Source organism: Arachis hypogaea, chromosome 7 (assembly GCF_003086295.3).
Source record: "Arachis hypogaea cultivar Tifrunner chromosome 7, arahy.Tifrunner.gnm2.J5K5, whole genome shotgun sequence".
In the NCBI taxonomy this organism is placed as follows: domain Eukaryota; kingdom Viridiplantae; phylum Streptophyta; class Magnoliopsida; order Fabales; family Fabaceae; genus Arachis; species Arachis hypogaea.
In genome coordinates this window covers 68575169-68647257 of record NC_092042.1, presented here as the reverse complement: position 1 = coordinate 68647257, position 72089 = coordinate 68575169, and the positions used below count along the sequence as shown (strand labels likewise).

Sequence of the window (72089 nt, the reverse complement as noted above, 5' to 3'; positions counted from 1 at the left end):
ATCTATGGTGTGTAGAAACTCCACCGTTGAAAATACATAAGAACAAGGTCTAGGCATGGCCGAATGGCCAGCCTCCCAGTGATCTAAGATAGCATCAAAACAAGGATAGCTACCCCGATGTCTCAATACAATAGTAAAAGGTCCTACTTATAGAGAACTAGTAGCCTAGGGTGTACAGAGATGAGTAAATGACATAAAAATCCACTTCCGGGCCCACTTGGTGTGTGCTTGGGCTGAGCATTGAAGCATTTTCGTGTAGAGACTTCTCTTGGAGTTAAACGCCAGCTTTAGTACCAGTTTGGGCGTTTAACTCCCATTTTGGTGCCAGTTTGGGCGTTTAACGCTGGGAATTCTGAGAGTGACTTTGAACGCCGGTATGGGCCATCAAATCTTGGGCAAAGTATGAACTATCATATATTGCTGGAAAGCCCAGGATGTCTACTTTTCAATGCCGTTGAGAGCGCGCCAATTGGGCTTCTGTAGCTCCAGAAAATCCACTTCGAGTGCAGGGAGGTCAGAATCCAACAGCATCTGCAGTCCTTTTTAGTCTCTGAATCAGATTTTTGCTCAGGTCCCTCAATTTCAGCCAGAAAATACCTGAAATCATAGAAAAACACACAAACTCATAGTAAAGTCCAGAAAAGTGAATTTTAACTAAAAACTAATAAAAATATACTAAAAACTAACTAGATCATACTAAAAACATACTAAAAACAATGCCAAAAAGCGTACAAATTATCCGCTCATCACAACACCAAACTTAAATTGTTGCTTGTCCTCAAGCAACTGAAAATCAATTAAGATAAAAAGAAGAGAATATGCAATGAATTCCAAAAACATCTATGAAGATCAGTATTAATTAGATGAGCGGGGCTTTTAGCTTTTTGCCTCTGAATAGTTTTGGCATCTCACTCTATCCTTTGAAATTCAGAATGATTGGCTTCTTTAGGAACTCATAATCCAGATAGTGTTATTGATTCTCTTAGTTGAGTATGATAATTCTTGAACATAGCTACTTATTGAGTCTTGGCCATGGCCCAAAGCACTCTGTCTTCCAGTATTACCACCGGATACATACATGCCACAGACACATAATTGGGTGAACCTTTTCAGATTGTGACTCAGCTTTGCTAGAGTCCCCAATTAGAGGTGTCCAGGGTTCTTAAGCACACTCTTTTTGCCTTGGATCACAACTTTATTTCTTTCTTTTTCTTTCTTTTTCTTTTTTTTTCTCTTCTCTTTCATTTTCTTTCTTTTTTTTTCGAAATTTTCTCTTTTTCTTTTTTTTATATTCACTGCTTTTTCTTGCTTCAAGAATCATTTTTATGATTTTTCAGATCCTCAGTAACATGTCTCCTTTTTCATCATTCTTTCAAGAGCCAACATTCATGAACCACAAATTCAAAAGACATATGCACTGTTTAAGCATACATTCAGAAAACAAAAGTATTGCCACCACATCAAAATAATCAAACTGTTATAAAATTGAAAATTCATGCAATTCTTTTCTTTTTCAATTAAGAACATTTTTTATTCAAGAAAGGTGATGGATTCATAGGACATTCATAACTTTAAGGCATAGACACTAAGACACTAATGATCACAAGACACAAACATAGACAAACATAAGCACTAAAATTCGAAAAACAGGAAAATAAAGAACAAGGAAATTAAGGAACGGGTCCACCTTAGTGATGGCGGCTCTTTCTTCCTCTTGAAGATCCTATGGAGTGCTTGAGCTCCTCAATGTCTCTTCCTTGTCTTTGTTGCTCCTCTCTCATGATTCTTTGATCTTCTCTAATTTCATGGAGGATTGATGGAGTGTTCTTGATGCTCCACCCTTAGTTGTCCCATGTTGGAACTCAATTCTCCTAGGGAGGTGTTTAGTTGCTCCCAATAGTTTTGTGGAGGAAAGTGCATCCCTTGAGGTATCTCAGGGATCTCATGATGAGTGGGGTCTCTTGTGTGCTCCATCCTCTTCTTAGTGATGGGCTTGTCCTCATCAATAGGGGTGTCTCCCTCTATGTCAACTCCAACTGAATAACAGAGGTGACAAATGAGATGAGGAAGGCTAACCTTGCCAAGGTAGAGGGCTTGTCCGCCACCTTATAAAGCTCTTGAGCTATAACCTCATGAACTTCTATTCCTTCTCCAATCATGATGCTATGAATCATGATAGCCCGGTCTATGGTAACTTCGGACCGGTTGCTAGTGGGAATGATTGAGCATTGGATAAACTCCAACCATCCTCTAGCCACGGGTTTGAGGTCATGCCTTCTCAATTGAACCGGCTTCCCTCTTGAATCTCTCTTCCATTGGGCGCCCTCTTCACATATGACTGTGAGGACTTGGTCCAACCTTTGATCAAAGTTGACCCTTCTAGTGTAAGGATGTTCATCTCCTTGCATCATGGGCAAATTGAATGCCACCCTTACACTTTGGTCATGGTTCTTGGTGATCCATGCATTGGCATAGAACTCTTGAACCATTAAGATTCCGACTTGTTGAATGGGGTTGGTAAGAACTTCCCAACCTCTTCTTCGGATCTCATGTCGGATCTCCGGATATTCACTCTTTTTGAGTGAAAAAGGGACCTCGGGGATCACCTTCTTCAAGGCCACAACTTCATAGAAGTGGTCTTGATGCACCCTTGAGATGAATCTCTCCATCTCCCATGACTCGGAGGTGGAAGCTTTTGCCTTCCCTTTCCTCTTTCTAGAGGTTTCTTCGGCCTTGGATGCCATAAATGGTTATGGAAAAACAAAAAGCAATGCTTTTACCACACCAAACTTAAAATGTTTGCTCGTCCTCGAGCAAATTAAGAAAGAAGAGAGTAGAAGAAGAAGAAATGAAGGAGATGGGAATGGCTTTTGTTTTCGGCCAAGAAGGGGAAGAAGTAGTGTTTAGGTTGTGTGAAAATGAAGGAGTGAAGGAGGGTTTATATAGGAGTGGGGGAAGGGTAGGGTTCGGTCAATTGAGGGTGGGTTTGGGTGGGAAAGTGGTTTGAATTTGAATGGTGAGGTAGGTGGGGTTTTATGAAGGATGGATGTGAGTGGTGAAGAGAAAGATGGGATTTGATAGGTGAAGGGCTTTTGAGGAAGAGGTGTTGAGGTGATTGGTGAATGGGTGAAGAAGAGAGAGAGTGGTGGGGTAGGTGGGGATCCTGTGGGGTCCACAGATCCTGAGGTGTCAAGGAAAAGTCATCCCTGCACCAAATGGCAAGCAAAATCTCGTTTTGTGCCAAATCTGGCGTTAAACGCCAGGCTGGTGCCCATTTCTGGCGTTTAACGCCAGCTTCTTGCCCTTTTCTGGCGTTTAACGCCAGTCTGGTGCCCCTTTCTGGCGTTAAACGCCCAGAATGGTGCCAGACTGGGCGTTAAACGCCCAACAGCTAGCCTCACTGGCGTTTAAACGCCAGTGGGTTCTTCCTCCAGGGTGTGCTATTTTTCTTTCTGTTTTTCATTCTATTTTTGCTTTTTTCATTGATTTTGTGACTTCTCATGATCATCAACCTACAAAAAAAACATAAAATAATAAAGGAAAATAGTCAAAATATAATATTGGGTTGCCTCCCAACAAGCGCTTCTTTAATGTCAGTAGCTTGACAGAGGACTCTCATGGAGCCTCAGAAATGCTCAGAGCTATGTTGGAACCTCCCAACACCAAACTTAGAGTTTGAATGTGGGGGTTCAACACCAAACTTAGAAGTTGGTTGTGGCCTCCCAACACCAAACTTAGAGTTTGACTGTGGGGGCTCTGTTTGGCTCTGTTTTGAGAGAAGCTCTTCATGCTTCCTCTCCATGATGACAGAGGGATATCCTTGAGCCTTAAACACCAAGGATTCTTCATTCACTTGAATGATCAACTCTCCTCTATCAACATCAATCACAGCCCTTGCTGTGGCTAGGAAGGGTCTGCCAAGGATGATGGATTCATCCATGCACTTCCCAGTCTCTAGGACTATGAAATCAGTAGGGATGTAATGGTTTTCAACTTTAACCAGAACATCCTCTACAAGTCCATAGGCTTGTTTTCTTGAATTATCTGCCATCTCTAGTGAGATTTTTGCAGCTTGCACCTCAGAGATCCCTAACTTCTCCATTACAGAGAGAGGCATGAGGTTTACACTTGACCCTAAGTCACACAAGGCCTTCTTGAAGGTCATGGTGCCTATGGTACAAGGTATTGAAAACTTCCCAGGATCCTGTCTCTTTTGAGGCAGTTTCTGCCTAGACAAGTCATCCAGTTCTTTGGTGAGCAAAGGAGGTTCATCCTCCCAAGTCTCATTTCCAAATAACTTGTCATTTAGCTTCATGATAGCTCCAAGGTATTTAGCAACTTGCTCTTCAGTGACATACTCATCCTCTTCAGAGGAAGAATACTCATCAGAGCTCATGAATGGCAGTAGTAAGTCCAATGGAATCTCTATGGTCTCATTTTGAGCCTCAGATTCCCATGGTTCCTCACTGGGGAACTCATTGGAGGCCAGTGGACGTCCATTGAGGTCCTCCTCAGTGGCGTTCACTGCCTTTTCCTCCTTTCCACATTCGGCCATGTTGATGGCTTTGCACTCTCCTTTTGGATTTTCTTCTGTATTGCTTGGGAGAGTACTAGGAGGGAGTTCAGTAATTTTCTTGCTCAGCTGACCCACTTGTCCCTCCAAATTTCTAATGGAGGACCTTGTTTCAGTTATGAAATTTTGAGTGGTTTTGATCAGATTAGAGACCATGGTCTGCTAAGTCAGAGTTATTCTGCTTAGAACTCTCTGTCTGTTGCTGAGAAGATGATGGAAAAGGCTTGCTATTGCTAAACCTGTTTCTCCCACCATTATTATTGTTGAAACCTTGTTGAGGCCTCTGCTGATCCTTCCATGAAAAATTTGGATGATTTCTCCATGAAGGATTATAGGTGTTTCCATAGGATTCTCCCATGTAATTCACCTCTTCCATTGAAGGGTTCTCAGGATCATAGGCTTCTTCCTCAGACGAAGCCTCCTTAGTACTGCTTGGTGCATTTTGCATTCCAGACAGACTTTGAGAAATCATATTGACTTGTTGAGTCAATATTTTGTTCTGAGCCAATATGGCATTCAGAGTGTCAATCTCAAGAACTCCTTTCTTCTGACTAGTCCCATTGTTCACAGGATTTCTTTCAGAAGTGTACATGAATTGGTTATTTGCAACCATTTCAATCATCTCTTGAGCTTCTGTAGGCGTCTTCTTCAGATGAAGAGATCCTCCAGCAGAGCTATCCAAAGACATCTTGGATAGTTCAGAGAGACCATCATAGAAAATACCTATGATGCTCCATTCAGAAAGCATGTCAGAGGGACACTTTCTGATTAATTGTTTGTATCTTTCCCAAGCTTCATAGAGGGATTCTCCTTCCTTCTGTCTGAAGGTTTGAACTTCCACTCTAAGCTTACTCAATTTTTGAGGTGGAAAGAACTTTGCCAAGAAGGCATTGACTAGCTTTTCCCAAGAGTCCAGGCTTTCTTTAGGTTGAGAGTCCAACCATGTTCTAGCTCTGTCTCTTACAGCAAAAGGGAATAGCATAAGTCTGTAGACCTCAGGGTCAACCCCATTAGTCTTGACAGTGTCACAGATTTGCAAGAATTCAGCTAAAAACTGATGAGGATCTTCCAATGGAAGTCCATGGAACTTGCAATTCTGTTGCATTAGAGAAACTAATTGAGGCTTAAGCTCAAAGTTGTTTGCTCCAATGGCAGGGATAGAGATGCTTCTCCCATAAAAGTCGGGAGTAGGTACAGTGAAGTCACCCAGCACCTTCCTTGCATTGTTGGCATTGTTGTTGTTTTCGGCTGCCATGTGTTCTTCTTCTTTGAAGAATTCGTTTAGGTCCTCTACAGAGAGTTGTGCTTTGGCTTCTCTTAGCTTTCTCTTCAAGGTCCTTTCAGGTTCAGGATCAGCCTCAACAAGAATGCTTTTGTCTTTGCTCCTGCTCATAAGAAAGAGAAGGGAACAAGAAAATGTGGAATCCTCTATGTCACAGTATAGAGATTCCTTTGGGTGTCAGAGGAAAAGAAAAATGAAAGGCAGAAGTAGAAAATTCAAACTTTATCAAAGAAGATGGAGTTCAAATTTTGCATTAAGGGATAGTGTTAGTCCATAAATAGAAGGATGTGAGAAGAAGGGAGGTGGTTTTCGAAAATTAAGTAAAAAATTTTGAAAACATTTTGAAAAACTTTGATTGATAATTTTCGAAAACAAAAGTGGGAAAGAAATCAAGTGATTTTTGAAAAAGAATTTGAAATTAGAAATCGAAAAGATTTGATTGAAAACTATTTTGAAAAAGATGTGGTTAAGAAAATATGATTAGTTTTAAAAAGGTGTGATTGAGAAGATATGATTTGAAAAATATTTTAAAAAGATTTGATTTTGAAAATCAATGACTTGGCTAACAAGAAAAGATATGATTCAAACATTAAACATTTCTCAACAGAAAAGGCAACATACTTGAAATGTTGAATCAAATCATTAATTGATAACAAGTATTTTTGAAAAAGGAAAGAAATTAATTTTGAAAACATATGATTGAAAAGATATGATTTGAAAAGGATTTGATTTTGAAAAATTTTGAAAACTTGAAAAAATTTGCATTGAAAACAGAATCTTCCCTCTTGTGCCATCCTGGCGTTAAACGCCCAGAATGGTGCACATTCTGGCGTTTAACGCCCAAAACTATACCCTTTTGGGCGTTAAACGCCCAACCATGTACCCTGGCTGGCGTTTAAACGCCAGTCTGTCCTTCTTTACTGGGCGTTTTGAACGCCCAGCTTTTTCTGTGTAATTCCTCTGCTGTATGTTCTGAATCTTCAATTCTCTGTATTATTGACTTGAGAAGACACAAATTAAAAATGTTTTTGGATTTTTAATAATAAGAAAAAATCAAAATGCAACAAGAATCAAATAACAATGCATGCAAGACACCAAACTTAGCAGTTTGTATACTATTGACACTAATGAGAATGCATATGAGACACACAAAACACTCAAGTCAAGAGAATTCAAAGATTAGAGTAAGAAATCATCAAGAACATCTTGAAGATCACTAACATGCAATTGACACCAAACTTATACATGAGACACTAGACTCAAACAAGAAATATTTTTGGATTTTATGACTTTGTAAATTTTTTTGTGCTTTTTTCGAAAATTAAGTGGAAAAAGGTATCAAAATTCTTAATGAGAATTCCAGGAATCATGCAATGTTTAGTCTAAGACTCCGGTCCAGGAATTAGACATGGCTTCACAGCCAGCCAAGCTTTCAAAGAAAGCTTCGGTCCAAAACACTAGACATGGCCAATGGCCAGCCAAGCCTTAGCAGATCACTGCTCCAAAAGCAAGATTGATAGAAATCAACAAGCTCTTGTGATGATAAGTTGAAACCTCGGTCCAATGAAATTAGACATGGCTTCACAGCCAGCCAGACTTCAACAAATCATCTTGAAACACTAGAATTCATCTTCAAGAATTCCGAAAAAAAAATACCTAATCTAAGCAACAAGATGAACCGTCAGTTGTCCAAACTCAACAATCCCCAACAACGGCGCCAAAAACTTGGTGCACGAAATTGTGATCAATACTTTTCACAACTCAAATAATCCCCGGTAATGAAACCAAAAACTTGGTGTTCAATACCATGGCATAAACACAACTTCGCACAACTAACCCGCAAGTGTACTGGGTGGTCCAAGTAATAAACCTTACGCGAGTAAGGGTCGATCCCACAGAGATTGTTGGTATGAAGCAAGCTATGGTCACCTTGTAAATCTTAGTCAGGCAAACTCAAATGGTTATGAATGATGAATAAAACATAAAGATAAAGATAGAGATACTTATGTAATTCATTGGTAGGAATTTCAGATAAGTGTATGAAGATGCTTGTCCCTTCCGTCTCTCTGCTTTCCTACTGTCTTCATCCAATCCTTCTTACTCCTTTCCATGGCAAGCTTAAGCAAGGGTTTCACCGTTGTCAGTGGCTACCTCCCATCCTCTCAGTGGAAATGTTCAACGCACCCTGTCACGGCACGGCTATCCATCTGTCGGTTCTCGATCAGGCCGGAATAGAATCCAGTGATTCTTTTGCGTCTGTCACTAACGCCCCGCCCTCAGGAGTTTGAAGCACGTCACAGTCATTCAATCATTGAATCCTACTCAGAATACCACAGACAAGGTTAGACCTTCCGGATTCTCTTGAATGCCACCATCAGTTCTAGCCTATACCACGAAGACTCTGATCTCACGGAATGGCTGGCTCGTTTGTCAGGCGAGCACTCGGTTGTCAGGCGATCAACCATGCATCGTGTATCAGGAATCCAAGAGATATTCACCCAATCGAAGGTAGAACGGAGGTGGTTGTCAGGCACACGTTCATAGGTGAGAATGATGATGAGTGTCACGGATCATCACATTCATCAAGTTGAAGAACAAGTGATATCTTAGAACAAGAACAAGCGGAATTGAATAGAAGAACAATAGTAATTGCATTAATACTCGAGGTACAGCAGAGCTCCACACCTTAATCTATGGTGTGTAGAAACTCCACCGTTGAAAATACATAAGAACAAGGTCTAGGCATGGCCGAATGGCCAGCCTCCCAGTGATCTAAGATAGCATCAAAACAAGGATAGCTACCCCGATGTCTCAATACAATAGTAAAAGGTCCTACTTATAGAGAACTAGTAGCCTAGGGTGTACAGAGATGAGTAAATGACATAAAAATCCACTTCCGGGCCCACTTGGTGTGTGCTTGGGCTGAGCATTGAAGCATTTTCGTGTAGAGACTCCTCTTGGAGTTAAACGCCAGCTTTAGTGCCAGTTTGGGCGTTTAACTCCCATTTTGGTGCCAGTTTGGGCGTTTAACGCTGGAAATTCTGAGGGTGACTTTGAACGCCGGTTTGGGCCATCAAATCTTGGGCAAAGTATGGACTATCATATATTGCTGGAAAGCCCAGGATGTCTACTTTCCAACACCGTTGAGAGCGCGCCAATTGGGATTCTGTAGCTCCAGAAAATCCACTTCGAGTGCAGGGAGGTCAGAATCCAACAGCATCTGCAGTCCTTTTTAGTCTCTGAATCAGATTTTTGCTCAGGTCCCTCAATTTCAGCCAGAAAATACCTGAAATCACAGAAAAACACACAAACTCATAGTAAAGTCTAGAAAAGTGAATTTTAACTAAAAACTAATAAAAATATACTAAAAACTAACTAGATCATACTAAAAACATACTAAAAACAATGCCAAAAAGCATACAAATTATCTGCTCATCAGGTAGCCAATTCTGGCGTTCAAACGCCAGAAAAGGGTTGCAATCTGGCGTTAAACGCCCAAAAAGCACCCAATCCTGGCGTTCAAATGCCACAAAGGGGTCAGACACTTGCAAGTGCTGATAACAACCCCCTTAAGCAGGCTTCTCCAACCACTTCTGTAGGAAATAAACCTGCAGCAACTAAGGTTGAAGAGTATAAAGCCAAGATGCCTTATCCTCAGAAACTCCGCCAAGCGGAACAGAATAAACAATTTGCTCGCTTTGCAGACTATCTCAGGAATCTTGAAATAAAGATTCCATTTGCAGAGGCACTTGAGCAAATACCCTCTTATGCTAAGTTCATGAAAGAGATCTTAAGTCATAAGAAGGATTGGAGAGAAACTGAAAAAGTTTTTCTCACTGAAGAATGCAGTGCAGTCATATTAAAGAGCTTATCAGAGAAGCTTAAAGATCCTGGAAGCTTTATGATACCATGCACATTAGAGGGTACTTGTACCAAGAAAGCTCTATGTGATCTTGGGGCAAGTATCAACCTAATACCTGCATCCACTATCAGAAAGCTTGGCTTGGCTGAAGAAGTCAAACCAACCCGAATATGCCTCCAACTTGCTGATGGCTCCATTAAATATCCATCAGGCGTAATTGAGGACATGATTGTCAAGGTTGGGCCATTTGCCTTTCCCACTGACTTTGTAGTACTGGAAATGGAGGAGCACAAGAGTGCAACTCTCATTCTAGGAAGACCTTTCCTAGCAACTGGACGAACCCTCATTGATGTCCAAAAAGGGGAATTAACCCTGAGAGTCAATGAGGATGAGTTTAAGTTGAATGTTGTCAAAGCTATGCAGCATCCAGACACCTCAAATGACTGCATGAGCGCTGATATTATTGACTCTTTGGTGGAGGAGGTCAATATGACTGAAAGTCTCGAATCAGAGCTAGAGGACATCTTTAAAGATGTTCAGCCTGATTTGGAGGAACTAAAGGAAATAAAAGAACCTCTGAAAATTCCTCAGGAAGAGGAGAAACCTCCTAAACCCAAGCTCAAACCACTACCACCATCCCTGAAATATGCATTTCTGGGAGAGGGTGACACTTTTCCAGTGATCATAAGCTCTGCTTTAAATCCACAGGAAGAGAAAGCACTAATTGAAGTTCTAAGGACACACAAGACAGCTCTTGGGTGGTCCATAAGTGATCTTAAGGGCATTAGCCTAGCAAGATGCATGCACAAGATCCTATTGGAGGATGATGCTAAGCCAGTGGTTCAACCACAGAGGCGGCTAAATCCAGCCATGAAGGAGGTGGTGCAGAAAGAGGTCACTAAGTTACTAGAGGCAGGGATTATTTATCCTATTTCTGATAGCCCCTGGGTGAGCCCTGTCCACGTTGTCCCCAAAAAGGGAGGCATGACAGTGGTTCATAATGAAAAGAATGAACTGGTTCCTACAAGAACAGTTACAGGGTGGCGTATGTGTATTGACTACAGAAGGCTCAATACAGCCACAAGGAAGGATCATTTTCCTTTACCATTCATAGACCAGATGTTAGAGAGACTAGCAGGTCATGAATATTATTGCTTTTTGGATGGCTATTCAGGTTACAACCAAATTACAGTAGATCCTCAGGACCAAGAGAAAACAGCATTCACATGTCCTTCTAGAGTGTTTGCCTACAGAAGGATGCCTTTTGGTCTGTGTAATGCACCTGCAACCTTTCAGAAGTGCATGCTCTCTATCTTCTCATATATGGTAGAGAAATTTTTGGAAGTCTTCATGGATGACTTTTCAGTATTTGGAGACTCATTCAGCTCCTGCCTTAACCATCTAGCACTTGTTCTGAAAAGATGCCAAGAGACCAACCTAGTTTTAAATTGGGAAAAATGTCACTTTATGGTGACTGAAGGGATTGTCCTTGGGCATAAAATTTCAAACAAGAAAATAGAGGTGGATCAAGCTAAAGTTGAAGTAATTGAAAAATTACCACCACCTACCAATGTTAAGGAAATCAGAAGCTTTCTGGGGCATGCAGGATTCTACAGAAGGTTTATAAAGGATTTTTCAAAAATTGCCAAACCTCTGAGTAATCTGCTAGCTGCTGACACGCCATTTATCTTTGATAAGGAGTGTCTGCAGGCGTTTGAGACTCTGAAAGCTAAGCTGGTCACAGCACCAGTCATTTCTGCACCAGACTGGACATTACCATTCGAACTAATGTGTGATGCAGTGACCATACCATAGGTGCAGTGTTGGGACAGAGGCATAACAAGCTTCTGCACGTCATTTATTATGCTAGCCGTGTTTTAAATGATGCACAGAAGAATTACACAACCACAAAAAAAGAGTTACTTGCAGTGGTTTATGCCGTTGACAAGTTTAGATCCTATCTAGTAGGATCAAAAGTGATTGTGTACACTGACCATGCTGCTCTTAAATATCTACTCACAAAGCAGGATTCAAAACCCAGGCTCATAAGATGGGTGTTGCTTCTGCAAGAGTTTGATATAGAAATAAGAGACAGAAAAGGGACAGAGAATCAAGTAGCTGATCACCTGTCCCGGATAGAACCAGTAGCAGGAGCGCCCCACCCTCCTACTGAGATCTCTGAAACCTTTCTGGATGAGCAACTCTTCGCCATTCAAGAAGTACCATGGTTTGCAGACAGGAAAGGGAAGAAGCATGAAAGGCTTCTCTCAATACAGAGTCAAATAAAACCCCCACATTCAAACTCTAAGTTTGGTGTTGGGAGGGCACAACCAAACTCTAAGTTTGGTATTGAGAGGCCATCATCATGCTCTGAGTATCCGTGAGGCTCCAAGAGAGCCCACTGTCAAGCTACTGACATTAAAGAAGCGCTTGTTGGGAGGCAACCCAATGTTATATTTATCTATTTTCCATTGTTATTTTATGTTTTCTGTAGGTTGATGATCATGTGAAGTCACAAAATCAATTAAAAAAGCAAAAACAGAATGAAAAACAGAAAGAAAGATAGCACACCCTGGAGGAAAAACCTGCTGGTGTTTAAACGCCAGTAAGGGTAGCAAATGGGCGTTTAACGCCCAGTCTGGCACCATTCTGGGCGTTTAACGCCAGAAAGGGGCACCAGACTGGCGTTCAACGCCAGGAATGGGCAAGAAGCTGGCGTTAAACGCCAGAAATGGGCAGCAGCCTGGCGTTTAACGCCAGGATTGGCAGAAAATGGCGTTTTGCACGCCACTTGGTGCAAGGATGAGCTATCATTGACACCTCAGGATCTGTGGACCCCATAGGATCCCCACTTACCCCACCACTCTCCCTCTTCTTCACCCACTCACCAATCACCTCAATACCTCTCCACCCCTATACAAACCTATCTTCACCCCCTCATTTTCACATAACATAAACACTACTTCTCCCCCTTGGCCGAAACACAAAGCCCCCATCCATCTCCTCTATTTCTTCTTCTTCTACTCCCTCTTCTCTTCTTTTGCTCGAGGATGAGCAAACCTTCTAAGTTTGGTGTGGTAAAAGCGTTGCTTTTTATTTTTCCATAACCATGTATGACACTTAAGGCCAAAGAAACCTCTAGAAAGAGGAAAGAGAAGGCAAAAGCTTCCACCTCTGAGTATGGAAGATGGAGAGATTCATCTCAAAATATCATCACTAAGAAAAGGATGGAGCAAACAAGAGCATGAGGAAATTCCTCATCATGAAATCCCTGAGATGCCCCAAGGGATGCACTTCCCTCCACTAAACTATTGGGAGCAAATCAACACCTCCCTAGGAGAATTAAGCTCTAACATGGGACAACTACGGATGGAGCACCAAGAGCATTCCATCATCCACCATGAGATTAAAAAAGATCAAAAAGCTATGAGGGAAGAGCAACAAAGACAAGGAAGAGACATAGACGAGCTCAAAAGCACTCTATAAGATCTTCAAGAGGAAGAACAAGCCGCCATCACTAAGGTGGACCCGTTTTTTAATTTCCTTGTTCTTTGTTTTTTGTTTTTCAAATTTTTATGCTTTATGTTTATCTATGTTTGTGTCTTTATTACATGATCATTAGTGTCTTAGTGTCTATGCCTTAAAGTTATAAATGTCCTATGAATCCATCACCTTTCTTAGATGAAAACTGTTTTTATTCACAAAAGAACAAGAAGTACAGGATTTCGAATTCATCTTTGAAATTAGTTGAATTAGTTTGATGTGGTGACAATACTTTTTGTTTTCTGAATGAATGCTTGAAATGTGCATATGTCTTTTGAATTTATTGTTTTAAGAATGTTAAAATTGTTAGCTCTTGAAAGAATGATTGAAAACGAGAAATGTTATTGAGGATCTGAAAAATCATCAAATTGATTCTTGAAGCAAGAAAAAGTAGTGAATACAAAAAAGCTAAAAAAAAGCAAGCAGAAAAGCCAATAGCCCTTTAAACCAAAAGGCAAGGGTAAAATAAAAAGGATCCAAGGCTTTGAGCATCAGTGGATAGGAGGGCCCACAGGAATAAAATCCTGGCCTAAGCGGCTGAACCAAGCTGTCCATAACCATGTGCTTGTGGCATGAAGGTGTCAAGTGAAAACTTGAGACTGAGCGGTTGAAGTCATGATCCAGAGCAAAAAGAGTGTGCTTAAGAACCCTAGACACCTCTAATTGGGGACTCTAGCAAAGCTGAGTCACAATCTGAAAAGGTTCACCCAGTTATGTGTCTGTGGCATGTATGTATCCGGTGGTAATACTGGAAATCAGAGTGCTTTGGGCCACGGCCAAGACTCATAAAGTAGCTGTGTTCAAGAATCAACATACTTAACTAGGAGAATCAATAACACTATCTGAATTCTGAGTTCCTATAGATGCCAATCATTCTGAACCTCAAAGGATAAAGTGAGATGCCAAAACTGTTCGGAGGCAAAAAACTGCTAGTCCCGCTCATCTAATTGGAGCTAAGTTTCATTGATATTTCGGAGTCTATACTATATTCTCTTCTTTTTATCCTATTTGATTTTCAGTTGCTTGGGGACAAGCAACAATTTAAGTTTGGTGTTGTGATGAGCGGATAATTTATACGCTTTTTGGCATTGTTTTTAGTATGTTTTTAGTATATTTTAGTTAGTTTTTATTATATTTTTATTAGTTTTTATTTAAGATTCACTTTTTTGGACTTTACTATGAGTTTTTGTGTTTTTCTGTGATTTCAGGTATTTTCTGGCTGAAATTGAGGGACTTGAGCAAAAATCTGATTCAGAGGCTGAAAAAAGACTGCAGATGTTGTTGGATTCTGAAGTGGATTTTCCGGAGCTACAGAAGCCCAATTGGTGTGCTCTCAATTGCGTTGGAAAGTAGACATTCTGGGATTTTCAGAAATATATAATAGTCTATACTTTGCCCAAGAATTGATGGCCCAAACCGGCGTTCTAAATCAGCTTCAGAATTCCCGTGTTTAACGTCGGAACTGGCACAAAAGTTGGAGTTAAACGCCCAAACTGGCACAAAAGCTGGCGTTTAACTCCAGAAAAAGTCTCTACACATGATAGCTTCAATGCTCAGCCCAAGCACACACCAAGTGGACCCCGGAAGTGATTCTTGTAAACCCTAGGTCACTAGTTCACCATAAATAGGACTTTTTGCTATTGTATCTGTATCTCATGACATTTTACATGTTTCATACTGTACCTTCTACGGCATGAGTCTCTAAACCCCATGGTTGGGGGTGAGGAGCTCTACTGTGTCTTGATGGATTAATGCAATCACTACTATTTTTCATTCAATCACGCTTGCTTCCATTCTAAGATATCACTTGTTCCTCAACTTGATGAATGTGATGATCCGTGACACTCATCATCATTCTCACCTATGAACGTGTGCCTGACAACCACCTCCATTCTACCTTAGACTGAGTAGATATCTCTTAGATTCCTTAATCAGAATCTTCGTGGTATAAGCTAGAATTGATGGCGGCATTCAAGAGAATCCGGAAGGTCTAAACTTTGTCTGTGGTATTCTGAGTAGGATTCGAGGATTGAATGACTGTGATGAGCTTCAAACTCCTGAAGGCTGGGCGTAAGTGACAGACGCAAAAGAATCACTGGATTCTATTCCAACCTGATTGAGAACCAACAGATGATTAGCCATGCTGTGACAGAGCGCGTTGAACATTTTCACTGAGAGGATGGGAGGTAGCTATTGACAACGGTGAAACCCTACATACAGCTTGCCATGGAAGGAGCCTTGCGTGCATGATGAAGAAGACAGTAGGAAAGCAAAGATTCAGAAGATAGAGCATCTCCAAAACCTCAATCTGTTCTCCATTACTGCAAAACAAGTACTCATTTCATGTTCTTTTACTTTTCACATTTAAACCTGATAATTATTGACATCCTGACTAAGAGTTACAAGATAACCGTAGCGGCTTCAAGCCGACAATCTCCGTGGGATCGACCCTTACTCACGTAAGGTATTACTTGGACGACCCAGTGCACTTGCTGGTTAGTTGTGCGGAATTGCAGAAGTGTGATTGCAATTTCGTGCACCAGAAAGTAACCCAAAAATAAAGATAAGAACATAAATAAAATATGGGTGTTAATGCCAAATAATAAAGGTCTCAATTACATGGTAGCTACAACATGCAAGTGAGAAAATAATAAACGCACATGGCATATCAATAGTGCAAAAAGTTGCAACAATGGGAAAGAGAGTGTGGGTAATGCAAGATAGTGTAAGTGCATATCAATGCAAAAGGAATATTAGTATTATAAAAATTAGCATTGACTTATGAATAATAATACCCAATTAGAATAAAACAAGTCATGAAGCACTAGAATAATTCAAGAAAAGATGCAATAGTTGAAGAAGAGAATTTTAACACCAATGGAAAAGAAAAAGAAACTAAGAAATGAGGAAGAAAGAAATAAGAAGGAAAGAAAAATTAGGATTTGGGGAAGAAAAGATAAGATATTTGGCTATTTTGGATAAGCTGTGTGGCGCAGGTGACGCGAGCGCTTGGGGCATGCAGTCGCGTGGATAGCGCTTCGATGAAGTAACGCGAACGCGTGGGACACACATTCGCGTGAAGTGATTCATGCCTTCAGGGTGAGTGCAGCCTCGCGGCTGCGCAACTCTCTGGTGAAAAGCTCATTTCGCCAAAACTTTGGCTCACGTGATCGCACAGTGAACGCGATCGCGTGGATGGCCTATTTTGAAAAACGACGCGGACGCATGGGGTATGCATTCGCGTGGTAGGGCTTGTGCTTCTAGCACGAGTCCAGCCCAATTTCAGCTCAACTTTCGGCCATACACCTTTTGACGTTGATTTTACAGGGCACGCGTTCGCGTGGGTGACGCGAAAGCGTGGGAGGCATTTTTCCCACATGACGTGGACGCATCAGTGACGCGGTCGCATAGATCAATTTGTGCCAAAGGCATGCCTCCAGCCACGCTTTCACGTGACTTTCTGTTCAATTTCCTTTTCTTCCCAATGCGCTTGTGACGCGGACGCGTCAGCGACGCTTACGCGTCACATGCGTGTTTTTTTTATAATGCAGTATGCAGAATGCAATGCTTAATATGAATGCTATGCATGATTCCAGGTTCAATCAAAACTCAAAAACAAACAAAAAATTAAAACTGAAAAAAGAACGATCATACCATGGTGGGTTGTCTCCCACCTAGCACTTTTAGTTAAAGTCCTTAAGTTGGACATTTGGTGAGTCCTTTGTTATGGTGGCTTGTGCTTGAACTCATCTAGGAATCTCCACCAATGTTTGCAAATCCAATATCCTCTGGGATCCCAAACTAGGCACAAAAAGCCTTCAAGCAAGTTAAAGCAGATGACTGGGCCCCAAGAGTGTTGATTGCCAGAATGAATTCCGGGGTCCTAAACCTTGCTTTTACACCCGTCTTCTTGTTGAGCAATATTGTTCCATCCGGGTGGCAAGTAAACCTTAAATCACTTAACAAACATATCAAGGCATCTAATGGAATCAATGTGAATTAAATTTATTTATTTTAAGACCTAAAAAGCATGTTTTCACTCTTAAGCACAATTAAAGGAGAATATACAAAACCATGCTAATTCATTGGGTAAATGTGAGAAAAGGTCTACAAAATACTCTAAATTCAATACAAGATAAACCGTCAAATTGGGGTTTACCAGCAAGCAGTCTAAATTCTCACTGAAGCAGCCAAATAACATCCTAGACCTATTCAATTGAGCTCTACACCAACCTTTGCGTTTAAACTTTGAGCTTCCAACCATAATGAACCTTGCAGGACAATTCTTACCACTGACCATCTTTCTCTTACTCTTAATGCCACAAAGAGCTCTCTAAGTTGACCATTCGTCTCCAGTAGCCCATATTCAATTGGAATTAGAAAGCTAAGAGATATGAATTTTACCCACTTGAATGTTGTGAAGGATGATGGCAACTTAGGGGGAGGTGTTTCTAATGAACGTGCAAGCTCCACTCCCTTGTGCTCGTCTTTGACAACTACCACCTCTTTGCAAGCTTCTACAATATCAACCTCTTCCTCTTGGTAGCTTTCTTCCAATTCAATGTCTTCTTCATTGCTCACCAAGGGTATGGAAGGTTGTGCTTCTTCTTCTTTAATCTCCATGTCAAGTCCAATGGGAGAGGATTCAAATGTAGATAAGAATTCATTAATGATTGAATCCATCTCTTGATCATCCCCTTCAAAGTCTTCAACCATGATATGCCTTGGAGGTTGTACACCCTCCTCAACATTAAATTCAAACTCCTTAGAAGGGGGCTTTGTGACTTGAGTTTCCCATGGAGGTTCCGCATCTCCTAAGTCTTCAACCACTTCTTCCTTTTCAATGGCAGGCGTAGCTTCTTCCAATTGTTCCAATACCAAATCGTGTTGCTCACTGTCCACCGGAGTGTCTAACTTCTCCTTCCTGCCACGTTCTTCAGTAGATTCTCCACATGAAGCCATGGGGGTTCCTTGAATGTCCGAACGTCGGGAAGGTAATCGATTTATCGCTTGATCCAGTTGGCGAAGGGTTGCATGAAATTTTTCCACTATTTCCTTGAGACGATCCCTTGATTCTTGTTGCGCTCGGCTATCATAAGTAGGACCATAGTACTCTTGGATTGATAGATATGGAGATGCTGTATATTGAGGTAGTGGTTCTTGGGAGTAATTGGGGTGGAATTGGGGTGGTTCTATATATGGTTCATAGGGTTCATAGGGTGGTTGGTATGGTGGATATGGGTTAGGGTCATATGGAGGTGAATGGCGGAAAGGCGCTTGTGAGTATGGTAGTCCAAAATCATGTTGAGGAGGGGGTTCATAGGCATATGGTGGTGGTTGTTGATAATCAAAAGAGCGCTCACCACAACCATCATCTTGGTATGCATCACAGAATGGTTGTTGATAATCCATTGGAGGTGGTTGTTGCCATGAAGGTTGATCAAATCCTTGTGGCTCCTCCCATCTTTGATTCTTCCAACCTTGATGCACGTTGTCATTATAATCTCCTCTTCCTGCAACATAATAGTAAGAGAAAATAAAAACAAAAATTAATGAAAAAGAAAATATTTTGAAAAAAAAAGATATGATTTTTTTTGAAAAAAAAATAAGATAAGGTTTTGAAAAAGATATGATTTTTGAAATAAGAAAAGATAAGATTTTGAAAAAGATATGATTTTTTTTTAAAAGATTTGAATTTTGAAAAATAAGATAAGATAAGATAAAAAAAATTTAAAATCTGAATTTTTTTTTTGAAAAATATTTACAATAACCAATAATAAGGCACACGTTTGCAATTTCCCGGTAACGGCGCCATTTTGAAGAACGGAAGATTGATGGTTTAGACATTATAATAAATTCTCGTTGCAAGTATAGTTTCTAAACCAAGCAATTAACCATTCTTACAAACGTTTTGGTTGTCACAATTAACAAACCCCTTTGGAATTGATAACCGAAGTATTTAAACCTCGAGTCGTCTTCTCAAGAAATTGCAGGGAAGTATGATTTATTATTGGTTATGCAAAGGTATATTTCGGGGTTTTGAAAAGGTTTGAGCAAATAATTTAATTGATAAGAAAAATAAATTAATAATTAGAAAATCTCTTGGCAAGGTATGAAAACTGGAAGTCCTATCCTAGTTATCCTTATCAATGGTGATGAGAATTATATTTTTGCTACCACTAAGTCAACCTCTAACTATAAAGGTCAGTTAAGTGGACAAATTAATTTAACACCTAAAGTCCTAGTCAACTCCTTAAGGAAAGACTAGAGTTATAGGAATCTAAATTAATCAGCAAGAATGATAATCATCAATCACGATGAGTTTGATAACTCAAGAGTTACCAATTAATCAACCAAAGCCAATAGTAAATAATCTAAATTATAAATAGGGAAAAACAATCATGAGTCTGAAATACCTCAAATTATATTAATCAAGAAAATCATAACATGAATGGTCATTAAACAAATAAAAGAGAAAAATAACTAAAAAGAACATTGAACCTGAGATGAAGAAGAAATATTCCTAAATTCTAAAAATCATAATCCTAAATCCTAAGAGATTGGAGAGAGCCTCTCTCTCTAAAAACTATATCTAAAATTATGAAAAGTGTGTTATGAGTCATCTCCATTCTTTCACTTTTCAGCCTTTAATCTGTATTTTCTGGGCTTGAAACTGGGCTGGAAATAGCCCAGGATTCGCTGGAAACGAATTCTGCCACGCTGATTTTCGTAGATGCGATGTGTCCGCGTGAAGCACGCATTCACATTGCCTAAATGTACGGCCACTATAGCAAATTATATATCAAATCGAAGTCCCGGATGTTAGCTTTCCAACGCAACTGAAACCGTGTGATTTGGACCTCTATTGCTCAAGTTATGATCGTTTTAGTGTGAGAGAGTCAGGCTGACAACTTTACAGTTCCTTCAACTTCTTGTATTCCTTCCACTTTTGCATGCTTCCTTTCCATCCTCTAAGTCATTCCTGTCCTGTAATCTCTAAAAACACTTAACACATATATCACGGCATCGAATGATAATAAGAGAGGATTAAACATAGCAAAATTAAGACCAAAGAAGCATGTTTTCAATCATAGCACAGAATCAGGAAGGAAAATGTAAAACATGCAAATCATATGAATAAGTGGGTAAAGAGTTGACAAAAACCACTCAATTGAGCACAAGATAAACCATAAAATAGTGGTTTATCAACCACTTCTATGAATAAAGAGGTCGGCTACTACCTAGTTCAAAACAGAGAAGGGAAGGATCTCCCAGAAACCTCTTTGTATCCAGGTGAGGAGGCTCCCCCCAATGCTCCTCCAACACACCCACAAAGGCTTATTCTACCTTGTCTAAACTTTCCCAAGAATACTTGACTACTACTATATCTTTTTGCCACCATAAAGGAAAGGTCAGCTCGTCATTTTCTTCCAAAAAGAAGGGGCGAGCATCCTCAACAGCTCGGACCTTAAAGTAGTAGTTTTTAAAATCCTGAAAGGACTCGTCAAACGTCGAAAATACTTTTTTCCCCGGGGTAGCTCAGAAAGAAATCCAGGAAGCCTTCTTCTTGGCCACCCCAGATTTTCTCAACACAAAAAGGTAAAGAAAAAGGGATATTGTAGGTTGGACATCTGGCTCTTGACACAATAATTGAAAAATTCTCATGAAAGTCCAAGAGTTCGGATGAAGCTGTAAAGGGGCCACATTACAGGTCCACAGGAGTTCGGTTTCAAAGGCAGTAAAAGGAATGGTAATATTTAGCTAGAAAAAGAAGTAGTCGTAGGCATAAAAGAAAGGTGGCTCTGTGTACTAAAGGAGGGAAACTAACTCTCTCCTCAGGATCGGGCGATACTAACTCATAATTCTTCTCATCCTCCCTACGCTCACAGATCCTATGAAATCGCCTAAGTTTCTCATAGTACTCAAGGTCGGCTATGGTGACACACATCAGAACTATGGAGTCTAGCCAATCGGCTATACCAGCAGGGACCTTGGTGGACATCTTGACAATGTTCTTACGAGAAGACATATAGCAAACTACACCTACATCAAGAAAAATAAAAGGAGTTACTACCAAAACAACTCGGACAGCAGCAGAAAACGAAGGAACAACCAACAAGTAACAAGTATGGCAGCAAAAGGGCAACCCATGATTCATGCAAAGCAAAGAAATCAAAGGGCAAAAATCCCAGGAACACCCTTTGGAGGCAGTACAGATGCAGAAGAAAACCCTAGCCCTTCACCAAAAAGAAAAAGGTTCACCTAAAGCGCCTACATTTCCCCCAAACCAAGCAACGAAGACCAAAAGATCGCGACTTCAAAGAAATGTAATCACCAGAAAGCTCTCAAAAAGCCCAGCAAGATCAAAACTTTGTACAAAAGAGAAAAAAAGGGCATGCAACAATAACGTGCAGACAAGCACGATGATCAAAACAGAGAAGACAAAAAGGCGTGAAGCAAAAGCACCAACCTGCGGAGGAAGTTGAACGAGCAAAGCAGCAAGACACGAACAATCTTCACCAAAAATAATGGAAGCTTCAAAATTCCAAGAAAGGAGCAACCTTGAGGATGATGGAAAGGAGTCTTCTTTCACTGAGCAAAAGGAACGCACGAACAATCCAAGAGCAAAACTTCAGGGGAGAAACGAACTTAGGGGCAAGATCGAAGGATGAAACAAAACAGAAGGGAGAAGGAAACTGAAACTAAAAAGCAAAACCTCTTCTTTGATTTCAAAACAAAAGTTTAAAGAGGGAAAAGAAACGGCAAAACGAAATGAAAGCCCAATCAATGGGCATTAAAGGCGCGTGCGTATTCCCAAGAAAGTAACCCTTTCAAGAAACAAATGTGGCAATAAAGGAGCGAAAGCAAAAAACGCTTCACATTTAAACACAACTCGCGAACGGAAGGACAAATTGGACCAAGATGCTTGAGCACGACTTCCCCAAAGAGATCGAAGCTCAGAAAGCACGATCTCATGGAAAGGTCCGAGCTCAAGCAAGGGCACTGTTCATACCCTGGGTCGAGCTATGCGAATCGGGGTGGACAAAGACAAAAACAGCCGACCTCTTATAAGGTTGGTCATCACCGACCTCATTATAAAGAGCTCAACCAAATCATCACAGAGGCCTAAGCTGGCCCAAAGCAGAGGAGTACAGCCTATCCGAAGGTGGCTAACCAAAAGATAAGTGATCTCACTCCCAAATAAAAAGATATGATAGGATAATTAACTTATCTCAAGGAAGGTCACTCAACACTATAAATACACAAGAGCACCCAGGTATAACTCATACTCTGATTCTACACAAAAAAAACCTGCCTAAAGCCCCTGCTAACTGATGACTGCGCATCATGTTATGTTTTTCTATACTTTTTCATATCAAAAATTAGTTTATAATGCCCAATTATTAAGTATTTGTTGTGCTTAAGTTGAATATTGCTTTGATTGCTTGATTTAATGAATTTTATAGGAAATGATAGAAAAAGAAGCAATAAAAGCACTAATAGAGGAAGCACACTCTCAAGGTGGAAAAAGAGTTGGAAACAAACTCAAAGTGGAACAAAGAGGATTTGCAACCCTGACCTTTTCACACTCAAACAAGAATAACTCGAGCTACAAAACTCCAAATGAGGTGATCTTAGTGCCATTAAAAAGTAGACTTCGAGAGCTTTCCAACCATATATAACACTTTATAGTGAACACTGATTTTGAGGGTACAAATTTCTATTCGTTTAGCTTCACAATTTCAGCGTAAAATAAATCCCTGCACTTCGCCAGACTGACCTATTCACCTTCAAATGATCATAACTTGGGTTAGAGAAGTCCAAATGACATGCTTCCAGCGGCGTTGGAAAGCTGAAATTCAGGACTTTCCAATGATATATAATAGTTTATAGTAGAAATTTAATTTCGGGACCCAAACAGATCAATACTTCAGTGTGCAAGGTTTTCCAAACCTTCAAAACCCAAAATGCCACTTCAATGACATTCCATATTGGGCCACTTCCAAATACTCCAATTCCTTCATTTATTCTTCAATGTTTCAAGCTTCCATGAAGAGAATTAAAATTTCACAAGCCCTAGTCAAGCCACAATTAACAATCAATCAAGGCCACAAGAATCATCTAGAAGTAATTAGGAAATTTGCATTTGATTGTAATTTCATTTGAATTTGTAATTTAGGTAGCTTATAAATAGGACCTTAGATTCATCAATTCACACACACCATGAAGGATGGAGGTGACTCCACTCTCCTTTCACTCTCATTCTCTTTTCTTCTTCCATTTCTTTTATACACACTTTTGTAAATATTTAGTTATGAGTTTCTAATTTCCAATATTGGGAAAGAGAACTCTATTGCTATTTGATGGATTAATTTCTTTTTATTCTTCTTTTCTTCATCTTTCTTTGATTTACTTGAAGGATTTTCGTTCTTCATTTTATCATTCAATCATCTTGGGAAAGAGATTGAATGTATATAAATTCTATGTGAACCTTGGGAAAGGAATCATAGAATAATGCTTGAAATTCCTTCTCACACTTGAGTAGATTTGGGTATGGATGGGATATTGTGACATTTAATCTATCTATTATTTGGGTCTAGGAAAGTGTGTGGTATAATTAGGGACCATTCTTCATCTCTTCTCATGAGCAATTAGACAAAGGAATTGGCTATTGATCAAGATTTGAGAGATTGAATTACCAAGGAATTGGGATTCAATCAATCATGATTGCCAAGAGATCAATGAGTTGCATGATTGAATAGGAGATGAAAACTATTGATCCTAAGAATGCAATATCTCTTGATCCCAATGTTAATTTCATTCTTAATTCTTGTTATTTACTTTTTTTGTCTTTAATTCTTGTTATTTACTTATGCACTTTTATGGCTTTCTTTACTTTTGCACATTTGTGCCTTCCAAGTGTTTGTAGAAATGCTTCACTTGGTTTTACTTTCTAGTCATTTACTTTCTTGTACTTTACTTTCTTATACTTTCCATTCCTTGCAATTTACATTCTTGCACTTTAATTTTTAGCACTTTAATTTCTTATCATTTACTTTTCTTGCACTTTATTGCTTTCCTTTACTTTCATGTCATTTACTTTTCTTGTTGCTTATCACTCAAAATTATGATCACCTAACTAAAATAATTAATCAACTATTGCTTGTTTAATCCATTAATCTTCGTGGGATCGACTTCACTCTTTGTGAGTTTTATTACTTGATATGACTCGGTATACTTGCTGGTAAATACGTGAAATTAATTTTTTTGTATCACTAACTTAAGCATTAGAGTCTCTTGTAGGTACCAACACCCTCCGGTGATTGAAGATCAACAAGCACCTCAAGATCTGGCAAATCGGACACAACAGCTCCGATCACATCAGAAGATCTCGTTCGAGATCGACCTTCAGTTTCAGGTAACCCTCGGAACACTAAGTTTAATTAATTATTTCTAATTTAAATTATAAAATAAACATATTAATCACATATTTATAAAATATAGTTTAAACTCAAAATATTAATTATTCAAATTAAATGATATAACATTTTATTATTTTTCTATTATCAGAATCTTAATTTTAAATTATATTAAATAATCAGTTATGCTAAAATTACACAAGAATATTAATTATCTTAAACTTAAAGTATTTATTAAAATCAAGTTAATCATTCTTAATAAATTATTTTCTAAAAATAAGGAACTTGAATTAAATTATAAATTATTCATAATAAAAATTTACTTGAATTAAATTACATAATTCTTTCTTATTTTTTAATGACTGAAATTTTATGAAATATTCAATTATAATAAAGATTATATAAAAATTCTAATTAATTTAAACTTTATTTATCTTGAAACTATTTAATTACCTTTACTAAAATAATTTTCTTAAAATAAAATTATCAACAAATATAATAAATAAAAAATAACTAATTATTTAATTTTTAAAAACTAGGGTTGTTACATTCTACCCACCTTAACAAAAATTTCATCCTCAAAAATTGTTATAATAAAATAAATTTGAACTTGGATCAAAGAAAACAGAATATATGAACAGAAACATAGGCATTATCAAGGATGAATATTCAAAGAGTCACGTAAGCAATCAGATTCATAGGCAAGGTATGCAAGAATGACAAGGTATGGTTGGGAAACAATCAAATCACATTCTAAGGAAGAAATTCAAACCAAAGAATTCCAATGAAAGTAACGAATAAAAAGATGGCACGAGTTCTCGTGGCACGAATAAAGATTATACATCAAATCGAAGCTAACTTCATAACCTCTAACGCTCCCAAACCCCGTGAGTCGCATCATATATAACTTCTATTTTGTCTATGATAACCCATTGGTGTTCCTATATGCATAAATCAATAGTGTTAAGTTGGCCAGACTTAATACCATGAGATATGCAATGGTAGACTAACAGAGATAATCATCAGGCAGTCATGCATGTAAAACCTAAACTCTTGTTATCAGAACAAGTCATAAAGCATGACAGACACTCAGAGTATGCAATGAAGCATAGTCAGTCTATTTCCAAGCTCTAAAAGGAACGAACTGATCTGATACCATAATGTAACACCCTCACTACTAAAATGTCACGCTTCCAGTTGCGCCACTTTGATAACTCGAGTATTACGACAACTTCTAAACTTAATAACAAAATATGAGCCTTTGACTCGAAACCGTGTTGCTATTTTATTTGAAAAAAACTGGAAAAACACTTTTACAAAAAAATAAACAAGTATATACGTAAACAAAACTTCTTACTCAAGTAACTTATACATATTATATACATATAAATCATACTAACTCCTATCCCTTTTACAAAAATTATAATATTAATGGCGAGGAAAGAATAATAATAACTAAACTAATACATCCATATCGCATAAGTTAAACTCAAAAAAACTCTTCATAAGTGTCTTCGTCCATTTCCTGAAAAGAGGAGTCTGTAGGGAGGTGAGAACATCATCCTCGAAAGGGTTCTCAGTAGAGGATTTTTAAGAATTGTCATAAAAAGATATTGTAGTTAAAACTATTTTCAAAACATAGTGATTATCAACTTATTATTTGAATCTAAAATTTGTATTTCTCTTACAAAAATTCCATGTAAAATAACTTTTTAACCAAAACTTATCACTAATCCAATCAATCATGGCCTCCGGCCCAAACATGATCAAATCTCGACCTTTGGCCCAAATCAAAACAATTCACCATCGAAACTCAATCTCAACAGAATCAATCAAAAACACAAACAAATCCAAGGCAAACACATATACAGAACAGTTACAGCAAGAATCATAGTTACCAGTTAAACAAATTTAATCAAACAAGAAAACTAAAACACATAAGCACACACAAACAAAGCACACAAATGCAACATGATACATGTCTATCCCTAAAACAGGTAATGAGCTCATTTGCCGGTTTTGACCCGCACCCGAGGCAATCCGACTCGCAAGTCAGATAAGGCATTCCAGCGGTATAACCTCTACAAGGTTCCAAACCTTTGTAGGCGCTAATTCTCTAGCTGAAGTATGCCAAACATGACCTCTGCAAGTACTTGCAGGCGCTGATTCTCCAACAGAAGCATCTGACCTTTTCTCCTGGAAGCCATTCCATATACACGGACATCCCCGCACAATCATTCACTCATAAAGCTCACAGCTTAACATTTTCACATCAGCACCTTAACTATTTACTTTTCGTGCCCTCTCGTGACCTTTTAATCATTTCATAAATCACATGTGCCGTCTTCTCTTTTCCCCTTCTTTCTTCTTCTTAACAAACCGAACTCAAATCATAACTTAAAACAAAATCACTCCTCCAAAAGATTGAATTTAAAACATTATACTTTTCTTAATAAATCGAATTGAAAACCAGAATCCTTCCGTAATAAATTGAAAACAAATAATATTCTTAATTTAGATTTGCTTGTAAATAATGCTTTAAACAAAGTCTTAGAGTTTTATAAAAATTCAGACAGCATTTTCTCTAAAACTGGAATTTTGCCACCCTTCAAGGGTCCCAACCAAAACTTTTCTCAACCTTTTCTACCATTTTAAATAACTCAAACTAATTCCAATATCGAAAATCATCTTCAAAACTCAATTCATGACCAACAAGTCAAACCAATTCCAATGTTAAAAATTGTTTCCAATAAATCAACAAAGTCCATTCCTAATATCCCAAATCATTTCAAATGTCGATTCATTTTCAATATCCAATTAACCCCAAACCAAGAAAATTATTTTACGTAGTATTTAATCAAACCAACTTTTCAACTCAAAAATTAGAAACAGTCACAATTTACTCATCATCATAATAACCTTAAACCAAATACAAAACCCAACTAAGCATCTCCAATCAATCAATAAACCATCCAAACTAGCACTTACATTCATTCTAAGCAACTCAGTTCAATTCATAAAACTTGCGAAATCATAAAAATATATTTTCATATTAATACCGACTTAAAACAATTCATAGTAGTAAATTAAGTTTAAGAAATCGCTCCTACCATAGTTAATCGAACCAACGTGTTATAGAAAACCTTTTACCCTCGGTCCGAAAACAACGGTGTCAACTCCGACTATGTTCCGCAGTGGTAACAGCCACAAGGGCACCAGCTAACGATAATAACTCAACCCTGACATAAAATCATCGTGCAAAACTCAATAATCCATAACAAAATAGCGACAAAGAGATGTTTTAAAAGCAAAAGATTTACTGTACCAAGAAAGAAACCAGGAACTGAGTAGCCGCAGCACCAGCAGCGAACTATGGCGACGTAAACGCTGCTCCCGGTGGCCATGCATGGTGGCAGCAGCAGTAGATCCCCAATTGCATTTTCCCTCTCCTCTGATAGCTATCTCTCTCTCCTCGAATTCCTCAGCATTGGGAACGATGGGGGGTCAGCGGCTCCCTTTGGTGATAGCCCAAGCCACTGTGATGGCGAAGGAGGCTTCAGCAACGGTGACATACAGTGGCCGCGAGCTTTCTTCCTCACGCATCTCTTCTCCCTCGCGATAGCAACGACATCACGGCAGCGGCGGTGTGACGGGTTCAGCGGAGGCATGGCGATGGTGACGTGACGGTGCAGCTTCGACATTGATGAAGGCGCGACGGAGGCACAACAGTGCTACTCGAAGCTCCATGGAAGGCAATGACAGAGCCCTCCGCAGCTGCAATTTTGGGTTCAGCAACTGCACCCTCCATTGATCTCTCTCCCTCAGGCGTGGCAACGACAGCGACGGTGGTGAGGCACAACGCCAGTGTGGTCTTCTCCCTCTCCTTCCCTTCTTCCTCACGTCTCCCTCACTCTTTGGATCTCTATCTCTTGTTTCTACCCTCTGCGTGTGTGTGTGTGTGCTTCTTATATTGAAGGAGGGTGGGGTTGCAGCTGTTAGGGTTAGGAATTGGGGAAATTAGGGTTTTTTGAGTTAATTTTGGGATTTAGGGTTAAAAACTAAAGATTTTATAAAAGAATAAGAATAAATATGAATAAATATTTTGATAAAAATTGGAGGGTAGAGTAATTTTAAGACCAAATATACTTCATTTAAAATATTTAAGAATATTATTTATTAATATTTTACTAAGTTTAATTAATTATTTCTAATTTAAATTATAAAATAAACATATTAATCACATATTTATAAAATATAGTTTAAACTCAAAATATTAATTATTCAAATTAAATTATATAACTTTTTATTATTTTTCTATTATCAGAATCATAATTTCAAATTATATTAAATAATCAGTTATGGTAAAATTACACAAGAATATTAATTATCTTAAACTTAAAGTATTTATTAAAATAAAGTTAATAATTTTTACTAAATTATTTTCTAAAAATAAGAAACTTGAACTAAATTGTAAATTACTTATAATAGAAATTTACTGGAATTAAATTACACAATACTTTCTTATTTTTCAATGACTGAAATTTTGTAAAATATTCAATTATAATAAAGATTATATAAAAATTCTAATTAACTCAAACTTTATTTATCATGAAACTATTTAATTACCTTTACTAAAATAATTTTTTTAAAATAAAATTATCAACAAATATAATAAATTACAAATAACTAATTATTTAAATTTTGGAAACGAGGTTTGCTATAGTCGGAGTTCTAGGAATGCCTCTGCCTTTTCCGGGACCTTTTATATTAACTATGCGGACACCTTTACCATGATGAGAACCTCCAATTCTCATTTCATATATATTTTGTTATTTTTCAGATGCAAGTTGAGAGCCACCTTGTTGAGCGTCTTAAGACCTTCCTTACAAGCGAAGAATCATCTTTTGGACTATCATATTTTGTTTTAGGCCATGTATATATGTTTTATAGAATCTCCGTATGTATATTTTGTATTTTGTCCCTCCTAGAGATTGACTTGGAGAAACAGATGTTTATTCTATAGTTTGAGTTATATTTTGGGTTGTATAAACATATATATAATTATATACTCTGCCGACCTTAGCTTTGTAGGTCGAGTTTGCAGCTTGATATCTGTATTTTGGAACTCTGATATGTATATTATGTTTTCAGCCTTCTTTTGATCTTGTCCATTCTGTTTTACGCTTATTCGTACGAGTGTGACACGATTTTTCTATTTTCGCAAAGTTTAGCTTATTCTTTAAGACTCCTAGATATGAATTATTTCAACTATATTATGTACATATTTTACCTTTAGAGGTCGTAATACATCGCCACCTCTGCTATACGACTTAAGCGTAAGGCTCTATGTGGTAGGCTGTTACATCATAATTCTCTTAGTTTCTCTTATTAATTTCTCATTTTTGCCTATTTTAGTTTTATAAACACTCTTGTTAATTTTCAATTTTTTTAATGCAATTTGATATTTTATGTTTCTTTTATGCTTGTTTGGGTTATTGTTATTATTTTCTTGCAATTGGTAGTTTAGATTTTATTATTATTGTAATTTATTATGCTCTTATTTTTATGTACACCAAGTGTTTAATAAAATGCTTGACTTAGTTTTGTGATAGATATTTAGCAAAGTCAAACAATTATCATATCATGCGAACAAATTATACCTCAAATGGTATAGTCTTTTCATATTTGTTTATATTACAAGTTTGAGTCACATTCTTAACTTTGATAAAAAAAAAATAATTATCATATTAGTCTAATTTTTATGTATTAATAATATAAAATATTTGATTAAGTAATTTACAATATTTTTTTATAAGTAATATTATATAGTTAACATAATTTATTATTTTGATAGGTAGTTAGTTATTAATATTTAAAAAATATTAATTAAAAATATAATATTATATTGATAAATTAAAAAATACTAAATTATTAGTTAAAAATATTAGTCAATGTAAACTAAAATTTTAATTTTTAAATTTATTTTTATTTTGATGATTTTTTATATGATAAAAGTAAAAATATAATTTTTAATGTGATTACGTTTTTTTTACGTCAATAATACATGAAATTTTTATATTATTTCTATTTTCATAGAATGGATACAGTTAAATTTTTATGAGTAATTTATCCAAATTAGTTTTTGAGGTTTTAAAATCCACTTTAGTCTTTTAGGTTTTAAAATAAACAGAACAGTCCCTAATGTTTATTTTTATTAGATAATTACGGTCCATATTCAATAGTTATTAACAATAATTGCTGACGTAGAACGTTAATTTACACCCATGACCGTTAAGTGTCATGTGTTTAAACTGGACAAATCAATTTTCAAGATGAAGTACAAAGCAATCTCTGAGAAATTTAAAAAATCTTAAAATAGTCCTTAAAAAGTCTTAAAAATTCCAAAATAGTCTTTTCAAATATTTTTAATCTTTTTTAAAATAAACTTAGAAAAATATTCTTAAGTTAAAAAAATCTTTTTTTTGACACAACACCAACGACTAAGTTCTCAAGACCTCTTATTTGCTTGACTCTTCCCTGCGAGCATACTTCACTGCTAATGAAATTTACGTCATTCCTACCTCTAATTCAGGCTTTAGTCACATACTTCTCTACTAGCAAAATTTCAAATTCCAATCGAAAAAATATCAAACAAGGGCAGAGGAATACAACAGAGTAGAAAGGAAGCTAATTGGGTGAAAAAAACAAGTAGAAAAGAAAAAAGGAATATAAAACTTAGGAGGATGAAGAAGAAACTCACATGCTTGCATCTTGAGGACCTAGGAGCTTAACTGGAGTACCTGATTTGGGAGAAACCAATCAACTCCGAGATAATTCATGGAGATCCATTATCCAGTCGGGCCACCACGGCCCTTTTCGGTGTCAGACCCACACCAAGGCCCTTTTTGACGCATCGTTTATATTCGTATTGGTATTGGCCTCCACTACTGAGCAGCTTCCCATTCCCGCCTCAAAACCAAGTCATAAACTTTCCAATCTGTAATTATAAAGCTCCTAATTATTTTTAATAATTAAAATCAGTTGTGCCACCTTCTAAGCCTACTAAGAACAAAAAAACATAAATAAGAATAAAAATAAAAGTGGTTTGCTTGGAATAAAAAAGAGCTGAAAAAAATCAACCATAGGGAAAGAAGAAGAGAACCAGAACATGCAGAAAGAAAAGTGGTTGAAAAGGGATATACTAACCTCGACTAATGGCAGTGGCAATCAATAGACTCACAAAGCCTTTTTCTACAATAACTTTGTCTCCTACAAAGCCTTGCGTCAACAATGTCAGCGGAAATGGTCAGAAGACTAGCGATTGACATAGTGGTAGCTTTCTTCGTAAAACCTAGGAGAAGAGAAGAGGTAGGAAGTAATTTTGGTTTGGTGGAAGAAAGACAAAGAGAGCTTTTGTATCACAAATCCTCCCCTATCATGATATGATATTGTTCTCTACTCCTGAACACAGCATTTTGCATCAACTAGGCAAGGGAACCAATTTGTTCTAATTAACCACTTGGAACTTAACGAATTAGTTATCACTTTCACGTGACACATTATATCGTTCTATTAGTGATTATTAGAGTTGAATCTAAAAAGATCAATTTTTCTAATATCAGAAAACGTTAGAGATTAATTGATAATTAATTCTTGCTGAAGATAAAAACATGCACTTTAAAATTTTTTGGAGACTAATTTAGATTAATACTCTATTTAAAAGTATAAACTGAAAATATGTTATTAAATTATTAAACTAAAAAAATAAATTAATAACTAAAATTAAAAAAATTAAATTAATAAATAAAATTAAAAAAAATTCTTCTCCCAGAGAAATTAAAAATGGATATGTTACTAGTTTAGACACATTTTTTATTTTTGATATTGAGTTGCCAATAGTTTTTTTAGATTATAAATTATTAAAATATTTATCTCAAAAGTAATACCGTTTAATCAAAAAATTGGACTCTTCAATTTATAAAAAATACAAAAATCAAATAATCTAATTTTAAAATACAAAAATTAAATGCTGTCACTTCTAAAATCGGATCGTCTAATTCTATTTAAAAAAAAACTAAAAATCTGAAATACATACAAACTAGACTCTTTCATTTATATTCCTTTCACAATTTTAAAAATACTAAAAATTACAATATGTGAGTATATCAATCCTCTCATCTTCGGATACCAAACAAAACTGAGTAAATGTTTAAAATGGTCTCTAAATTTTAAATCATTATTCAATTTAATCTTTGACTTTTTAAAATAATCAATTAAATCCCTGAAATTCGAAAAAGTGCATCTTTGTTAATTCCTTGCAGATGTGCCGTCTTGATGATGTGGCATTCCAGCTGTATGCTGATGTGTATCAAACTTGAATTTGATTCAAATTGGTACCTGAAATTGCTTAATAATATCCAAATTAGTCCGTTTTCAATTATAAAACCATAATCCCTAAATTATTGTCTTCTCTTCTTCGTCCTCTCTACTATCTTCCAATTCATATTCATCCTAAACTACAACATGAGTATACTTACCTAAAAATTATTTTAATTGTAAGTTAATGTGGTTGGATTAATTTTAATTTCAACACAGATTTAAATTATATGTATCCTTGCAGGTTCGTCCATTAAGCTAAAATATATTTTCTACTTTTAAGAAGGTAACCATTGTTATCATCTTCAAGGTCTTAATATCACTTTCTAAGTTTGTCATCTTCCAATTAAACTCATGCAAATTTTTTTGTGAAATGGGTGTTGCACAAACTGGTTCTTCACCTCCATTAATCCAACAGAAAAAATTACAATGGATTCCATACTGCAAAGTAAAAAACAAAGGTGAATCAAAACTCAAAGTGAAACTATCTTAACATTTTCTTTAGAGGCATAACCTTACCTCATACATTGAACAACCATAAAATAATTTATCAGGATTCTCTGTTGTCGTTGAGTATCTTGTCACCATCCGAAGTCTGCAATTACAGAAAACGACGTTCTTACCTTTCCTGTTGCACATTCTTTTGCTGCCATAAAGTCTCCCTATAGAATTGTTTCTACTCGAGCTACTTTGGCTTCTTTCCCCACCATCCATCATCACTCATGCAGACGAGAAAACAAGATGAACTGGAAGATAGTGGAGAGGTCGAAGAAGAGAAGAAGATAGTGGAGAGATCAAAGAAGAGAAGAAGACAGCAGAAAGATCAAAGAAGAAAAGACAATAATTTAGAAATTAGGGTTTATAATTGAAAATGGACTAATTTGGATATTATTAAGTAATTTCAGGTACTAATTTGAATCAAATTCAAGTTTGATACACATTAACACACAGTTAAAATGTCACATCATCAACATTTAAACAACATTTCTATAAGAAACTAATAAAAATGCACTTTTTCAAATTTCAAAAATTTAATTGATCATTTTAAAAAATTGAGAACTAAATTGAATAGCAATTTAAAATTTAGAAATATTTTGGACATTTACCAAAAAAAAAAAATAGGCGCTTAGACATTGCCCGTTAAATACACTCATTTTAGAGAGGCGCAAGGATAACCGCAACCCTAAACCTTGGCCGCCGCTCTCTCTTGTACTTCTCCCATTTTGCTTTCGCTCTTTCAGGTTCGTTCTTCCGTACACGATTTCTCCATTTTTTCCTTTTTCTTTTCACTCAAACAGATCGGTATATGGTTTTTTCACTTCAGTTTGCTACAGATCTTTGCTTCTTTTCAGCTCAATGCACTGATTCTTTTTTATTTTATTTGCTTTAATTTCTCTTCCGAATGTTTTCATTTGTTTCGCTTGTTTTGATTCGTTTCTTATGGTTAAATTGATTTGTCTCTGTTGATTCAGTTCTTACATTTGTGCTTTTCCGATGTGACTTTCTTAAAAGCTCTCTGTAGTTTCAAACTGGGATAGCTCCTTTATCTGTTTTCTAAGCGTATAACTTATGAAACGTTTTCTTTTGATTTTTTTTTGTTTCTTTCTGGATAAGTTTATGTATTCTTTTCGATTAGCTAATGATATGGTGCTTTTGGTATTTTAGCTTTGAACGAATTTCTCTGGGAAATAAAGGCTAGTCAAGATGGTAAGTTGGTGAAAACCGTGGTCTTTTACGTTCAAATTATTCATTATTTGGATGAGTTTATTTAAATCGTAACTGTGATTTCTTTTATGTATTTGCAGGTGAAGTTCACAGCTGAAGAGCTCCGTCGTATTATGGACTACAAACACAACATTCGTAACATGTCTGTGATAGCTCACGTCGATCACGGTATGGATTCTTTTGATAGCTTTTGTTTTGTTATGCTTACTTTTTCTCTGTGCTGCACTTTCAGGATTTCCAAGATGTACTCCTTGTATTTGTATGTAACATGTATTGATAGCTTGGGTTTTGATTTTATTTAAAAATTTGTTTTCATGACATACGAAATTTGTCGAGGTATTTTTTTGGGTCGAAGTTATCATTCTACTTGAGGAAATCTCTAAGACAGTTTATTCTTTTAGCTTTTTTTTTTACCAAAAATATTATTTTTTAAAATAAATCAGGATGTCTTGTTTATTTATTTCAGAGTATTAATACTACTTGCATATGTTTTATGCTCATACAATGTCAAGAACTGCTTTTGTTATCATCTGTTGCTACTGTTTTTCCTGTTTATCAGTGTTGCATTGTGATGTTTTGTTATATTAAATAGTTTCTATGGTTTACCTAAATTAATTAACAACACTTTTATATGGCCTTCCAAACTAAATGCAGGAAAATCAACTCTCACTGATTCTCTGGTTGCTGCCGCTGGAATTATTGCCCAAGAAGTGGCAGGGGATGTCCGTATGACTGATACCCGAGCAGATGAAGCTGAGCGTGGTATTACAATAAAGTCTACTGGTATCTCTCTCTACTATGAAATGAGTGATGAGGCCCTCAAGAATTACAAGGGAGAACGCCAAGGAAATGAGTATCTCATAAATCTCATCGATTCACCCGGGCACGTTGATTTCTCATCGGAGGTTACTGCTGCGCTCCGTATTACTGATGGAGCACTAGTGGTGGTGGATTGTATTGAAGGTGTCTGTGTGCAAACTGAAACTGTGCTACGACAGGCTCTTGGAGAAAGGATCAGACCTGTTCTGACTGTAAACAAGATGGACAGATGCTTCCTGGAGCTCCAGGTTGATGGAGAGGAGGCTTACCAAACATTCTCAAGAGTTATTGAGAATGCCAATGTGATCATGGCTACATATGAGGATCCGTTGCTTGGTGATTGCCAGGTGTACCCAGAGAAAGGAACGGTTGCTTTCTCTGCTGGTTTGCACGGTTGGGCTTTTACCTTGACAAACTTCGCAAAAATGTATGCCTCAAAATTCGGCGTTGATGAATCAAAGATGATGGAAAGGCTCTGGGGTGAAAACTTCTTTGATCCTGCGACAAAGAAATGGACCAGCAAGAACACCGGTACTGCCACATGCAAGCGTGGGTTTGTACAGTTCTGTTATGAGCCCATCAAGCAGATCATCAACACTTGTATGAATGATCAGAAGGATAAGCTCTGGCCTATGTTGCAGAAGTTAGCAGTCACCATGAAATCTGATGAAAAGGACTTGATGGGCAAAGCATTGATGAAACGTGTCATGCAAACATGGCTTCCAGCAAGTACTGCACTCTTGGAAATGATGATATTTCATCTTCCATCTCCAGCTAAGGCCCAAAAGTATCGTGTTGAGAATTTGTATGAGGGTCCCCTCGATGATCAATATGCTGCTGCTATTAGAGCCTGTGATCCTGAGGGTCCACTTATGCTTTATGTCTCTAAGATGATTCCTGCTTCTGACAAGGGTCGGTTCTTTGCTTTTGGTCGTGTTTTCTCTGGGAGAGTGTCAACTGGTCTGAAGGTCAGAATTATGGGACCAAATTATGTTCCTGGTGAGAAGAAAGACCTGTATGTTAAAAGTGTGCAAAGGACCGTCATTTGGATGGGAAAGAGGCAAGAAACAGTGGAGGATGTTCCTTGTGGTAACACAGTTGCCATGGTTGGTTTGGATCAATTTATCACCAAGAATGCCACATTGACAAATGAGAAGGAAGTTGATGCCCACCCGATTCGAGCCATGAAGTTTTCTGTCTCACCTGTCGTGCGTGTTGCTGTTCAGTGTAAGGTTGCATCTGATCTTCCTAAGCTTGTTGAGGGTCTCAAGAGGTTGGCCAAATCTGATCCTATGGTTCTCTGTACTATTGAGGAATCTGGAGAGCACATTGTTGCTGGTGCTGGGGAGCTTCACTTGGAAATTTGCTTGAAGGACTTGCAAGAAGATTTCATGGGAGGAGCTGAGATTATCAAATCTGACCCTGTTGTGTCTTTCCGCGAGACTGTTCTTGAGAGGTCATGCCGCACTGTGATGAGCAAGTCACCCAACAAGCACAACCGTCTCTACATGGAAGCTAGGCCAATGGAGGATGGTCTTGCAGAGGCCATTGATGATGGCAAGATTGGTCCGAGGGATGACCCCAAAGTTCGTTCCAAGATCTTGTCTGAAGAGTACGGTTGGGACAAGGATCTTGCCAAGAAAATCTGGTGTTTTGGCCCTGAGACAACTGGACCCAACATGGTTGTTGATATGTGTAAGGGAGTCCAGTACTTGAATGAAATCAAGGACTCTGTGGTTGCTGGTTTCCAATGGGCATCAAAGGAAGGTGCTCTTGCTGAAGAAAACATGAGAGCTATCTGCTTCGAAGTCTGCGATGTAGTCCTCCACGCTGATGCTATCCACAGAGGTGGTGGTCAGATTATCCCCACTGCCAGGAGAGTCTTCTATGCTTCCCAGTTGACTGCCAAGCCCAGGCTTCTTGAGCCTGTCTACTTGGTTGAAATCCAAGCTCCTGAGCAGGCTCTTGGTGGTATTTACAGTGTTCTGAACCAGAAGCGTGGACACGTGTTTGAGGAAATGCAGAGGCCCGGGACTCCACTCTACAACATCAAGGCTTACCTCCCTGTCATTGAGTCCTTTGGATTCTCCAGCACCTTGAGAGCCGCAACTTCCGGTCAAGCTTTCCCACAATGTGTATTTGATCACTGGGACATGATGTCTTCAGATCCATTGGAGTCTGGATCACAGGCTGCACAGCTTGTTATGGATATCCGTAAGAGGAAAGGTTTGAAGGAGCAAATGACGCCTCTATCCGAGTACGAGGACAAGCTTTAAATTGTTTCCTGCTGTTCTATTTTATGGTATTAGGTAAGTTTTTGATGGTGTAAAATTGTTATCTGAATAGTTTACAAGTTCCATTATCTTGAATTTTGTTAGTCTGGTTTTGCTCCCTGGGTTGTTGTACTTGGAATTATTTGTCTCTGCATTGATGTATATCTGATATATAAGATTGCATCGATATTTGTCATATTATTTCTTGAGAATTTTGCTTAAAACAGGCTTCGAATAATCTTGTTATTTTTATGCTTGTAACTGAATTATAGCTGATAGAGCTCTGGATATTTAAACAGGGAAACAAATATTTGAGACAGTTGATAAGGGATAACAAAGCCTAACGGAACAAATATCGAGTTTTAGAGATAAAATTAAATAGTCAATTTCAGATCTCTGTAAAGCGCAGAATATGTTTAGAGGGGGAAATGTAAGCATTCTTATCCACTAAGAATCATGGTATATATAAATTATAATGCTTAAATTTATGAACACCAAATTTTTTAAGCAACTTGAGCGGTTGAAACTTGAAACTACTTTTCTTTTAATAAAAAGAAGATTGCATTTTGGTGAGTGGGACGTGAAGGTTTACACAACTTGGCCAACTTGGGCGATGCTATTTCTCTTGATTTGATTAATTCCAATTGCTTGAGCCTTGGTGTTAAAAAGAATACTAAATAACCATTTTGACATAGAAAATATAGCAGGTTTGACATACCAACTTTCAAAAGTAGTACCAACAAATTTCTAAAAGACTTTTTAAATACAAAAATGACCCAGGTATTAGTTCAACCTTTAACTTATCTTGTCGAAACATTAACTTAATGAAATAACAAATCTGTAAGTAATGATGGAAAAGTGTAATTGTAAATGTGTTCTTATCTTGATGCAATTTCAAAGTTAAATTTCACAAGAGCAGAGGAGAAGATATAAAATAGGGTCACTCTCCGGTACAGATCAAAATTGATACAAATATACAGAGATTCATTATTTAGTTGACGCGTATACTGTCATTGCAGAGTGGAGCAGATTTTTGTCAGCAATTGTCCCCCTAAGCCACGGCTTGATGGTGAAGCCAAATGCGGCTCATCCCTCTGTGTTGGCCTCCGTAACGGGCAAATTGGTGAGTTAGTGAGTTTGGGTTATGGATCTCTGTTCATTCGTTTTTAGACCATGGGAATAGTTTAAAAAAAGGTGTTGGGTTGGGGAAGAGGATAATTGAGGAAGTCACGTCGTGTTCTATGAATTTTTTTAACCGGGTTGTACAATTAAAAAATATTAATATAAAAAATGCATATAAAATAATAAAAATTAAATTAAATATAAAATAATATTTAATTAAATATTTTAGATTATATATATTAACTACAAATATAATATATGATTATATAATATAATTTTTAAAACAGTTTAATTAGTTATCTTTTAAAAATAATTTTTTATTCAATTTTTTATTATAATATTTAAAATAATAAAATAAATACATCTAAATAGATTTAGTATTTCTTTAAAATTAAATACACATTTAAAATATAAACTAAATAAAACTCAAATTTAAATTTTAAAATTTCTATTTCAATTTTAAAATGTTACTAACAAATTACAATTTAAATACACATTCAAAAATTAAATTAAATAAAATTCAAAATTTTGATTTTAAAATTAATAAAGACTTTAAAATGAAAAAATACTAATGCTAGAGTAAATAATAAAAATTTTAACTAATACTATAATAAAATATGTTAGATATATTTTTATTGAATAAGATCTAAAAAATTTAACTTAATTATTTATTTTAATAATTTAGAAAACGTTAATATTTAAATAAGTAATAAAAAATTCAAGTAATAATAAAAAATTAAGAAATGTTAGAGACGTTTTTATCAAATAAGATATAAAAATAAATTTTATTTGTAATGTTTAAATTTAAATTTTACATTTATGATTTTAGATGTATTTTAAAAATATTTTATATATAATTTAATAATTTTAGATGTATTATAATTGAAAAAAAATAATTGTTATGAACATACATTTTAATAATTTAAAAAACGTTAATGTTCTAATGAGTAGTGAAAAAATGTAACTAATAATAAAAAATAAGAAATATTAAATGAGTTTTTATCGAATAAGATGTTAAAAAAATTAATTTTTATTTTTGCAACAATTTTTTCTTTTGCAAAGTCATTAATTTTAATTATCTACATGTTTATCTATAAAATAGAAACTAGTATTTTTACCCGTAATAATATTACGGGAATATAAATGGTTTAAAATTACGGTCTACTTTATTCTGACAGTATAGATTATGCATAGCACAAAAAATTTATAAAATTAAACTACTTTTACAAAAAAAAGTCGTAGGTTGACAAAAGTCTCTAACTAAAAAGACCAAGGTATCTGTAGATAAAAATTTAAATAATAAGATTTTTATTATTATTTTTATATGAAAAAATCTAATTTTTTATTAATAATTAATTTTAACATTTGTTATCTAAAATTTAAAACAATTTAATGTAATAACGTGTATACTTTTACATTTAATTAGGTGTATGTTAACTGTTAAGTTTGTTGTACAAATAGAAATAATTAATTTTTATATTTGTTATTTAAAAATAATATTTTTTAAATCTATGTATATAGAAATATAATTAGATATTAGCATAAAAAAATTATACAGATAGTTATAAAATTAACTCAAAATTAATTTAGGAAGAGAATTTATTAATTTTGAAAAAAAAATATTTTTCTCAATTTTAATAAGAGAGTGTCATGTAACACATTTGATTATTAAATTATTTTAATAAGAGAGTGTCATGTGAGTATGTGATACATTTGATTATTAAATTAGATAGTAATATATGATACATAATATAAGTATATTTCAATTTCAATTTTAATATTTCAATTTTAATTTTAATGCCATTAAAGAATGTCATGTTGCACATTTTGATTGTTAAATTAGTAATTAATTATTGATATTGATAATGATATATAAAATAGATGAGTGATTGAAGGAATGAAAGAGGTGGAGAAAGGAAGAGAGACGAGGGAGAACTCTTTAATTTTGGAGGGAAATATTTTATTTCAATTGTAATGAGAGAGTGAAATGTGGCACATTTTAGTTGTAAAATTAGTAAGGAGGAAGGGAGAATTCCTTAATTTTAGAGGGAAAGATTTAATTTCAATTACAATGAGAGAGTGACATGTGGCACATTTTGGTTGTAAAATTAGTAAGGAGGAGAGAAGAATTCCTTAATTTTGAAGAAAAAGATTTGATTCTAATTGCCATGAAAAAGTGACATGTGACACATTTTAACTCTAAAATTAGAGATATATAATAGATATTGTGACTTGATTGGTTCAGTAGTTTGTTAGAGATAATTAATTTGTAAATCAAAGCAGTTAGAGATAACTAACAAAGTGGTAATTAGTTGTAGATATTTTTGGTCACTTGACAAGTTTGTTACAGATGAATTCGTTCCCTGATGTATATATATTTAGGGGTGGCAAAACGGGTTAAGCCCGTCGAGCCGATCTGCTAAACCTGCTAAAAAACGGGTCGAGTTAGGATTTGGAGCCCACCAAATTTAAAAACCCATCAAACCCGCACCGCCAAAATGACAGGTTTTGGCGGGGTGGGGCGGGGCGGTCTGCCGGGTCGAAGATTTTTATTTTTCTTTTTTTTTATTAAATAAAAAAGTGATTACTATTATAAAATTAATAATTATAGAATTTTTAAACACTTTTTTTTCATTTTTTTATTCATCATTTAGTTATTAACTTTATTTATTTTATTTTACAATTTCGTATATATGCTCAAATTATGTGACTTATTTTTTAAAATAAAGATGATTCTATTAACAAATATTATTTTAAACAATTTTATTAAAGTTAAAAATTTTTAAAAAAATAGTAAAAAAATATATTATGATTTGACTATTTTTTATTTGTATTTGATTTTTTAATTATTATTTTTTGGTTAATTTTAATGAATTTTATTTTAAAAAAAAAAGTCAAGCGGGCTAGTCCGCCAATCCGCCATAAAACAAGACGGGCTAGCATTTTAAATCCATTTTAATTGGCAGGGCAGGCCGATCCGCCCCATTTATAGGGCAGGTCTAGCGGGGCGGAACGGGGTGGGGCGGACCGGCCCGCTTTGCTACCCCTATATATATTAGCCTCATGACTAATAGAAAACTCCAAGCCTTCTAATTCACTTTACAAAACTATTTCCCTTTATTTTTTCACTTTACAAAACTATCTCCAACCTTTCTATTTTCATTCTACTTTCACATTCTTCTCTTTTCAAGAACTCATTCCACAGAGTTTCGATAAGAGCTACTGTCCTTCTTACACGCATTTAACATATATATTTTAATTAAAATTTAATTTAATAATATTATTTGAATTAAAAGATTGATTAAAGACAAAAATTAAAAGATAACTAACATTTTAAAAAAAAATATAATTTATAACAAGAAATACTCTAACCTAGTGACAATTAAGTTGTTCTCAATCCCTTAAATTCCTTATTTAAAATTCACATTCAAATATAATTAAAAATTAATAAAAATGATCTTATTTTTTTAATCTTCTGCATTTCTAATAGTATTTAGATAATATTTGTTCTGTTATATATAATATATAATATATGTAATATATATATAAAACAATTAATAAAATTATTAATAATATTATATTATATTTAAATTTTTATTTTAATTTATATTATGTATGTGATAATAGTTATATAAATTTTAAAATTTAATTTTATTTGTTGAATTTTAATAATTATAAGAGCGAGGTCGGGTATTCGCTTGAACGAGTTAGGATTTAATTTTTTACTATTTATGCGGGTTATTACGAAAATTCGCCCCTACTCATCTCATTATTATCCCTAATTCTTAATCACTGAAGGAGAAAGAACAAAATATGTAAATGTTAGTTAATCAATTTGACCGTTAAAAATAGGTAATTCGTTCCACCTGTTTTTTGTTTATTTTTATTGCATTCTATCTCATCGTATCCTATTCGGTTTTGCGATATTTGAGAATTGCCGTCAGTACCTCGGTGTAGGTTCAAGATATTTTCTTATTTTATAGTTTGAGACTATTTAAACTAACCAATTTAAAATTTTTCAATGTACTAGTAGAACAGAAGATGCAAAAGTTAATTATTAAAAAAATATTGTTATGTTAAAATATAATGTTAGAAGAAGGTCTTTAATTTAATAATATTTTATACATAATTTGTTATTTGAATTTTTCAAAGAAGGCCGCTATAGATAATAAGAGACTGAAAAATGTACTTACAAATTTTTTATTTTAGTTTATTTGTAATTATATTATGTATTGTAATATGTTAAATTTTATTAATTATATATTGTGATATAAATTTATATATATTTTTTGTAATTATTGAGAAATACCTATGTACATAAATATAATATGTATTAAATGATAGAATATATACAGATTAAACAAATTGATAAAAAATAAATTTAAAAATTCTAATAAAATATAAATTGAATATTTTTTTGTGTATTTTAAGAGAACATAAATTAATTTTCTTTACATAACGTGTATGATAAATTTATTTTTGATAATATAACTCTTTTGGTATATTAAGTGATAAATATTAATTCTTTCAATTCTTAAATATATTGTTTAACAGCACTGATTAAAAAAGGCACGTAATTAATATTGACAATCTCACAATAGATAAAATTTCAAATTTCAAAATTAACGCATTATTCAATTTTCTTGTAAACACTTATGGTGAAGACATTAAAAAAAAAATAAACCACTTAGAATAAATGTTTGGAAAAAAAAATTCCAACATCAAATGCATTTTTTTAATATTTACAGAAAATTATTGTGCACCAAAAATTCACTAAATATCCTTCTTTTTGTTATTTTCATCCGTCTAAACTAAATATGTTTAGACTCAGTTATAACAGTTTTTCAATTCAATTAATATTTAAGCAACACATATAGTTAAATTTATTAATATACTCACATTTGTGTACCAATAACAACCGAAGAATTTTGTATCATAAATCCATTAAAAAGTACAATAAAGCATACCAAAAAACGGATATTAGCAAAAATGTTGACAAACCTAGTAACAGGAATCTATATTTTTTCATACTCGTGCGGCTCTCATCTCCACGGTGGTAGCTAAAACACGTTTCTGCGAAAATCATAATTTATAACAAACGTATTAACACGCTGTTTTATTTTTTACGCTCCGATGCTAAAAATAACTTAATGACATGTAATCCTAATTTAACTCTAACTGGCCTCCGTGACTTATTTGCCGTCCTAAACCTTGTTTTCATTTACGTTAGTAACAATATTATAACAACAGTATTTTCAAACTGCGTGTCACAAACTCCAAATTTTGTATCGATGGCTGTACACAAAGTTTCTAACCACAAACATAGTTGTTAGCTTTATTTGAGGTTCACTAATTGGACCGTCCGATTTCTATACCTTCCGCAATTTCGTACAATACCAAAAATTATAATGTTTCATTATATCACTACTCTTGTTTCCATACCTAAAAACAATAGCCGTCTTATATAGCGTTCAATCATTATATCGCCAACCGATATACTTACATATTTGAATCTTTCACTATCTTAATTAGTCAATGTTCTAACATATAAATAGAATCAACACATTTAACGTGCAGCTAAACTGTATTCACTTCAACATATTTTTACATCTCAATATTTCTCCGATACTGCATGTGTGTTCGGATTACAGTTTACAAATAAGAGTTTGCATAAAATTGATTTTGCAAATTTGATTTTGATCAAAAGTAAGTTTGTGTTAAAGTGATGTATGTCTGATAATTTTTGTATCAAAATAAATTATAGTAAAATAAATATTGTTTGGCTTATACCATTCAAAATCACTTTTAAATAAAAAATTACTAAAATAAACATCAACTTAAATTTTTTTTATATTGTCCTATTATTTCAATTTAGATATTTAAATTGATTTTATTAGTTAATTTTATAATAAAATTAATATTTACTTACTAAAATAAAAATAACATATAAAATAGGCAAAATATATTTTTAAATAAAAAAATATAAATTTTAGATATATATATATATATATATATATATATATATATATATATATATATATATATATATATATATAAAAGAATATTTAATCAAATATGTTACATTTTTTAAGTATTAAATGTTACTTTAGTATTTTTTTACATCGAACTCTTTTTCTAATACTCTTAATAATCTTATTTTTAATATTAATTTGAAATCCAATGTTTATGATTTTATTATTATCTATGATTAATTTTTTTATCTAATTTATCGTTTTTAATGGAATCATTATCTGTATTATAAAAAATTATACTAAAACATAGTATACGAGAATTACAATTACAAAGGAAAGTACTGAAAATGATAAAAAAAATTAAATAATTGTTTTACAGTGATTGAAACAAATCTAAAAGTTCTTGATGATCTTTTTATATAATATATTTTAGTACTCTTTTTTTAGTATGTCATAATTTTTGATGATTATTATTATTTACAGTTAATTTTTTGTTTAATTTACTTTACCTAATAGAATCAATAAATCATATTATAAAAAGATAATAACACACATAATACACAAAAATCACAATTATAAAAGTGTATAATGTCAAACAAACAGTTGAAAAAAATAATAAATAATAAAAAATAGAGCTCATATAAATAGAAATAACAAGAATTTTATAAATTAATACAATAACATATATAAAGGATAAATAAATGGTTACTATCTATGGCTAAAAGTACTTTAAGAAAACGCAGAAGTTAAAAATAGTTGCTTCTCGTAAAGGTGGTTTTGGGCAGCAAAATCACTTCCGCGTTCATGAGAAAAAAAATTTGCCAAACCAAAAGTTGAAGCTTTCAAAAAATTTAAATGTGCTTCTTTCCTTCTAACGGATTTCCAAACACACCCTGCATGAGTTATACTTTTACTATTAATCCAGTAGTGCCTACTCAGATATTTAATATTTGTTCAATCATATCTTTATTCATTACTTTTTAAATTATATTAAATTATCCAAAACAACTACTTCCTCCTAAATAAACTAGGTTTTCAGTGGTCACAAAAAAATTTCAAGTGCATATAATCTTTCTCTTTTTTTTCCCCTGCCTTCAATTGGGTCATGCAATCTTTTATTTATTTTTTTCTTTTTTCTCGGATCAAGGGGTCATATACCCGTTACTTACTTATTGAAACCATCCCACCCATTCAATCATGATTCTCTCACAGTCCACTTTCATCCAAGGCCTTGTATGCAGTCCATTTCAGCCAGGCCCAATTCCCCATCCAAGCACAGCACCTCCTTTTCTAACGGAGCCAATTTCCTCGCGTCCAAGCACAGCTACTCGGCTTCGTGCAAGCTTCAATTCACCCCTTTCAGCGAATAGTCAGAAGCGGGCTCCCCTTGGACACCTGTCACCATGAGATAACTCTAAGAATAATATCTGTATCCTCCGATCTGTACCTTATAATTACTCTATAAAATATACATAATAACGATGACGTCAAAAAAAAAAAGAAAAGGAAAAAAAAGAAAAGATGAGAGCCGCTACTATTGTGACTTGTGAATGGTATCTAAAATAGTTATGCATATGTATTTATAAATGTTTTCCAGCAGCAAAATCATACTATTAACTTATGTCGTAATTTATCAGAGAAATAGTGTTTATTTTTATCAGTTATACATATAACCAAGCAAATTTTCAACTAAAAAACATAAGCAAATTTTCAACTAAAAACATACCTCTATTGGAATACATGGGGCCGTGAGATGCGTAAATCTGTAGTCCAATAATAAGATTGGGAGCATCATGGAAAAAAATATTTTTAAGACCTTGAAAGATCATGTTGTAAACAAAAATAATAAAAAACACATGGGGTGGTTAACAAATAAAGAGTAACAGTTGGAGGAAATTTAGAAAAATAGACAGTTATTTACGAAATGAGAATTTTTTATTACAACAAAACACTAAAGTCCATTAATAGGTAGGATTAAGTTAGATTGGGATCACTTGAAAGCTTCGTTTGGACCACCTAAAAGCAGATGACACTTCATGTCGGAAGAGATCGAATGATTGAACGGTGCGAACGAATAGATCGGAATCTAACCAACTTGAGGTTCATCATAAGGGAGACAATGGACCATATGGGGCAACCAGTGATGCAGGTACATTGTGTCAATCATGTTTGCCGGAGGTTGGTGGAGGTATGCTCCCGAAATTGGTTTCAATTGGGAGATCGTGCCTTCATCATGTCTCCGAATTGATAACAAATTCGGTGTTGCAATGTTTATGGTGTCTGATGTGGGTACAAATATATAGAATTTAAATGTTTAATTTTATTATGCATTTAATGTGGGTAGTTGCTGTTTTTAAGTTGTGGAGATTAAAATTAAAATCGAAAAAGAAAAATTTTACGAAAAATTTCATCACCATTAATGAAATGTGTTCAGCTGTGAAACCTTTATATGATGAATGTAGTGATGAAATAATGGAAGAGTAGATTTGGACCCATTTGTAATCCTTGTCCAGACAGTACGATGTGTGTAGTTTTTCTTATGCTGTTGACAACAGTTATAAGTTTTTGATGTTAGATGTTTTCGTTTAGAGAGTTACACAGACAAATAGAAATTGAAAGTTATTAAAATGTGTGTTGAAATTGCTGTTGGTTGTTACATATGAATGAATTGTAGTTGGATCTGGCATATGTACGAGATTATCTTCTGAGGTGTGTGATATAACTGTCTGTTGGTATTTATGATTGATAATGCCAAGTTTCACTTAGTGTGATATGTGAACTATGTCAGGCGAATGGGTTTGCGAAACGAAATTACGAGGTTTCATCTAATTTTAACAGAGTCCATGTGCCGCAGGTGTGTGTGTTGTTCAGTTTTGAAGTTTATAATTTTTTTCTGCAGTTTATGTTGATGTGGCCCATTGCTTGGTGTCACGCATGGCCTATGTTGTGTGTTTTAGGTTGGGGAGGATGGGATGAGCAGCGAAATCGTTCCTATCGAGGAACAGAAGCGGTGGATTTATTAAAAGTAGATGCAGGTATAGAAGTAGAAGAATCAATGACGATTGTTGATGGGATTGGGTCATTTAACACAGTTGACTTTTTAGTTCTGACAGCGAAGGACATCCTGATAACAGAGTTCATAAATTTGTAGGCCGCTTATGACTACTACAACGAATATGATCGCATTAAGGGATTCTCGGTGAGGAGGTCGAAGATGGGTTGCAGAACAAAGCAGGGGTCGGAGGGTGAAATCATTTGGCAGATATTCGTGTTCTCGAGGGAAGGAAAGCGAGAGGAGAAACACATGCAGCGGAAAGATAAGAAGATGGATTCTCGACCTACCACACGGTGCAGGTGTGAAGCTCGGATAAAGGTGCACGTTGATGATACTAGTGAGCGATGGTATGTTGAAAAATTTTGTGATAACCATAATCATGCCATGCTGGATGCGAGGTTTAGGGGTCTGATGCGGTCACACAGAACAGTGAAGGAAGGTGATTTGCACCAAATCAGTTTGATGAGGAAAGCTGGCTTGCGAGTGACGACGGTAGGAAGCAAAGGCGGGCGGGCACAACATATGCTGAGGTCACGTTGAAGTTCTTGTCAGGTTTAAGGAGTAATGATTGTGGAATGTTCTAGAAATACTCGTTGGATGGTGACAAGAGGCTTCAAAATCTCTTCTGGCACGACGGTACAAGTAGTTATGACTACAGTGTGTTCGGGGATGTCTTGGGATTTGATGCAACGTACGGTTGGAACAAATACAAATGCCCATTGGTAATATTCTCAGGTGTGGCCATCATATGAGAATGGTGGTGTTTTGTATACCCTGAGTAATTAGTATATAATTAACCAATAAATTAATTATTAATCATCGAAATAGAAAATTAAAGTTTATAGTTTAATGAAGTAGAAATAATTAAAATATGAATTTTGACACTAATTTTAAGAGTTTTTGGCCCAAAGTTGGGCCAAATGGGCTGAACTAAGCAAACTAGGCCTAAAACGGGCCCAAGGACATCATATAAAAGCATAACTCAACCTTCTTCTTCCACCTTTCTTTATTGAAACACACTGGAAAATCTAAAGAAGGGTAAAGGGAGAGCTCAAACCCTAATATCTAATTCCATTCTACCATAACTTTCAATCCGGAGCTCTGATCACCACAATGTTTGTGGCCACGTGACCATCGCGTCGAGCTCTACAAAGCCCACTAACCAATTTGGTAAGAAAATCTTGATTTCATTCTCTCTCTCCAATTTTCAAAAATTAAACTGTGGATATTGGGATTCATGGTTGTTTTGGTGCTTCAGGATCAAATTATTTGTTCAATTGATGCATGAGTAACTTGTCTATCAACAAATTTCTCTTCGGCAAGTATACCGAATTGTTGTCAAGTAAAAACTCACAATAGAGTGAGGTTGGATCCCACAGGGATTGATTGGTCAAGCAACTTTAGTTGGAAGAGTATGCTAGTTGAGCTAAACAGAATATAGTTGAGAATTGCAGAAAATTAAATGGCGGGAAAGTAAATTGCATAAAATAAGGTGCAGAATCTTAAATAGGTATTTGGGGAGATGAAGATGGAAATAAATGGCGGAAAGTAAAGAGAATGGGTGAGATCAGAAATGGGGAATTCATTGGGCTTAGGAGATGTTGCATTCTCCAGATCAAATTCATTCTTATCTCTTCCTCAATCAATGCATTCATTGATCTCCTTGGCAATCTTAAGTGATTGGATCCCAATTCCTTGGCAATCCAATCTCTCTAAGCTTGAACAATTGTCCAAATCCTTGATTTAATTGCTCATGGGAAAAGATGAAGTGTGGTCACTGATTATACCACATGTATTTCCAAATCAAAGTCTTCGGAGGATTACATGTCACTATATCCGCCCAAACCCCAATTTGGTCCAACATGAGAAAGCATTGCTAGCATGATCTCCTCATCCCTTTTTCAAGGCTCAGAGGAGATCCAATTATGGAGAGTTTCTTTTCCAAGACAACTAACCAATTGAATTAAGATCAAAAGCTTTCTAGTAAATCAAGAGAAAAGAAAGGGGAAGAAGAATGAAAACTATAATTGATCCATCAAATTACAACAGAGCTCCCAAACCCAATGAAAGGGGTTTAGTTGTTCATAGCTCTGGGAATGGAAAATGGTAGTGAAGAATACATGCTTAACTAGAAAATACAGAAAAATAAATATACAGAGGGTAGTTCTCCAAAGTGCCAAGCTTCTCTATAGTTCAAAACTATTCCTATATATACTACTCTTCTTGATCTTCTAGTGAGTGCTTCAAGTCTTGGATATCGGCCTTAAATCTTGAGTTGAAGCAGTTACAATCTACAGTGGGCTCAACTTGTAGAAAAGTGTGAGTTAGGCATGGGTGTTAGTTAGGACGTTAGTGGTGTTAACGTTAAGTGAAAATGTGGGTTCGAGAACGTTAGTGACAATTACCCTTTTTACTAACGTTCCAACCCAAAATGGTCCACGTTAACTTCAACGTTAGTGGCACTAACGTGACCACTAACGTTGCCTCTTGGTCCTTCACAAACATTATTGGGAATCACCTTTTCCAATAACGTTGCATTGTGCCCCCTTTCCCTACGTTAGAGTTCACATTAGTATAACTAATGTGACTCATAACGTGGGCATGCCTAAGCTTCGAGAGCGTTAGTGACACTTACCTTTGTTACTAACGCTCCAAACACCCCTCCCTCCCATGTTAGAGCTCACGTTAACTAGGTTAATGTGGCCACTAACGTGGTAGTGAATGCCATCTCCAACGTCAGTGACAAAGGTGAGTGTCACTAACGTTGGCTCATCATGCTTAGCTCCACGTTATCTCTCACATTAGTGGTCTTAACGTGACCACTAACGTGGGCAATATTGGCTTAATCCAACGTTAGTTACAAAGGTGAGTGTCACTAACGTTGGCATTGTCTTCCCCTTCCACGTTAGAGTTCACGTTAACTAAGTTAACGTGACTCTTAACGTGGCTAATTGCCAATTTAGAGCGTTAGTGGTATTCACTTTTACCACTAACGCTGGAGCTCCCTTTTTCTCCACGTTAACTACCACGTTAATGTAGTTAACGTGGCAATTAACGTCGGCTATGATGGCTTCGAAGATGTTATTGGCGATTACTTTTCTCATTAATGTTGCAAGCTCATTCCCATTCCACGTTAGTGGTCACATTAATTAGATTAACGTGGCTACTAACGTGGTTCTTCCTTGCTTCATTTGTCCTGAAATCAAGCAAATAAAGTGCATCAAAGCTCTAGTCCAAGTCATGAGATTATGCATCATCAATTTGTCATTCAATCCTTGCATAATCCTCATGAAATCATGTAAAATTCACAATAGTTTCTTAAATCAAGGTGCAAATGTAATTTCATCCAAAACATGCTTATTTCCTAAGAAAATGCATGAAACTACCCTAAAACAGTAATGAAAAGGTCATTGAAACTAGCCTAGATGCCCTGGCATCACTTGGCTTCTGAATAGAAGGCCCAAAATTGGCGTTCAACGCCAGCCTCCTGCCTCATTCCAGGCATCGAGCGCCCAAAGGAGGAGACTAGCATCCAAACTCCCAAAGAGGACCCTAAAGCCAACGTTCAACGCCCTAGAGGCCTCATAGCACGTGGATCGCATCAAAGTTCAGCCCAAACACTCACCACGTCGGCCCCATAAGTGGATTTAAGCACTAAAAGACTGTTTTACCTTTATGTAATCCTTAATCATTAGTTTAGTATTTAAGGGATTTTTACATAATCATAGAGGACTTTAAGCCATATTTTCATTATCACTGTGTTTTCTATCAGTATGAGTCTCTAAACCTCCTAGGTTGAGGGGAGGAGCTCTGCTGAGTTTTATGGATTAAGAAAAGTATTACTGTTTCTCTTCAATTAGTGTTTGATTCAATTCTGAGATGTATCTTCGTTCTTCAACTTGATGAATGGAATGACCCGTGACAATCATCTCCGTTCTACATACTAAGACCGCGTGCCGAACAACCACCCGTGTTCTTCTTGGGTTCATGTGAATACGCAACTGAAAAGCATCGAATCACCAACTTGATTATACATCTCTTAGACGGCTAATCCACGACCTTGTTGGGGACTTCTTGAGACACCAGTTCAGCCGAGGTATAGGGAGATTAGGTTCTCTGTGGTAGAGGCTAGAACCCAAAGGCACAACATTCTCTGATATGGAAGATTCGACCTTGTCTGTAGCATTTTAAGTAGGATCATTAAGGAGAATGGACCGCAGGAGCTTCACCCTCAATCAGAATGGATCCACACTAACCCTGGAGTTCAGATCTGGAGGAGATTGGTGACTGCGACCAATTGAAGAAATCAGTAAGACCAGAGTTAATCCAGAAGGACAAAGCATCTCCAAGCCTTAACCATCTTCTTATTATTATAATCAAACTTAGTAATTCGGTTTTTATTCCTTTTATGATTTTAACCAAATCCAACAACTCTTCTATCTGGCTGACTAAGATCTACAAGATAACCACATATTTCTTCAAAACACAATCCTCGTGGGGTCGTCCCTGACTCCCTCAGGTATTACTTGGACGACCCAGTGCACTTGCTGGTACAGTTGTACAAAGTGTGGAGATTCGTGCACCAGAGGACAATACCCATTAAGTGAAAAAATCATGAAAGCCAAGGTCCCTAGAAATTTCAAAGCACCTGACATAGACCTCTATGATGGGACATCCGACCCAAGCCACCACCTTAGCAACTTTAGGAGCTAGATGTACCTCGCTGACGCCTTCGACGCGTGTCGCTGCAAAGCTTTTCCCACAACCCAGACAAAGGCCGCCATGAAGTGGTTCGACGGACTACCCCCTAGACCAGCCACTAAGTTTGACGACCTGGCCAGGAAATTCTTGGCAAGATTTTCTATCCAAAAGGACAAGACAAAGCATGCCTCGAGCTTACTAGGAATAACACAAGGAGACAGGAAAAGTCTCCGGGATTACATGAAAAAACTCAACAAAGCTTGCCTCAAAATCTAGAGTCTACCAACAGAGGTAGCGATTATGGGATTGGTCAACAATTTGAAAGAAAGGCCGTTTAGCCAGTCCATATCCAAGCGACACCCGTCCTCTCTAAATGAAGTACAGAAAAGGGCGAAAAAGTACATCAACATGGAAGAAAATTCCCGGTTGAGAGAGATCCCTTCAAAATCTAACTTACCATATTCAACCTGGGATAGAGAGCAACAATCTAAAACCAAAGAGCAGCCAAGCTCGGAGAAGCCCCGAAAGTGCCACAGCTACACCCCTCTAAGAGTTTTCCTAGTAGATATCTATAGAGAGATATGCCATACAAAGAAGATCTCACCACCCTGCCCGATCATACACAAAAAGGGTGGAAGTAGGACCGAGTATTGTGAATACTATAAACTCAATAGACACTATACCAATGAGTGTTATGACCTAAAGAACGTCATAGAAAAGCTGGCCAGAGAAGGCCTGCTTGACTGATATTTGGCCAGGAGATCCGACGACCAAAGGAAATTTAGGAGGGAAAGAGGAAGAAGGACAACCACAATGCCTTCCTCCCACCCCAGAGCATCACATCTACATGATCAACGGAGGATTTGCAGGAGGAGGGATAACAAAGTCGTCACGAAAGAGGCACCTCAAAGAGGTATACCAAGTCAGGGAAAGCAGCCTGCCGACCGACTTTCCCACCATCTCCTTCACACAAGACCTGATACCCAAACACGACAACCCCATGGTATTAACCATAATCCTGGAAAACACACACCTCCACCGCACCTTAATAGATCAAGAAAGCTCGGCCAACATCTTGTTCAAACCTGCCTTCGACAAGCTCGGACTAGAATTAAAAGACTTGAAGGCATACCCGGATAGCTTATTTTGACTCGGAGATTCCCCAATCCAACCCTTAGGCTACATCTCCATCCATACCACCTTTGGAAAAGGTGCAAGGTCAAGGACTTTAAGCATTGATTACATAGTAGTCTACGTAAACTTAGCCTATAACTCCTTAATAGGTCGAATAACTCTAAACCAGATAGTCATTGTTGTTTCCACGTTAGACCTCTGCATGAAGTTTCCCACAAGTGAGGGAATCACCACAATAAAAGGGGACCAAAAGCTTGCAAGAAGGTGCTACAATGAAAGTCTTAGCTCTAAGACTAACTCGGGCGGAAAGGAAGTTTACACCATTGAATTAGGAGGCCCCCGAGTTCATGAAGAATTGCACCCCCGACCTGGGGGTGAAACTGAAGAAGTTTAAGTCAGGAATGTTCCTAACAAAATGATAAAAATAGGGGCAAACTTAAAAGAGAACCTAAAGAAACAACTCATCGACCTACTAAGGTGAAACTCCAACATCTTCGCCTAGAAAGCTTTCGACATGCCTGGTATAGACCCCGACCTAATGTACCATAAGCTCGTCGTGTACCCGGTCTCCCGACCTATCCAACAGAAATAAAGAAAGCTCGGACTCGAGTGGACACAGGTCATGGAGGAAGAAGTACAGGCCTTGCTGGAAGCAGGGTTCATAAGGGAGGTAAAATACCCACTGTGGATTGCCAATGTCGTATTGGTAAAAAAGCCCAACGGAAAGTGGATAATGTGTGTGGATTACACCGATCTTAATAAAGCCTCCCCCAAAGACCGCTGTCCACTGCCAAGCATCGATGCTTTAGTTGACACAGCTTCAGGCTATAAGTACCTTTCCTTCATGGAACCTTACTCGGAATACAATCAAATCCCAATCGACATACCCGACCTGGAAAAAACCTTGTTCATAACCCCAAAGGCAAACTACTACTATGTCATAATGCCTTTCAGACTAACGAATGCAGGGGCTACGTATCAGTAGCTAATGAATAAAGTATTTTCCACCCATATAGGAAAACTAATGGAAGTTTATGTGGATGACCTACTCTTTAAAACACAAGAGGACAAGGCACTGCTATCCAACCTCTCCGAGGTGTTTTCCACCATAAGAAAACACGGGATGAGATTAGACCCCATGAAATGTACCTTTGCAGTGGAAGCTGGGAAGATCCTAGGGTTCATGGTGACCTAAAGGGACATAGAAGCGAACCCAGACAAGAGTCAGGATATACTTAACATGAAAGGCCCGACCTGCGTGAAAGAAGTACAACATCTGAATAGAAGACTAATAGCCCTATGCAGGTTCTTACCTGGGCTAACCTTAAGGCCACTCCCTTTCTACTCAATCCTAAGAAATTGAAAACAATTCGAGTGGACCACAGAGTGCGAAAAGGCCTTCCAAGACTTCAAAGCATTCCTGTGGCAACCACCCATTCTCACCTGACCTATCAAAGGTGAATAACTTATGCTGTATCTGGTAGTCAACAATCAAGTAATAGCAACAGCCCTAGTCCGGGAAGACAAAAAAGAGCAACAGTGCGTCTACTTCGTCAGCAAATCGATACAAGGGGCTGAGCTGAAATATCAGAAGATAGTAAAATTCTCTTATGCCCTCATCCTCACCTCTCGAAAGATACACCCATACTTCCACGCCCAAACAATCAAGGTCCGCACAAATTAGCCCATGAAGCACATTCTGCAGAAGACAGACCTAGCAGGGAGAATCCTACAATGGGCAGTAGAACTGTCCGAGTTTGATCTTTAGTACGAAACTCGAACAACTATTAAGTCACAGTATTTAGCTGACTTCATCGCTGAATATGCCGATAGCCCGGAAGAGCCCATCGCATGGAGCCTATACGTCGACGACTCGTCAAACAAAGCCAGAAGTGACGCGGGCGTCATACTAGAAAGTGACCAAGGGACTCGAATAGAACTATCCTTGAAATTTGAATTCCTTGCCTCTATCAACCAGTCAGAATATGAAGCCCTACTGGCTTTCCTGAAACTGGCCATGGAAGTCGTAGCGGAAAGAATAACAGTCTTTAGCGATTCACATGTTGTCACCTCACAAATCAATGGGAACATGTAGGCCAAAGACCCCACTATGAAAAGGTATCTGGACAGAACCCTGGAAGAACTCGATTACTTTAAAAAAAATGAGGTTTGGGACATAACTCGGGAACACAATGCCCGGGCAAATGCTCTCTCAAAGCTAGCCAGCACCTAACCAGGAGAGAATAATAGGAGCCTCATCCAAGAGACCATACAATCCCCATCAATCTCAAAGGAGGAGAAGGTACTAAACATATCTAATCAACACTTAGGGTAGATGACCCCATAGTCAGCTACCTTAAATACGAGATCCTCCCCCCAGATGAGAAGGAAGCAAAAAAGCTAAAAAAGGAAGCGCAAAACTACACTTTGGTCCATGATGTCCTATTCAAAAGAGGGTTCTCAACACCTCTCCTAAAATGCTTCCCGACCTCCGGCACGAAGGAAGTCTTAGAAGACGTTCATAGTGGCATGTGAGGAAATCACCTGAGAGCTCTAGCCTTAGCCAAGAAAGTGATCCGAGCCGGCTTCTTTTAGCCGACTTTGCAAAAGGAGGCCGCCGAGTTCGTCATAACATGCCCTCCTTGCCAAAAACACACCAACTTTCACGTATCACTCCCTGAAGAGCACATCAGCGTCACCTCACCTTGGCCTTTTGCAAAATGGGGACTCGACCTCCTAGGACCATTCCTACTAGGATCAGGCCAAGTAAAATATCTCATAGTAGGGGTCGATTACTTCACTAAGTGGATTGAAGCAGAGCCCTTAGCCACCATAACCACTCAGAAAAGTCATAAATTCTTGTACAAAAACATTGTCACAAGGTTTGGAGTTTCCCACTCCATCACCACGTACCACGATACTCAATTTACTGATTCGAGCTTTAAGAACTTGGTGGCCGACTTAAAGATTAAATACCAGTTCACATCGGTGGAACACCCGCAGGCCAACGGGCAAGCCAAAGCTGCAAATAAAGTCGTACTGGCCAGGCTAAAATGCCGACTAAAAGACGCAAAGCAAACTTGGGCTGATGAGCTCCCCTAAGTACTATGGGCGTATCAGACAACCCCACATTCCACAACGAGGGAATCACCATTCTGACTTTCCTATGGAATGGAGACAATGATCCCCATCGAAGTAAAAGAAAGGTCACCTAGGGTCATGTTCTATAATGATGAACTCAACCCACAGGCCTAAATAGAAGAGCTCGACCTGCTCCCAGAAGTTCGAGAGAGAGCTCAGATTAGAGAGGAATTTCTAAAGCGTCGAATGGCTCTAAGGTACAACCAAAAGGTAATCAAGAGAAGCTTTGTTGCCAATGACCTCAACCTACTCCGAAATGATATTGGGACACAAAAGTCGGGTGAAGAAAAGTTGGTAGCAAACTGGAAAGGGCCATACAGTGTAACTGAAGTCCTAGGTAAGGGTTACTACAAGGTGTCCGACCTCCATGGGCGGGAGCACCCGAGGTTCTGGAACGCCTGTAACCTAAAAAAATATTATAGTTAGAAAGCCTTGAACCAAGGTGCACTCTTTTTTCCCAATAATAAAGGTTTTTTAATGAGGCACCGGGACAAGGCTCAGGAGCACTCGTGCCTTTACTAACCGCTTCTATAAAAAGATGGTACGCTTTAATAAAATTTCTCTATGTTTATCTCGACCTAAAAAGTTTCCTATCTCAAATGCATTAATTTATGCTCGAGAAAACGCAAAAAGTCATTGCCCGACCTAAATATCGTCGGCAAGCCGAAGCGACGAGGCTTAAATTAATGTAGGAAGTTACACAAACGACTCGTAGAAAGCAACCCCCAACAGGTCGGATAAAAAATAGTCGTAAAAGTAACTTGATAAAAGCCCGATCCCACAAAGTCGGACCCAAGAATAAAAGGAAACTAGGACATACAAACAACTTCCACCATTCCGCCTAACAAGAAGGAGCCACACCCGAGAAGGGATCGACAATGTAAAGTCGGATAACAAGGAGTAGACTCCAGCAAACCTTGGAGAACAACACAAAGCACACATAACACTACTTAAAAGGTTGTTAGCATAACTAAAAATAAAAGTGTTCAAAAACATGCACAAAACAAATGTTGAACACTACTTAGAAAGTTGTCAACACAACTAAAAGTAAAAGTGTCCAAAAACATTCACAATGCAAGTGTTAAACACCACTCAAAGTTGTGAAGAATGACCAAAGGAACACGCAAAACAGTTGCAAAACAAGTCCTAGGTATTACTTGGAAAGTTGTTAAAAAAACAACTAAAAATAAAATTTTAGTGTTCAAAAGGACTGCTAAGCTATTACAAAATAGGAGCGTCAATTAAGATCCACAAGTCGGGTCATCACAAGAGCGAGTTTAAACAACAATCATAAGGGGTCAAGCTTCTCCCCAGACACAGCATCCGCAGCTGGAGGCGAAGGAGGAATCGTTGAAATTGGGATGGCATCGACGATCTCAAGAGAAGCGCCAAGAGTGACAACCTCCAGATCATCCGCAGAACGGACCTCCTGAGCCGATGAAATCGGGCCGGACAGGGCCTTAGGGTCGGGCGTTGGAATCTCATCCTCATCTGGAGCAGGAACAATCTTCCCCTCAACCATAATATTAACCATTCTAAAAAGGGTAAGGTCAAGATTGGGAGCCAAAACATGAACTTGACCCTTCAGATTTTCATAGATTTCGGCCATCCCCTTCACCACATGGCCCTAAAGCTCAGCATAATCATCATAAGCCGATTGAAGCTTCTTGGTGCGCATACGCAAACCCCACACTTCCGTACAGGCAGTACGAGCAAGTGCACTGGGTCGTCCAAGTAATACCTGAGCGAGTCATGGTCGATCCCACGAGGATTGTGGCTTGAAGCAAGCTATGGTTGTCTTGCAGGTCTTAGTCAGGTAGAATCAAAAGGTTTATGTTTAAATGCAGTTTGATTGTGAAATTGAAAGGGGTAAAACAAATTGGAATAACTATAGGAATTATATGAAGGGAATAGAGTTTAGAGTTGGAGTTGCTTTGTCTTTCTGAAGTAACTCTGGTACTACTGCTCTCCTTGCTTGTGAGTGATTTCTTCAATGACAGGCTGTATGTGATTGACACTGGTTTGAACAGCTGCCAATACTCCTCCGGATCTGAACTCTAGGTTTAGTGTGGATCCATCTCTACTTGAGGGTGAAGTTCCTGCAGGCTATTCTCCTTAATGATCCTACTCAAAACGCCACAGACAAGGTCGGATCTTCCGGATCATATGTTGCATCTTTGGATTCTAGCCTCTACCACAGAGACCCTAATCTCCCCAAAAATTTGCTGAACTAATGTCTCGAAAAGTCCCCAACGAAGTCGTGGATTAGCCGTCTGAGAGATGTATATTCAAGCTGTTGGTCGTCCTTGTCCGGTGAAAGATGCATTCTGACCCAAGTAGACGCGAGTGTTTGTTAGGCACGTTCGTCTTAATGTAATAAACAGAGCTAATTGGTTAGATCATCCTATTCACCACGATGAAGTATGAATATACATCTTAGAATTAATCAAATACAGATCGAAGAGAAACAGTAGTACTTTTATTAATTCATAGGACTCAATAGGGCTCCTCCCCTCAACCTAGGAGGTTTAGAAACTCATACTGAAAGGAAACTACAATGTAAAACATGTATGATGGTAAAAGTTTAGTAAAAGTGTGTGTATAACATGAATTAAGTCCCGGAAATACTAAACAGATGACTAATAAGGGTAAAACAGTCTATTTAGTGCCAAAATTCACTTCTGGGGCCCATTTGGTGAGTGTTTGGGCGGAGCTTTGATGAGATTCACGTGCTATGAGGCCCCTTGGGTGTGTAACGTCAGCTAGGGGATCCTCTCTGGGCCTTTGGACGCGGGCTCTGCTCTTTGGGCGCTGGATGCCTGGAAGGGGGCAGGAAGCTGGTGTTGGACGCCAGTTTTGGGCCTTCTAATCCGAAGCAAAGTATGGAATATTATATATTGTTGGAAAGTTCTGAAAGTCAGCTTTCCATAGCCATTAAAAATGCTCCATTTGGACTTCTGTACCTCCAGAAAAGTTCTTTCGAATGCAGGCAAGTCAGATCCGGACAGCATCTGCAGTGCTTTTCTGTCTCTGAATCAAACTTCTGCTCCATCTCCTCAATTTCAGCCAGAAATTTCCTGAAATTGCCCAAAAACACAAAAACTCATAGTAGAATCCAAAAATATAATTTTAACACTTAAACCTATAAAAACTTAATAAAAGATAAATAAAAACTACTAAAAACTATATGAAAATGATGTCAAAAAGCGTATAAAATATCCACTCATCACTTCTCCTTCGCATTAAACAACTCCCCATAAGTACGAGAGTAGCTCTCCTGAGCCCTTTTCTTCATCTCCTCTGCCACCTTTGACGATGCCTCCACCTTATTTGCCCGAGCTTTCGCCTTTTCTAGATCCAACTCCAACTTAACACTTTTTTTCTCCTATTCAGACTTTAAGCCATTCAACCTCTCCACATCAGCCACGACAGGCTCCAGAAATACATTGGTAGCACTGATAGGAGACTTCTTAAACTCCTTGGCAATGGTTGTGCTCAAACCAGCCATCCAAATACAATTTCGAGCTATGTACTGAAGATGGTTGAGGATAGACACATCATCGATAGACGCAAAGCTGTATGGCAGAATGTGCTCCTCACTCCAAGCAAATCCATCAAAATCTTTATCATTAATATTATGTCCCACAGTTTTCTGCTTTTTGGGGGCAGGATCCGAAGAGGTCGGAGATTAAGATGCGCTCGAGCTCGTCATAAGGGGATCAGGGGGAATCAAATGAATGCCAGGAGTGAGCATGACCTGCCTCTGACCCTGAGGACCCGAACTCGGCTTCATGGGAGGAAGTTGTGAAGAACCCTCACCAGCTCCCTTTCTCTGAAGGTTCTGGGTAGCCACAGTCTTATTGGTCTTACGTAGGAACTTTATGGACGTGTAACCCGAAGCCATCTCTGAAAAATAACAAGAATCACTAAAGGAACAAATACAAGGAAAGAAAGACATAACAAGAGGTCGGGTATTTGATGTAAGAATAAATGTTGATCTAGAATTTTAAAAAAATAGACTCTCGTTACAAGTATAGTCCAAATCGGCAATGGATTCTCACTCAAAGTTTTACTCAAAAGGGTTTTTACAATCAACACAAAATAACCGGGAGTTTTAAATCCTAGGTCATTTTTCCTAAGAATTGCAATTAAGTGCTCAATTATTGGCTATGAGGGATAATAGGTTGTGATTGTAAGTGACAAGAAAATTAAGAGGCAAGAAATTAAATAAGCATGGAAGGAAATTAAAACTCAAAGCAATTAAATCAAAAATGGAAATTATATGACAAAAAGGACTATTGGCAAGGATTAGAGAATTGAGAATTCCTATCTTAGTCATGAACCACAAACATTGTAATTGCATAGAATTAATCCCAATTAGTCTATCCTAACATCGAGGATAAGTCAAAAGGGCATAATTGATCTCAATCCATAAGTCCTAGTTAACTCACTAATTACTTAGTGAGCGTCAATGGAAACCAAACCAACTAACAATCCTAACACAATGTAGAATGGACATCCATAACTCAAGTTCACTTAATTACCAAATTCCTAACCAAGAGTGTGAGAAACTATATAAAAGCTAAAAGATACATTTTATCAATCACCTAGCATGCATAAAAGAAAAATATCATAAATTGCAATAAAAATAAAATCTATACTACCAATTGCAATAAAATGATAATAACTCAAGTAGCATCAAAGAAACATAAAACATTAAAATTGCATTAATCAAACCAAAATTGACAAGAGTATTCATAAACTAAAAATGACAAAATTCAGAAAATGACAAAAGAAATTAAGAAAATCAAGACAAGAAAGCATAGATACATAAATGAAACTATATTAAAACAAGAATTAAAATCTGAAATTAAAAAGAAACTAAGACAAAAACCCTAAATTCTAGAGAGAAGGTGGAGCTTCTCTTTCTAGAAAAACTAAGCCAAAACATGTAAAAACCTAAACCTAATTGCTTGCCCCTTCATCCTTCTTCAATTTGACTTGAAATAACTTCAGAAATGAGTTGGAGTGGGCTTTGGATGCCCAAAAATCGCTGCCCAGCGAGTTGCAATTAATGAAATCACGTTCCAGGACTTGTGCATACGCATACTTGCTGATTTTCTTCCTGTTCCTACGCACAAGTGTGTGCATACGCACACCCAAACTCCATGTCCAGTATGGACATATACATATCATTTTGAAGCATCGGATGTTAGCTTTCCAATGCCGTCGATACCGCATCATTTGGACCTCTACAGCTCAGGTTATAATCAATTTAGTGTGAAGAGGTTAGGATTGACAGCTTTGCAAGTCTTTCATTTCTTGAATTTTTCCACTTTGCATGCTTTCCTTCAACTTCTTCAATACATTCTTGTCTTCAAAACCTTAAATCACTCAAACAAACATATCAAAGCATCAAATGGGAGAAAAGTGAATTAAAATTGGCAATTTCAAGCATAAAAAGGATGTTTTTCACAATTAAGCACAATTAGGAGAGAATTCACAAAAGTATGCGATTTCAATGAATAAATGCGAGAAAATTCAATGAAATCTACCTAATTAAAGCAAATAAATACCATGAAATGTGGATTCATCACATTTCCACACTTAAACAATAGCATGTTCTCATGCTATACCAAAGGAAGACAAGAAGGGGAATCAACAATTATTCAATGTAACTATCTATATGCAATCTATCTATATGTATGTAACTATTCTACCTTATACTATCTATCTATATGCATTTGGTTAGTCCAAATAAATCAATTTCCAAGAAAGCATCTATATCAAGCAGTGGCAAGACAATCATGTCCAAATCACATTCTCAATTGAATTGAGTCATATAAAATAATTTAACAAACTTGCAAGATAACAATGATCATAGGTGAAAATATGGAGTTGAGTAATTGAACCCTCACCAGATATGTATATGCACTCTAGTCGCTCAAGTGTCTAGGGTCAATCCACTCAATTCTCCTCTAATCATGCTTTCTAAAGTTTGTTCTTTCTCTAACCAATCAACAAAAATCTAATGTACATATGCAAAAATCATGAGATCTTTTTAAGGTTGTAATAAAGCTAAGGGTAAGGGTAAGGATATATATATATATATATATATATATATATATATATATATATATATATATATATATATATATATATATATATATATATATATATATATATATGGCTAAGTGAGCTTGAATTTGAATCTTTAATTAACCTAAGTTATCACCTAGTACATACACAACCTATAAAATTCTAATGTCTAGCTTAGCTACCCATAATCTCACTTTTACATATACACACACTCATGCATCAAATTCAATCCCATCACATATACATTGATTATTATTGAATTTCATATTGGGATAATTTTGTCCCTTTTTTTTTTACATCATATATATATCAACTCATCAACGCATATGGTTTTTATAATATTACATGAGCATGTACCCAAATTCCCAATATTTTTCAACAAAGAATAAAACACATTTTTATCTACCAAAATTTCCAAATCTTTCCCACACTTAGTTGACACACACACCCACTATCCTAAGCTAACCAAAGATTTAAATAGGAAGATTAATTATTTTCCGCTTAAGGTTAGTGATGGCAATATAAAAAACAAAAGAGGATTATAAAGGCTCAAAATGGCAAACAAAGGTAAATAAAATGGTAGGCTATTTGAGTTAAGTGAGCTATAAAGAAGTGATGGCCTCAATCACATAAATGCTTAAATATACATTAAACAATGGATATATAGAATTAAATAAACCAAAGATTGCAATCACAGAGAACAGTAACACACAAGAATGAAATAAGTAGTCAAATGATGTGGCCACACAATAAGGCTCAAAACTCACAAGTTGTGTGCTCTTTAACTCAAAAACCATATTCCACAATGCATAAATCATGCAAGTTTCAATGAAAATTTTTAACTCAAATCAATTTGAATTTTCAATGCCTTATATACAAAAAGTAAGCTTCTTGAAAATTTCATTAATTGACTAACTTATTCTATATATGTATATAATGTATGATTAGATGGAAAAGGTAAAAAGCCCTAAGTTTAATTCCTAATTCCAATCCAACCAAAATAGCAAGTTTATAGGATATCAAACTAGGTGCAATCATCACATCATCCCAAATCACAATTATAATTAAAAACGAAAAAAAAAACATATGTAAAAGCCAAGATTAAAAGAAGATGTAAAAATATGCATAACTACAATATAATACTAGGTTATGTACAAACAAAATGAAAAAGTGCAATAAGGTAAGTAAAAAGTAATATAAAAAGGTTTTCAAAAAGATAAAATATATACAACACAACTAAAAAGCATAATAACAATAAAAACTGAACTACAAGTGTTCAGAAATGAAATTGTCACCCAAAATATGCTTGTTGAAGTTGCACAGCCTCCCCACACTTAAGATGTAGCCCCGTTCTCGATGCTCAGATCAAGCGGAGTGGAAAGAATCGTCGCTACCATCGGCTGGGGGTTCTTGTGCCTCCTCCGGCTCATGATGCTGGGCCTCCTTCTCCTCAGAATGATCGGATGGAATGTTCGGCTTAGGTGGAATGTCGGTGCTGCTGGAGAAAATGATTCTTCTCAACTGAACAGAAGCAGAAAACTGAATCACAAAACAGTATACATATGAAGTGAACAAATGATGTAAATTTGAATGGAAGCATACTTGAGATTCAAGTTAAAAGCAAACAGAAGTAACTTCCAATCAAATTAAGTAATCTAAGATAGCTGACTTGCTTGTTTATCAAAGATAAAGAGAAGAAAGGAGAATTATTGCTATGCACGAAGAAAAAGAAAACAGTTAAAAAGTTAAAAGAAAAGTTAGGTGAAATGGAAAAAGAAAGTTAAAAGTTAAGTGACGAGGAAGAAAAACATTAGTTGAAAAAGAAAAAGAAAAGTTAAGAGTTAGGTGAAGAAAAAGAAAACAATTAGTTGAAAAAGAAAAACAAAGGTTAAAAGTTATATGAAGAAAAAGAAAAAGTTAGTTGAAAAAGGGAAGAAAAGTCAAATGTTAGGTGCATAGTAAAAACATTCCTTAATTCCAAAAAGTTTTCAAAGTTTCAAAACAAGAAGTTTATATTAACTTCTCAACAATTCAAGATGCCAAAATAAGTAATGCAAATGTATGTGTAGAGCACATAATCAAGTAGGTATCATCACAAGCAATTGGCATAAGTAAAAACAATATGGTGTTGACAAAGTAAAAAATATTGAGAAACAAGTTAACCAAGGAATATTCAAACACCAAATTCCAATGAGGCATGAAAGTCACAAGGTTGAGACAAGAGTTGAAAACTTCATGCCCTATGTGACTCAAGGCAATTTAGGCAAAGAGAAAAGGAATCAACTTAGTCACATAGGAAAAAGAAATCTTCAACCATGTGAGAGCATGTAAAAGAGGCTTTTCCTTTAAAAGAATTTCAAGTTTGAGGTCAATTTAAAAATTCATTCAAAACTCATTCAAAGCTCAAGAATAATATACAATTTAAAACAAGCAAGGAAGTTAAGGCATTGACCAAAACTTGCAAGGGAGTCCTTGAGGAAATTTCCAAAACATTTTTAGCAACCAAGATCTATTGACACAGAATTCCATCAATTAGAATCTTGTTGCACCAAGTAAAATAATATCATTTAATAAAACAAGGTTAGGAAAAATCCTACAGCATTTCAACAGTAAATTGGTCTATTTACCAATTTCAATCAATCAATTCAGATTTCCTATGAATGCTTTAATAATTAAATTCACAAAATTCATATATGTTTTCAAAGGAAATCAAAAAGTGAGCCAAAATACAGCAAGAACAAAAATATAGCACCAAAACAATGAAAGATTTAACAAGCAGGCAATCTGAATTCAAACACTCAAACATAAAAGAATCCAATGATTAGGTTCAAATTGGAAAAACAAGAAAAATACAACACCAAAATAGCAGAAAGGCATAAAGATAATGGACTCAGTCAGTATTTGTTCCATTGAATTCAACTTGCAAATACCATTCCAAGACAATAACCATTTCACTTGCAAGCAGCATGAATTCAAGAAATTACTTATAACTAAATCCAACAATGAAATAAAACTTCAGCAGCAATCAAATTGAATTCATAACAGCCCTCAGCAAGAATCAAGCAACAAAAACATTACGCAACGTCAAGAAACCAATTGAGTACAAAGGCAAGGCATCACCAGCAACAACCAACCAAATTTCAGATACAAAATTAACCATTCTGAACAGCAGCAGTAAACAAAAACAAACCTAAATCAACTATCCACACCAGATTCTCTAACCACCTAATAAACTAAGCATGCATAAACTAACTAAACTAAGCTAAACAAACTAACTAATCATCCTTAATCAAACAGAAATAAAGAAAAAGAAAAAAGGAATTGGAAACCTAGAAGGAAGGAATGGAACAGAGGTGGGGAAGGCAAGCACTGGAAGTGTGTGGGGGCAGCAGCGGAATTGGCCGGACTGCTGGTGGTGCTGGCGCAGCTAGCTTCCCTGGGGTCCAGTGAAATGGAAACAGGGGACATGTCCTGTACCCGCTCTCGCAGGAAGTGGAAGGGGGAAACAGAGAGAAGGGGATGGTTGTGAGTGGAGGTTAGGTGGTGCGGGTTTTGACCGCACTGGTGATGACGCGGCTGGGCGGGGTGGTTGAGACTGGAGGTTGAAACAGGTCGACGAGGAAGGGAAGGTTGCGATGTGATTCGACGCTGAGAAGAGACGCGAGTGGGAGAAGAGGGTCGCGGGGTTTTGGTTCGAGGCTGACGGTGATGGTTGGCAGAGTTAGGGTTCGGAGAGGGGGTAGTGATGGGTCGGGACACCGGTAAGGACGCTGTGGCGAAGGCTGGGTGTAGGGCTTGGGAACGGGCAAGAGAGAAGGGTTAAGAAAAGAGGAAGAAGTGATGGGGTGAAAGGACGGCGGCTCGGTGGTTTCCGGTGGTAAGGAGCAGCGGTTGAGGTTGATGGTGGTGGTAGTGGAGGTGGTGGAAAGAAATTGAAACGGAAGAAGAGAAGAGGAATTAACATTGGGAAAGAGAAGAGGGAAATTGAGGTGCAAAGGGTCTTAGGGCTCGCAACAGAAGGGGGGGTGGGGATTTTTCGCATTCGTGCGTACGCACCAAGATGATGTGTGTACACATTCATGTGTATAGGGTTATCGGGCGTACGCACTATACTGTGCGAGCCCCGCGGGCAGAGGCCTTGAATTGAATTGTGTGCACGCAGCTATGTGTGCTCACGCACATGTGACCTCTTTTTATTGTTTTAAAAGAGTTTCGTTTAACATTTCAGTATGCATATAAACAAAAATAATAAAAATATGCAACTATTCATATTAAACTTTAAAATTAACCCAAAAGTTTTTTTTCAAATTAAAATCATTGGACTATTCAAATTACTTGTAATATGCATAAACAAAAATCTACCAAAACTATTTCAACCATCCAAAAACTAGTTAAAAATTTTAAACATGCAATTCAAGACAAAAAGGCAATTTAAAACAAAATTATTAACTACTCACATATGCATTTTAAAACAAAAACTTATGAAAGCAAGCTAACAACCAAGAGACATATTTACAAGCAAAAACAAGCAACCAATCAAAAGCAAACTATTCACATATTAACAATAGCCAACAATGTAACACCATTGAAACTCTCCGGCAACAGCACCAAAAACTTGATGTAAGAATTAATATTGATATAGAATTTCACAAAAATAGAATCTCGTTGCAAGTATACTCCAAATTGACAATGGATTCTCAATCAAAGTTTAATTCAAAAGGGTTGTCACAATGAACGCAAAATAACCAGGAGTTTTAAATCTCGGGTCGTTCTCCCTAGGAATTGCAATTAAGTGCTCAATTATTGGCTATAAGGGATATGAGGTTGTGATTGTAAGTGACAAGAAAATTAAAAGGCAAGAAATTAAATAAGCATGCAAGGAAATTAAAACTCAAAGCAATTAAATAAAAAATGAAAATTAAGTGACAAAAAGGACTCTTGGCAAGGATTGGAGAATTGAGGATTCCTACCCTAGTCATGGATCACAAACATGGTAATTGCGTAGAATTCATCCCAGTTAGTCTATCCTAACATCGAAGATAAGTCAAAAGGGCATAATTGATCTCAATCTATAAGTCCTAGTCAACTCAATAATTACTTTGTGAAAGACTAGCGTTAATGGAAACCAAACTAACTAACAATCCTATCACAATGAAGAATGGACATCCATAACTCAAGTTCACTTACATACCCAATTCCTAACCAAGAGTATGAAAAACTATACAAAAGGTAAAAGAGACATTTTATCAAACACCTAGCATGCATAAAAGGAAAAATATGATAAATTACAATAAAAATAAAATCTATACTACCAATTGAATAAAATGATAATAACAACTCAAATAGCATCAAAGAAATATAAAACATTAAAATTGCATTAATGAAACCAAAATTGACAAGAGTATTCATAAACTGAAAATGACAAAATTGAGAAAATGACAAAAAAAATTAAGATAAAGACAAGAAAGCATAGAAACATAAATAAAACAACATTAAAACTGGAATTAAAATATGAAATTAAAAAGAAACTAAGACATAAACCCTGAATTCTAGAGAGAATGGTGAGCTTCTCTCTCTAGAAAAACTAAGCCAAAACATGTAAAAACCAAAACCTAATTGCTCCCCCGTTTATCCTTCTTCAATTTGGCTTGAAATAGTTTCATAAATGAGTTGGATTGGGCTCTGGAAGCCCAAAAATCGCTGCCAGCGAGTTGCAATAAATGAAGTCACATGTCAGGACTTGTGCGTACGCACAGGTGTGTACGTATGCATACTTATTTATTTTCTTTTTGTGCATATACAAACCCAAACTCCATGTCCACTATTGACATATGCATATCATTTTGAAGCCCCGGATGTTAGCTTTCCAATGCCGCGGGAACCGCCTCAGTTGGACCTCTATAACTCAAGTTATGATCAATTTAGTGCGAAGAGGTTGGGATTGACAGCTTTGCAAATCCTTCATTTCTTGAATTCTTCCACTTTGCATGCTTTCCTTTCACTTCTTCAAGCCATTCTTGCCTTCAAAACCTTAAATCACTCAAATAAACATATCAAGGCATCGAATGGGAGAAAAGTGTATTAAAATTTGCAATTTTAAGCATAAAAAGCATGTTTTTCACAATTAAGCACAATTAGGAGAGAATTCACAAAAGCATGCTATTTCAATGAATAAATACAAGAAAAGTCAATGAAATACACCTAATTAAAGCAAATAAATAGTATGAAATATGGATTCATTAGTATTACCTAACTCGGATGGGAGATGGCTGGGATCCCCCATGAATTTCTTCGTATCTAAGTGAGGAGCTCGACCCTAGTGCTCTTCCAGGACCCCAAAAATGTTCTTCTCCACCTCATCTAAATTCTCTAAAGTATACTTAACTACCACTAAGTTCTCTTGCCACCAGAGGAGAAAGAGGGGCTCATCACTATTGTCCAAAAAGAAAGGATGAACATCCTCTACAGCTTGGACTTTAATTTGAAGTCGTGAAAGGAGTCATCAAAAATCGAAAATGCTTTCCTACCCTGGGTGGCTCTAAAAGAAATCCAGGATGCTTTTCTCTTATGCGACTCGGGCTTGGTTAAGACGAACTGGTACAAGAAAAGGCTAAGGGAAGGCCGAACACCTAGTTCTCGACATAGAATTTGAAAAATTTTCATAAACGCCCAGGAATTGGAGTGAAGCTGGGAGGGGGCTACGTTGCAGGTCCAAAGGATCTCAATCTCAAATTCGATAAAAGGGAGAGTGATGCCTAGTTTAGTGAAAAAGCAGTCATGAGCATAGAAGACAGGCGCTCAGAGCTACTTAAAGGTGGAAAACAAACCTTCTCCTCGGGATCAAGGGCAACTAGTTCATAATTTTTTTCATCCTCCCTATTATCATAAACCTATGAAATCTCCTAGACTGGTCAAAATACTCCCGATCTACCACCATCACGCAACACAGGACTACGGAATTTATCCAGTCAGTAAGGCCAGGGGAAACCTTTGAAGACATCTCTGTAAGGTCCCTACGAGACAAAAAGCTACACCTACAAGCACAACAATAAAGAAAACAAAAACCATCACTATAGAAATCTCGATCAGGGGCAAAAGAGATCGGGTAAAACCACCAAGTCAGGTAAAAGACATCATTCCCATTAAGAAAATGCTTAACTAACTAAAAGGTGCCCCCACCTCACAACATCAATATCACGACACAGCGACACCCTTTGGAGGCAACAGAAACATAAACAAGGCACAACTCAGAGACATGAATATCTCAAAAAGAACCCCTTAATATCAAGCGTATTATCCCAACAACAGCAATGCCAAAGTCGAAAAATGGAAGACAAGAGAAGTTAAATCACCAGAGACAGTCAAGACAAACAAAAGGCCTTTTCATAAGGAAGCTACAGAAAGCTCTCTTTTCGAATAAACAGACAAAAATAGGAAAACACTAACAATGTCCACCAACGACAAAGCAAGGCAAACATTCAATCGATCGTCTACTAGAAACTACTATTAAGCAAGTAAATAAAATAAAAAGATGAAATACCAACCTAAGGAGAAGAGTGCGTTAAGCAACAGCGACACAAATGTTCCTCTCCGAAAAAGAACAAATCCAGGAAACTAATAAAGAGAAATTCTTTAGTGTAAGGCGCAGTTGAACGGAAACAAAGAGAGAAATTTGAAAAGAAACGAAAGTAAGAGACGATGCAGAAAAAGAAAGAAGAAAAGAAAAAAGAAGAAGCGCCAAAACTTTTATAAACACCGAGAGAATGAAACGGCGAAGGAATAAAGGCCCAGTTAATGAGCCTTAAAAGCGCTTGCAGGAATCAAGGAAACTATCGCGAAACTAAGCTCCTTATTTAAAGCATAGAAACGTTTCAAATTTCAAAAAACCAACGAAGGGTCACCTGGCCGAGTTACCTCAAGGGAAATATCCAACAAAGACGAAGCCGCTCATACTCGAGCACGACTTATAAAAAGGTCGAAGCTCGAGTAGGGGCACTATTCATACCCTGTCCCAAGCTCTTACCCGAAACCCAATATGGCAAAATGGCCGACCTCTAGGGAAGGCCCTTCAAACCTCTAGCCAACCTCTTCTAAGAGGCCGGACACGATCCAGAAATGACCAAGGCAAGGTCATTGCTTCTAGAAAGGTGGTAACCAATAGGATAAGGTCTTAACTGACTCCCAAAGATATAAGATAAGATAAGATTATCACCCTAAGAGAAGTCACCACTCTCTACTATAAATACACTGGAGCCCCCAGGTATAACTCACGTTCTAACCTACTTAAAACCTACCTAACGCCCTTGCCAACTTAAGCATTAGAGTCTCTTGCAGGTACTACTCCCCAACTTCCTCACGAGGAACTCGGAGCAGGCGGCACCTCGATGCCAGCAAATCAGACGCTGTCACTTGAAGGGATTCGGACTTGATGTTCAATCCCGATTCAACATTTTAGGTAACCCTCGAAACAATGTGTATGCTTAAGTTTTCTCTCTGTTGTAAAATGTGTCGAGCACTATATCCCATGAGTGTGTCGAGCATTATATCCCAAGAGTGTGACAGGTACTATATTCCAAGAGTGTGGGAGTACTTTACCCTAGGAAGTGTGATGGGCACTATATCCGGAGAGTGTAGCGAGCGCTATATCCCAAGAGTGTGGAGGCATGTCAAAGAGATGATATTCGGGGTAGCTGCTGGATGTGTCGGGTTCTGGTGATATAATCAACATGTGTGCTCATGGCCAGTAGGAAAGGCATGCATCATAAGCATCTGTTTGTTTTGTTTGCATTTGCATTACTTGGGTTTGCCTATTTGAATATCTATGCTTATTTGCTATATGTTCTACTTGCTGTAACTGCATTTTATCTATGTTTTCCTTGTTTGTATTGTTTGTCTGTGCAACTGAGAGGCCCCTTGTCTGGCGAAGGAGTGACGAGGGAAATTTGATCGGTGTTTCGGAGGGTTGAAGGAAGTAGGATTTGAAGGTTTAAGT

General features: G+C 36.7%; 1 protein-coding gene and 1 long non-coding RNA gene across 4 annotated transcripts; one reads left to right on the top strand and one right to left on the bottom strand.

Annotated features, from left to right (window-relative positions):
• Positions 1–34148: 34148 nt before the first annotated feature.
• On the top strand, positions 34149–38097 carry LOC112703352 (elongation factor 2). 2 transcript variants are annotated; one of them, XM_025754770.3, is made up of 4 exons: positions 34149–34297; positions 34722–34763; positions 34862–34949; positions 35436–38097. In XM_025754770.3, exons 2-4 carry the CDS (start codon positions 34761–34763, stop codon positions 37874–37876), a joined length of 2532 nt encoding a protein of 843 aa, XP_025610555.1. In that variant the 5' UTR covers positions 34149–34297; positions 34722–34760; the 3' UTR covers positions 37877–38097. The 2 variants fall into 2 exon arrangements, with proteins under 2 accessions (XP_025610555.1, XP_025610554.1); XM_025754769.3 differs by lacking the exons at positions 34149–34297; positions 34722–34763 and having other exon boundaries at positions 34850–34949.
• Positions 38098–61696: 23599 nt separating this feature from the next.
• LOC112703350 (uncharacterized) lies at positions 61697–67273 on the bottom strand. 2 transcript variants are annotated; one of them, XR_003154567.3, is made up of 3 exons: positions 66427–67273; positions 64393–64618; positions 61697–62382 (listed from the first exon to the last, which is right to left on the bottom strand). It is a non-coding gene; the product is annotated as an uncharacterized lncRNA (long non-coding RNA). The 2 variants fall into 2 exon arrangements; XR_011864109.1 differs by lacking the exon at positions 66427–67273 and having other exon boundaries at positions 64393–66373.
• Between the last annotated feature and the right edge of the window lie 4816 nt (positions 67274–72089).

What these genes read in the sequence shown, in the direction of transcription:
- LOC112703352 (XM_025754769.3), top strand. Translation starts at nt 34,850, where the DNA reads ATGTATTTGCAGGTGAAGTTCACAGCTGAAGAGCTCCGTCGTATTATG. An exon ending in GATAGCTCACGTCGATCACG is followed by an intron (nt 34,950 to 35,435) that starts GTATGGATTCTT and finishes AACTAAATGCAG; the next exon opens with GAAAATCAACTCTCACTGAT.